The 72,089-nt window shown below is 42.4% G+C and overlaps 1 protein-coding gene across 2 annotated transcripts; it reads left to right on the top strand.

The window, feature by feature from the left end:
- Positions 1 to 36,262: 36,262 nt before the first annotated feature.
- Positions 36,263 to 67,817, top strand: LOC119650157 (U-scoloptoxin(01)-Er1a-like). 2 transcript variants are annotated; one of them, XM_038052703.1, is made up of 4 exons: positions 36,263 to 36,519; positions 36,611 to 36,753; positions 67,408 to 67,530; positions 67,602 to 67,817. In XM_038052703.1, the coding sequence occupies exons 2-4, from the start codon at positions 36,679 to 36,681 to the stop codon at positions 67,779 to 67,781; spliced, it is 378 nt and encodes a 125-aa protein (XP_037908631.1). In that variant the 5' UTR covers positions 36,263 to 36,519; positions 36,611 to 36,678; the 3' UTR covers positions 67,782 to 67,817. The 2 variants fall into 2 exon arrangements, with proteins under 2 accessions (XP_037908631.1, XP_037908630.1); XM_038052702.1 differs by having other exon boundaries at positions 36,264 to 36,753.
- Positions 67,818 to 72,089: the final 4,272 nt, after the last annotated feature.

The raw sequence follows: 72,089 nt of genomic DNA, 5'->3' as shown, positions 1-72,089 counted from the left end.
CCTTTGAACCAGGTGTCTCTGCCATGATTGCTGTTCCATCAATTTCAACTAGTTGTAATTCGGGTAGACGGTCATCGTAATCCAAATAAAATGAATCTAAATCCAATCACAACAGCTAATTACCCGAACAAATCACTTTATCCGATTCAAAGCACACAACTTCTGTAATTGAGTCGTGACTTCCTCTAAAAAAATCGTTTTCACAGGTCTTGTCACAATACCCTCTAATTCCCATCGATGCTATTGGCCATGCTCCTCACCATTCCGAGATGGTACTCACTTTATTAATCTTTCATGTAAGAATCACTCCGCGGGTCTTCTCTTTGCGCCATCCAACGACAATTGCAATTTATTCGGCTTGGGGAAAGACAATTTCGCCTGATGGAAGTGAATTTTATGAAAGTATTGCAAAAAAGATACAAATAGTTTCTGAGTTTCTGAACAAAAAGTAGAAGTGACGTAACTCCCAAACGAATGTTTGCTCTCATTGTCTTCAAACAATTTGTTGCAATGTCTTTCGAAGTACGACAATTAGTGACAAATTAAATCTCTTCGAATGTCCATAATCTCTTCTTCATGGCATGGATCTTCCGTAATTTAAGTGTCAAGAAGGTTCAGGTTGAATGAAGAAAATTTCTGGGGAAATTAAAAATGGATTTGGAAGTCGCAGATGCAGAAGGAAAGGGATGATCGGTACAATATTACTGCAATCATTCTCAAAAGGTGATCATTATCATTTGTAGCTAATTCAATCGCTTAAACTAGTAAAGTCTTATGAAAGCATGTGAGTGCGGTCTCTTCCTCTTTAAAAATTATCACCAAATCCGATACACAAGGTTTCAGCAATGTCACCACTGTAGCGGTAGCAAGGATTTTCCGCGAATTCGGTAGATTTCCTCCGATCTCGGCTCCTCTGGATGTAACGTGAATTAAAGCACAAAGTGTTAAACCAAGATGTGACGACCGTGACATGTTTCCGAAACGCCAGAATTAATCCGTCAGGTAATACCGTAATTATATAACTTTTTCAAGTATATATGTTGTGTCATGGAGTCATTTACCGCCACATTTACACAATTTTTGCGTGTCATTAGTTGTGACGGTAAGTTGAGCTTTGATTGATAGATTTTTAAGAAGCCGTTTCCCATTGAGTGTTGCAGAAAGAATAGTTTCATTGTTGGGAAATATCTGAAAGGGACAGTGACGACATTGTAATTGCATTGTTTGAAATCGCCCCGAAAGTCATGTACTCCTGCTGTACGATGGTGTTTTCAATAATATGAATAAAATATTAATTATTTTCCATAGAGCGAAAATAATTTGCGATGGTATAAAATTAATGAAAGGGCTTGTCAAGGGGAATACCTGCTGTGACTTCTTTTCGCTGCTACTTGTAACGAACAATGGCCGTGATGACAAGCCGTCTAGTCACCACGTTTCGTTGTCAGATGAATGGCAAATTTTGTGGCGGACCAGGTACTCTTTTGTTCATTTTAAACAGTGCAAATTGGTAATTATTATAAGACTGCTTCATAAGCTTCTTGATTTTAGTTTCATCAAAGGTGTGGTTGGACATTGGACGTTTTCAGAATTGAATAAAATCATTGATGTACGCTAACCGAGCGGAAGGTTTTTTATCCAGTTGCAGCAACAAGTACTAATCAACTCTTGACCTAACGTCGATTGATTGAGTAACGACTGTAACGAAAGGTTTTAGCAATGCTTTACTTCGCTAAGTAATAGGTTTGTACAATAACACATTCTTGATATTAATAATGATTTCCCAGGTGACTCCCGTTGCAACTAGCACTGGCTAAATAAAAGGAATCTGCCAAGGCAACTTTCTCCCTCAGTAAAGCCAAGGCCATGGCAGCCAATCATGGTAGCTTAAACTTTAGCACGCACGAAAAAAGACTCAAACTTCGATTGCAACGACCCTACCCTGAGTGAACATCAATCCTTAGCTGATCAATGCTGGACCTGAGTCCAGACTGACATTGTTGACATATTCAATTGGGAATCAATCCTTAACGGACCAGTGGAGATAGGAACTTTCTTTCAGTACTCCTGACACTACGCTATAATGCTGAAGCCTTTACCCAATCCCATTTGGATCAGAAACAGAAAGAAAAAATAAAATTATCCTGAGGTTCTGGAACTATTTGATGCTCAAAACAACCTCAACTCAACTAGAACAACAGGTTAGGAGAAAAAGCTGATGGGTGTGGAATTTTTTTTAACTTTAGGGGTCCCTTGCATTTTGAAGAGAACTGGGAACAAACATGTTGTCGGCCCTTCTACGGACTTTTAACTATCACGTTACAAATGTCAACTATTAAGGACGTAAGGGGTGCGCAGCCCATGGCAAATTAATATAAAGCAGAAATAATAAACAAATTGGCATTCCTGGACGGATTAATTGCTACTGCACATTTAAATCCCACATTCAAGAACCCTGACTCATTGATAGAAAAATTGAGGGTTTATTTTTGCTTTTCTGCTACAGTATAACATAACACTTTGATTTCAACTATTATCGATTTACTTAAATATTCCATGCGGGTGTTGTTACTAGGGGCTTTCAGTTCATTTGCTTTAGTCCAGTTCAGCAGGAGGGCTGACTCTTCTAAAGCGAATTAGCCGTTTTTTTCTGTTGAAAGGCTCTCAAATTACCATCTAGCGTACCAACCCATCGCTTTTTCGGTAGTCGAAATTGGGCTCCCTGTACAGAAAAGGATCAGCTAGCCGATACCCTCTCCCAATAAAAGGCTTCTGTCATGTCGTTACTATTGATGCGCTGGATAGTTGAAGGAGAACTACGGTATCATATACGTAGACCATGTACTGGGACTAGGATTCCTAGTCAGCTTAAAAGTGAAACTTACTGCTATTGGCTTAAAAATATAAACCGAAGGCTTTGTACTTCAAAATTTCAAAATGTATTCAAGCCTTATTAAGGTTCACATCCCTACAAAGAAGACGGCAGAATTGGAAAAGGATATCTTTTACAAGGCAATCGAACAAACTCTCAAAACAAACAAAGCCTTCATAACACCTATAAGAGTGACATAGATGCCACAACAATCGCAGTTAACAGAGGTCCAGGATATGAGGTATCGACAAATGATCATTACCACAACCAATTTTTGCTAAAAAAATAAAATATCCCGCCAACTGAAGACCACGGGCCAATGCTGCTAACACCAAGGATGGAAGAAAAAATGCGAGCAATTCATGGGCTTAAAAACTATAATTCGCTAGGAGACGAGGGAATTACAGCCGAATTGTTTAGATATGAAGGCGGCCAGCCACAGCAAGCGGGTCAGCAACTAATGTTTAAAGTGCGGGACAGCGAAACAATGCCTGATGACTGACATTTTCTGTCCCATACATAGTGAACCGAGTGCAGCAATTATAGTGGTATCACGTTGCTAAGTACTATCTATAAGATATTCTCCGCCAAATGGGCATGCCAGATAGCCCCATGCGCCCAGAACATCATCTTTCATCTTTTCATCGACTTCAAGGTTGCTTATGTTCAGATAGCCAGATTAAAATTATACACCGCCATGGGAGAATTCCATATCCCGACGAAATTGATAAGGCTGACTAGGGTCCAATCAGGAAGGCCCAATAAGAGCAGCAGGATCACTCTCGATACCATTCAACGGAATAAGACAAGTGGATGATAAGACATCGACTTGGCCCTGGAAGAAGTGATTCGCCATTCTGATTTTAATTCAAGGGGCACCATCATCTCTTCAAGTCCACCCAATCATTGGCATATGCTGATGATAACGAACCGATAACGATATATTCGCGCATGGTTTTTGGCAGACAACAAAGGCTATTTCAGTTAACAAAAACTGTTTATAGAAAGCCAGCAAGGGGATAACGAGGCTCCCTTCTGAAATTTTTTATCATCATCACCAACGGCGGTTTTGTGTCGAGGTCCACCAATTCGATATCCCTAAAAGCTGTCTGGCGTCCTGACCTAAACCATCGCTCCATCTCTGGAAGGATCTGCGTCGTCTTCTTTTTCTACCATAGATATTACCTTTATAGACTTTTCGGGCTGAATCATCCTCATCCATACGGATTAAGAGACCCGCCCCCCGTAACCTATTGAGCCGGATTTTATCCCCAACATGGCGGTCATGGTATCGCTCATAGGTTTCGTCGTTATGTAGGCTACGTAATCGTCCATCCTCATGTAGGGGACCAGAAATTCTTTGAAGGCTTCTTCTCTCAAACGCGACCAAGAGTTCGCAATTTTTCTTCTTAAGAACCCAAGCCTCCCAGGAATAAATAAGGACTGGCAAGATCATAGTCTTGTATGGTAAGAACTTTGACCGTATGGTGAGACTTTCGAGCGGAACAGTTTTTTGTAAGCCGAAATAGGCTCTATTGGCAGCCAACAACCGTGCGCGGATTTGATCGTCGTAGGTGTTATCCGTTGTTATTTTCGACCCTAGATAGAAGAAATTATCAACGGTCTCAAAGTTATAGTCTACTATCTTTATTCTTCCGTTTGACCAGTGTGATTCGATGATGTTCGTTCTTTCGGTTTTGGTTTTGGCGCTGACGTTGCTACCCTGTACTTCGTCTTCATTAATGTCCAGTCCAATATCACGCGCCTCCTGCTCGATATGTATGAAGGTAGACTGTACATCTCGGGTTATTCTTCTCATAATGTGAATATCGTCAGCGACGGTTTATTTGGGTGGACTTGAAGAGGATGGTGCTTCTCGCATTTTCATCGGCATCACAAATCACTTTCTCCATGGCCAGGTTAAAGAGGACGCATGATGTCGCATGTGTCGTAGATTGTTGCTGATGTTGAATAATCTCGAGAGTGATTCTGCTGCTTTTATCTGGCCTCGCACATTGGTCAGGGCCAGCCTAGACAATCTTATCAATTTCGTTCGGATACCGAATTCTCTCAAGGCCGTATACAATTTTACCCGGGCTATGCTATCACAGGCGGCTTTAAAGTCGATGGAAAGATGGTGCAACTGATGGCCATATTCTAACAGTTTTTCCATGGCTTGCCGCAGAGAGAAAATCTGATCTGTTGCTGATTTGCCTGGAGTGAAAGGAATATTTTATAGATGGTACCCAGCAAAGTGATACCTCTACAATGTGATTTGATTATTTTCCCGAAATTCAAGGATCAAGTTCTACATGGCATGAAATCCGTACGGATTCCATGCCTAAGTGTGATTCGGCATTAGACCACTTAAATGAATAGTCCAACTTTGAATGGAGGCAATTTTGACCACATAATCTGCGTTCAAAGACGCTAAATCGCCATTAGAATACGCCTCTTTGAGTATATGTGGTAGGTGCTACTAAAAACAGAAGCTCATATAAGACGTGAAGAACACTTTCTATATGGAACACTTACTTCTTGGGGCGTATAAAATCTTACACTTCGCAAAATAATAGTGACGTCTAAAAGGAATGAAATACTCCGGTACGTTGACAAGCATCACCGAATTGAATTATACAGGGTGCGGTAGCATAACTTCCTTTTTTCAAAACTCAATAAAAACTATTGTATGCATCGGAAAATATTTACTTATTTCTTATAATAATGGTACATGTCTAAAGTTTTTATTTACATTGTTTTGAAGATCAAATCTGTTAGGTGACGTCCCCCATTCTCCATACATTGCGTAAACCGATTTCTGGCGTTTGTCATGACTCTTGTTAGCATAGCAGGTGTTATGTTGGCAATTTCTTCTTGGATGTTGGTCTTCAAATCTTATAACCGACCCACACAAATGAAAATGGGCTTCATCGCTAAAAAAACAATAGCACCCTCGGGAACGACATCAAGAAGAAGCTCACACGCGTTCATCCGAGAATTGAAGTCACGTTCTGAAAGTTCCTGTACTATCGCCATCTTATAGGGATGAAAATGAAGATCATCACGAAGAATTCTTCTCACAGAACGATCGGATAGTCCAAGGGCAGATGCGTGTTTGCGCGCAGAACGCCGTGGCGATCGCAACATTGACGCTCTCACTGCTTCAATGTTCTCAGGTGATCTAACAGGACGAGGGACTCCAGTTCTTCCTTTTGTCGCACTTGCAGTTTGTCTGAATGTAGTGACCCATGTAACAATTGATTTGCGGTGTGGGACGGGAGCCAACGGGGCTAAATTAAAGCGATTCCGAAATGCACGCTGTGTTGCAATAACCGAACATCCGCTTGAAATGTAAACCTCAACGGCAAAGGCACGCTCCTCACTATTCCAACGCATGATGGCGACTGAACCATGTCGGGACAAAACTTTACAGTATCCCCTCTTGAACGAGAGCACTAGCGCTCCGCTATGACATCAATCAACTGAATGGCGCGCATTTTAAAAAAGGAAGTTATGCTGCCGCACCCTGTATTTTGAGCTGGAGAAAGCGGAAAAGATCTGTATTCCTTGGTTTACAATATACTTCCAAGAAAACTGTTTCCTTTATAGTGCTTATCCCAAATTATATAGCTATGTACAGCCGTTTCTATTTTTAACCCAACGGCTGGTTACTTCTAATCGTAAGAATTGATATTCAAGAACAGTTCGGTTGAAGTGACGCTTATAAGGAAATATCCAAGGATCAACTGAAAAAGTCCTGAAATAACTAAAATACTTATATTAAGTAAGGATTCCATGTTGAACTGGGCCTGGTTCCAAAGATGCGGAGGTAGAACTACATTAATCCATGACTATGTAGTGGTTATACTATATATTGTTGAACAAACGACTGCAGGGACCAGACCGTGTGATTGGTTGTGGCTCAAATTCCAAGTTTCAGTTAGAGAGCGTCTTTATTCCTGTGTGCAGAACGGCTTAGGGGCAACCACTTTCAGACTCGTAGCACATACCGATTAGTTGGATTAAGATTCAAAAGTCTTTAGAAAATAAATTGGTGAAGTGAAGTGAAGTCGAAGCTTAATTCGGCGGATTACATTTCTAAGGGCCGGTGCCCTTCTCCTGACGTCATTCATTAATTCAAGGTCAAAGCCGCTGACTCATTTAGTGGAAATCGATACATCTAGTGAGGATTTCCTGCTCCGTTTTTAAGGTTTTATGTAAAGTGAAACCTTATTAAAATTGGTTTACTGTCTGTCTGTTTGTCACACGTCACACGTATTTTTCTCGGAAACGGGTGTAGCGATTAACACAAAATTTAGTGGAAAGGAGTGAACTATGAACACTCACGCATGCAGTGGGTTACATAATTCTACATCGAATTCCAGGGTGGTCCCCAAACATCCAAAAGGAGGGTGTACATTTTTTTCATCAAATATAGTCATGCGAGCTATCAAATGAAAAGTTTCGGTTAGTACTCTCCGAAGCCGAAGTCTTACTTTTGACATTTGCTGGAAGGGTGAGGAGTACGTGGGGTTGAAAATGATCATTTCTTTAACAGACCCACTCTCAGAAACTATCCAACTGAAATATCTGAAAGAACTCAGGAGGCTGCCATTATATGGTGCCTAGGCTCCGAAATACCGTCCATACCGATTAATTTCAGATAAAGTTGATAATAGTACTCGTATATTACTATAATTTTTATTAATTGGCTGCAATCCCACCTTAAGTTCATTCTAGCACCATGAACCTTCCATCCACGCGTCGAACCCTTGAGGTTTTCCCTATGAATAAGTTGAGCGTTCAGAGCCAGTGATGCCTTTCCACTAGTATCGCTGAATCATCTCCATTTGCTTTCTGAAGAGATACTTCGGCTGAAGTCGGGAAACCGGAAGTTGAACGCTTCAGGTATGAAAGGGTTTGTGTGTTTCTTTTATAAAGACGTTTGAGTGTGCATTTGGTCCATTAGTACAAACCACGTAAAATATGCATGCGTTATGTAAAAACATCCTCTTTCAAATGATATTGACATTCTTCGTCTTGAATGTACACACAAGCAGCACAGAGCGATTTCCATCAAACTTGGTAGGATCATGATCCATATTGTAAGCCTTGATGCAATTACATGGTAATATGATGAACCTAAGGGGGGTTTTCCAGCCAAACCCCTGCACTCCCCACCTTTCCAAAAAATGTCAAATTTTAATGAAAAAAAATGTACGTACGTACGACGAACCCGGCAACGAAAACGGAATAACGATTATATTTTTTTTTGAGAATGATTAGCAGATAGTACAGAGATGGAGCTGCCAAGCAGCTAGCCGATGCTCTATCACAATATAGCGCTGCTGTTACAGCGTTGCAGGAAATGCGTTGCATAGGGGCCGGTTTCCTCGAAAAGAGTCGCTACACCATATATTAGAGCGCCATCCAGTCAACCATGTGCTCGGAGTAGGCTTCTTAGTCAGCCAAAAAATTAAACTTGCTGTTACCGGCTTTGAAAACATAAGCGGACGGCTATGCATTCTGCGCTTGCGAGGCAAGTTTAGAAATATAAGCCTCATTAACGTTTACGCCTTTACAGAGGAGACTGCAGAGTCGGAGAAGGATATCTCCTACGAGGCAGTAGAACGAACCCTCGAAACCTGTCCCAGATATGATATCAAAATCATACTTGGGAATTTTAACAGCCAAGTAGGAATGGGCTCCGTATTTATGCGTTACGTTGTCTCTCATATTGACATCAAAATACAAATGATTACGGACTGCGGATTATTCTATTAGCAGTGTCAAATTAAATGGTTGTTGGATGCATCTGGTTTCCCCGGAAAGTGATCCACATACAAACGTGGGCCTCTTCAGACAGGATCACTTTCAACCAAATTCACCACGTGTTGATGGAACTCCGCTACCACTCAGCCTTGACGAATGTCAGAACATATAGGGGGGCCAATATAGACTCGGATCACTATCTCGTTGTCATGGTGCTCCGGGCTCGAATAACAACACCACTCAGAATCCTTTCTGAGAATCAGGTGAGAGTTAGCACTGAAGCCATCTACAACTCGGGCCTCCGCAACACATATAAGAGGGAAATGGATGACGCAATAACAGCAGTCAATAGAGATCCTGGAGATGAAGCATCAACAAATGATTTTCACAATCACCTGAAGAACGTTATCATAAATACGACCTCAAACATACTCGGCCCCAGCCGTAAAAAGAGTCGGAACGGGTGGTTTGACCATGAATGTAAGCTAGCAACCGAATGGAAGAATGCGGTATACCAAGTATTGTTGCATTCTCGAAGGACGCGGACACGCGCAAAGACTTATCGCGAACTCCGACGAGCGGAGAAGGGACTTCACAGACGGAAAAAGGAAGCCTGGGATAACAAAAGGTCTGTGAACTCGAGAAGACATGGAGCAACCGCACCAGGCGCGCAAGTTTTATCAACAAGTCAGCCTTACCAACATCGATGTTCATCCTGCCGAGACACAGAGGGAAGTCTGATTTCCGACAAAATGGGCATATTGGAGCGATAGGTTGAGTACTTTGATGAACTACTGAACAACCAGAACACCGATACCAAAGATGCTTAACTCCAGGTAAATCCGCAACATATCAGATTTTCTCTATGCGGCATGCGATGAAAAAACGGTTGGAATATGGACATCAGCTGCACCATCCTTTCATCGCCTTTAAAGCCGCCTATGATAACATAACCAGGGTAAAACTGTACACGACCATAAGAAAATTCGGTATTCCGACGAAATTAATAAGACTGACTAGGTTGACCCTGACCAATGTGCGAGGCCAGATAAAAGCAGCAGGATCACTCTCAAGACCATTCGACATCAACAACGGTCTACGACAAGGCGATGCGTATCATCTTTAACCTGGCTCTAGAGGAAGGGATCCATGGTGCTGAGGTAAATGCGAGTGGTACGATCCTCTTTAAGTCCACCCAACTACTGGCATATGTTGACGATATCGACATAATGGGAAGAACGACCCGAAACGTACAAACTTCCTTCATCTAGATCGAGCAGGCGGCTATCGGCGCGAGATTTTGGGCTGCACATTAATGAAGACAAGACAAAATATGTGGTGGCAACATCAGCACCAAAAACCAAGCAAGCAACAATACCAAACCGCACTGATCTAACGGGAAGAATAAAGATAAAAGAGTACAACATTGAGACCGTTGATAATTTTTCCTATCTAGGGTCGAAAATCCCAACCTATAACAGCTACGATGATGAAATCCGCGCACGGTCAGCCAACAGAGCCGGATACAGTCGTGTCTTTGGAGGAAGTGCCTTTTGAGAATGTTAGCCTTTTCGGGCAGGAGGTGGTTTGAGCTAAATTGGGATTGGTTGGGATGTTTTGAAGAATAAAGGACAAGTTTTTCTGGTTCTCCTGAACGCACTGTGGTTCAACTCCTTATTGGATTAGCGTTTGTAAAGGAAGTCAGTTTATACAGTGAAAATTCTTTGCCGGATTCACGTGTCAAGCGCAAGAGACACTGATCGGGGCAAACCAAGAGTATGTATCCTCGTTACGAAAAACCGGCACGCTTTTCTGTTGCAAGACCTGAGTTCCAGCGGCCTAATCATGATCAAACTACAGCGGCGGAAGCTAGGAACATTTATTGTTTTCCTCGGCTTCCATGGCTCAAGACCGATCAGCTCCCCCGAAAGAACGGCAATATTTGACGTCCACCATGGCAGCAACGAAAGCCAACCTGTTGATAGATTGCGACGGCAATGCAAGGCGTACGCTTTGGGACAGCTCAGAAATCAGCGAAGGAGGTGGGCCGTGAGCTGAAAAGCAATACAACATTCCCCCAGTTCGGAGAGGTCGGTAACGGTTACGAGGAGGTCCTTCATATCGCCTTAATAACCGACAATGAGATTCTTAGGATGGAAAACCGGAGAATGACTGACTATCTTTCTCAGATCACAGCTGGATACTTTTCAGTCCAGGTCTCGCTGCAAAAATCTCCAACCCTTTAGAGACCCCACGACGATCGACTGGAGGAGATTTGCTCGCAAAATGGTAAGATTGGCACGACAGACGAACTGGAATCACAGGTCGTGCCTCAGGAGAAGGGATTCCGAAACCACCTTTAAAGTCTCGTGCTCGGTTAAATACAGCAACAACGCATCACCACCGTGGTGGGATGAAGGTCTCTGCAACCTCAGCAAGCTGATCAGAGTGACATTCAGCATTTGCTATAGGCACAAGTACTGGCAGTCGTGCAAGTGCGGAAGTTTCCTCGGATATATACAGTACTTCCGAGTCGTACGGTCTTCTAGTATTTGGCAGTGTATTACAGGCGGAAGTACTGGAGATGCTGGAAGCCTGTACTCAACTCAATATTTCAATTAATGGTATACTTGCTGATTTACTTCAATGTGTTGGCTAACTGTTCGGCTGATGATGTTGTTGGATACCGTGCTACGTTTGTTAGAAAACGGTGGATTCTTTCCAGATTCTACTTCGACCGTGCAACGAACCAAGACTAGTGCTTGACGTTGAGATCTCCTCCTGTGCTCTTCATTGGTAAAAGCAGAAGGAGTGATTCTGTTAGCTGTGTTGTAGCTGTTGAGAGGTTGTTTGGGTTCATTGTGGACCTTGTGCTCGTCAAGGAATAACCTGAACTCCTGAGTGCGAGCTAGATCGATTATGTTGACATGACATTGACATTCTCTCAATAATTCTGACGTCCTTTGATGGAGGTTCACCAACCATACCAGCCATAACTTTGAACATCTTCAGGAAGTCCTGCGATTTCTTGGCTGATTCGAGGTTTGCTGGGTGGGGCTGGATGGATAGTATACCTGACAATGTGTGAAAAATTCGAACATGTGACGTTCGAGTGGTTTGATTGAGAACGAGAAGGCAGGGCGGTACTTACTTTTGTGCATTTTTTCTCGCCAGGACCCTAACGACAGTTTCGGTAGTTAGCGGGTTGGGCATTGGTTCCAAAATTGACACACTTTGGTGCCTTCTCCTGTGTTTTGGAACATTCGCGGGACCATGAACTCGGCCACACTTGACGCTGCGATAGGTTAATTGGTAAACGAAGTGAACAATAGTATGTTCAAGGGCTCTAATATTTATGATCTGTTCTTCGGAGAACGTCGACTGAAATGTTGGCAGCCAAAGATCCAATTCCTTCTTCATTTTTTTTGCCCAGTTCGTGATAACGGGTTTCTCCTGAGGTCTCTGCACAAATTGTTTATTCTATGATTTCGGGTGTTACTGTTGTGCTGCTCGTATTGTTGGAGCTCTGGACTCCACAGGGGATCACCGTTAGACTCCTAGCTTAAGAATCCCAAATCATAACTAAGCTTGGGGAGAAGATTGAAGGGAGCCAGGATTTTTGAAGGAAGTATGCGCTACATCTGAAGGTGTATTCCGCCTTACTGCGGTTAATAGTATGGACAACTAGGAAGAAGTGTGGCGAAGAAAAGTTTGCGGGAAATATCGCTCTTAGAAATAAGGAGTCAATTGTAAAATGTGGGTCTGTAAAATATAAGTATGACTATCGAAACAAAATGGAGTTTCCGTGTCAACTCCTTAGCGTTTAGTAACTTTAAGATGGTCATTCGACGGGTATTAGCTCCAATTACGAGCCGAATAATTATCTTATTGATTTAGTGCACCTTTCCAAACTGAACTACCAATGCAGAACATTTGCGAGAAATTCTCGATAAAGCCGAGCCTTTCAATATGAAAAAGATCAATCTTGCAGCTCCACCTGCTCTATGGTCCCAAAATATGATTCGGTCTTCCAAATGGGTAAATTGCATCGCTTTCTTCAGCAAGTTCAACTTCTGATGACTATTGGGAAATTCATTTAATTTGATGTGTGGATCAGAGGAAAGCATTGAAAATTGAAAATAAAATGCACTTGACAAAACAGAAATTGAACTCGAGAAATGTTCACCGAGGTGATGCAAGCGAGCTGAATTTTATATGGATATGTATGGAAGTTATGCGGAGCCTAAGTTTCGGTTCAGAATTTTTGGCACTTTTCTACGCAACTTCCCTGATTAACGTGTATTCAATTTACTTTGATTGTCTATTGTCTGCAAACGATTTTTGCTTAATCGAAAGCATTGACCCTTAGCATGAACCAGTCAACTGAAAAATGATTCAGTTTCACTAGAACTTCATTAGCCCAGTAGCCCCGGAGGCTGCAGCGGCTCGGATGACCTTCATTTGTAACCCAACGACCCAAATATCTCATCACGCCGCCTATTTACTTACAATTACGTACACTCTCCTCGCTAGCTATAATTCCCATCAACTCTTAATGCGTTGTCCAACAATGGCCTCTCGGTCAAATTAACTTCTTTCCTAACTGGCTGATTCTCGAATGGACACGGCCTTGAGGAAATTGGTTGAAGAAGAAGCTACCACATTGAAGATGTAACGAATGCCACCTGTAATTTTCCAGGCAAAGAAGTCGAGATATTACTATTAACGAGTAGGGACTAGAGGTAGCAAAGAATGCACATTTCGGCACCTTGTGTTTACCAACAATGAGTCGCGGCTGCAAGCCTCCATTGTTGTTTACTATCGGCAAGTGCTTTAAGATGGTAATTTTCGGCCAAAATAACGTGGCGAGACGACCACGATTTAGATCACGCGATCGATAAATGAAATCAAGGTTAGCTTGTAAATAGAAGGTGCAGGTGTAACAATTTTACGGGACTCTGCATTATTTTTAGAGTAATTAGTTGATGTAAGAAGCAGGATAAGCAGATAAGAATGCCCATGCAAACGTACATACATACATATTATCCTTACTAAGTACAGATAAATAACTAGTCAGCGATGCTGTTAAAAAAATTTGATGGACGAATTGTCTAACAGAGCGGAAGAGCTCCCCTCAAAAGCTTCCCTCAAATAATTGCCAAGCATAACATTTGATACCTTCGTTATTTCTATGGACACGATTTCCTTCTGCAACTTATATTGGAAGATACTTCACCTCTTCGAGGCCAATCGGTTCAAATTGATGGGAACTCGAGACGTCGAGGAGGTCAGTACGTGATTTCGATTCCAGGAGATCTTCGCAGAAGACAATTAAATGTCGTGCGTAATGCATTTCATTCGTTCATTAGCCAAATTTACGTATCAAGGTTAGACTAAAAGCGTTTCAGCCACTTCAGTACGATCGGAAACTTGTTTAACTTTTCTATCTGTTTTCAATTAGTGTAAACATCTCCAAACATCCGATAATGCTAGTGGTACTCGAGGTCCAATGTAATTGCTTGTATCTAATATCATCAATTAATGGGTCAGCATTCACATGAGAGGCCAATGCTCCGCCGTAACTATGTCCAATAGATATCGTGTTTCTACTTGGGATATTTTCGACACCTAATAGTTCCGATAAACCTTGGCTTGAGATTTTGTCCATTATTGATCGGACATAATTGACGGTAGGTCCAAGAAATTACTTGAATATGTATCTAAAATCGTATTCATCTTCAGCTTATTCGAGAGTCAATTAATGGTTGCCAGTTATGCAATCATGTGTTATTACGATGTTCACTGAAACTGTGTCCCTCATGGTAAAAGTAGGAAAAAAAGAATATATTCATCGATAAGTATTCTGCGTTTGTAGGCGCTATTCCGGAAGTTGCGGACCCCATAATTTGGACACCATAGGCATAGCTTTCAAGCGATTTATCAATTGATTTCGGATTAAGATTTGATACGAACATTGGATCGCGATTTCTATATGGTTTAGTGTAAAAACAAAATATTACTAAAATAGGTTTCCTATATGTCTCTCAGTCTGTCTGTTTGTCATACTTTGCTGAAAACGGTTACATCTATTGAGACGAAGTTTGGCACGTACACGCAGAAATCTTAGGAATGCAGAGTATATAATTCTCCGCTCCGAGAAACCCAATTAGCGCGATAGGGCGAAGTTTTGATGCGATAAACTGTCAAAACTGGGCAAGGACACGACGAATAGAAGTTAGTCAGCTCAGAAGTCCCCTAAAACCTTTCACTTAGGATCTGATGCTTAGCTCCAGTTAGAGCTGAGCAGTTGCAAAGGAAGTGCCTGAGGGTCGCTCCCTCCTCTCCCCAACTTCGACAGTTGGAATTGTAGTGGAACCCGAGCCTGCGGGCATGGTCTCCTATCGGCCAGTCCACGTGCAAACCGCCGTAGTCATGTATGCATATGCACACGGCTGGCTCAAAAGCTTTTATGATTGAATTTTGTTGTGTGAAAGGCAGATCTTCCTTGACTTACCGCAACGGATGAGACTTCGGCATAAAAAGGCTTTGACTATCAAGTGGTATCATAGACGCCATCGGTAAGCAGACTGTGCCCTCAAAGGTATTGCCAAGATTGGGGTCATGCCGGAAACGCAGACAAGGGTGACCTTAAACGTGATGGCCAGCGTGTCCCTCCACTGCCCTACTAGCCTGAGGAAACCACACCCAATACAATGCCTAAATGAGGAGTGTCGGTCAGAGTAAATATGTTACGATTAAGACATGTGCTGACTACCGGCTGGCATCCAGTAATGTTAATATCTTTGCTTGGAATACAAGTACGCTGGCGTGTCCTAGAAAACCGTATGTCTCGGCTTCACTGTGCATATCCGAAAGTACTCCCTCATCTCATGGGCCACCCTGTATCCGTGAGTGAAAAAATGCTATGTCGTAATCCGGCAAAAAATCGCAGGTCTTCCACTTTGCCCTGGTTCCTTCGTCTAGGATTTTACTATGGCAGTAGAGCTTCGCTGCTCAGCGAAGGCTGACAAGGTCTGACGGCACTGCACGGTACAGCATATAATATGAAGACCCATGAGGGCTGGCGTGAGATATATTAAGAGCATTCACTGGGCAGGAATGTAGAGTTCCAGGACCACCTGCACTTGCGGTCTTTTAAATCCTATTAACCCTGGTTGCATTATACTTTTTCTTAAACCCGGCAACCATGCAAGAGGACCGCACATTAGGATGGGATGAACCACGACTGTGGTTTCCCCATTTCCTCACAAATGTTCTCTTGCGGGTGTAGGAGGCTATAAGGCCTGCCGTTAGTTCTATGTTTAGTCTCCAATTTAACTTAGGATCCAGGATTGCGCTCAAATAATATATATAGAGGAGAAAAGAATAACATTGGTCCATTTAGCCGCATGAGGTGGATTTGTAGATTTTCTTTTGAAGTAGGCGTGCTGAGATTTCTAAAAGGACGACCTTTCCGTAATTGTTTTTATCTGGATGTCCAACACGCGCTGCGGGATCTTCAACACGAAAGCGGTGAGGCTGATCGGTCGAAAGTTTTTCGCGAAGTGTTGACCCTGTTTGTTTACTATTGTTGTGAAAGCCTTGCGGACAAGCCTCCATGAGTCTGTCACATGTCCTGTAGTGTGACGACGTTGTGCCATCTGCTCGCGGAGATTCATTTGCCCTGTTGATAGCCGAGATGATTTCATCCCCGTGATTACTAATTTGAAATTCTTAAACGACTAGAGCCGCATAAACTCAAAGCGGGGTTCTGACTCACAGACTTCGCCCAATAAGAAAAGGGTTGGCTTCTATGTTCCAGGACCAGAATTTCACTGAGCCTTGCGTTATCACCGACACTTCCGATGTTTTAGCAATATTCGAGCCAGTATTGCTTCCCGCAATTCCGTTGGCGGACTTATGCCTTGTATCCTTGTATGTATACAGACAGTCCTTGTAAGTGTACTCGTTTCTTTTGTTTGCTTCTTTTGGGGGAATAGGGCCCCAGTTTCTTGATGTTTGTGGTTTTTTCCCTTCCTTTTTTAGGCAGACTGAGCATAGTTTCATTTCATCACACTTAATTTTGTGCAAATGATACGCGCACAACACCGAAACAGATACAAGACGAACACAAACATGTCTGACAAATGGTATTCGAACCCAAGGCATCTAGATTAAGGCAAAAACTCTACCTCCTCAAACATTGCACCGCGCATCTCTCTGGCTACCAGTATTTATGCCTACAGCAGATGTTGAAGTCCACTCTAGTTAGCTTCTTGATACATTGGAAAAGCCTTCATTCCATCACGGAGGCAACCTTTTTATTTGCTGTCGGTTCAAATGGTTTCTCGAGAGCGACTTCCTTCCTCCTGGGATCCCAGAAAGGGTAAAAGGTTTCTACAACCAAATTAAGACTGAGACTGTTATTCGGAGCTTAAAATATTTTCATTGTCGAATAAGGCAGTAGAGAGAACGTCACTAATAATGAAATGAAATAATGTCGGCGAGAACATGTAATCATGCCAGGCATGGCTTTTGACTTCAACTTCTCCTCAAATGTTACTTGGATGCAAGACCTAGCACTTTACGAGGTCGTATGTACCTCTAATTATAGTTAATATTTTCTCTAGAATGTCGCTCCTACTCCAGAGATACTTCCTGTTCACACTGTCGAAACCTTTATCGCAGAAGGAATGGGGATTCCGCACAATGATTTGCAATGATTCGCAATGTGTCCATATGGTCTGCTAAGATAGATCCATCAGAAACTAATCAATTCTAAGTCGACCCTGCAAGGTGCACCTTAATACGATGCAATATTGGAAGGTTATCGGATTTTCAGGATATCTCAATAACTGGAAGGGACAACTCTGGAGAGTTTGCGGGGTAGAAATATCTAGCTCCGTAGAAAAATCGAAATGAGACGAAATAAAGCTGACTTCTTAGGAAATGTAAATATAACTAACTACTTGAAGAGGACGCCAAACATGCGTCAAGGTTAGCTGGGAAACTCGTTGAGAAACTACCGTATTGTCTATCTAACAAATTAATGTGTAGTTTGCTGGGTTACCTTCCACAGATTCGCCTTTGTTGATTCCACGTAGACCGTAGACCGTTAGATCCTTCCCTAATGGATTTTCATCAAACCCTGCCAGAGGCACAAATCACGAAGAAATTTCCATCTTGAATCAACATGCACTGACTCAACTATGGAGTTTGTGAAAGTGCCAATCAGTTTTTAAACTGAGACTCTGCACAGTCTTTAAGCCTCTTTTCCGCTTTCAATTTCTTACAGTATACCCTAAAAGAGTCTCGATTCCATCCCATTCTTTTTTTTTTTACAAACGCCGAAAGTCCAAAGTCCAAAGTACAAAGTACAAAGTCCGAAAGTCATCTGTTTGATTTCCTTAATTTCTGCGATTGTCGATTCCATTGGGCAAGCGTTCTACCGCTTTTGCTTCGGGTAGTAGAACGTATCTATTCAAAGCACTATAAAGGTGTGTGATTCAGAGTTTTCAATTGAGACTCTGTTGTCAAAAGGGTCCTCCGGAATGCGGGTCCCCTCGTTAATGTGTGGCCTATCCACTGCCACTTCCGTCTTCCTATCATACTGCATACGAGTGCCAAGCCTGTGCTCCGACCAAGTCGTTCGTTTAAGATAGTGTTTGGCCAGCATACTCCGATGATTCGATGCAGACACGGATTGATGAAATTTTGCAGCTGTTGAGTAACAGCCGAGTTCACCCTCCATGTGCTACTCCTATATAACAACACAAAAAGAACACTAGCACAGGACAGTCTCAACTTGATCTTGTGATGGGATAACTGCATTTCCAACATTTTAGACAGGGCGCTACCATCAACCACGCTTCCTAGGTATACACACTGATCAACGCCTTCGATGCTTTGCCCATTAATGCTGATAGATAGAGTACGATGACCTGTCAGACTGAGAACTTTGGTTTTGTTGGCGTTTATCTTCAGTCCAACTCTACTTTCCTTCGAATCCAGAGCCATTTAGTCAAAGTCCATGACCCGGTGAGAGCAGACAAATGTTATAAGCGTAGTCGAGTATTTGGAGAAAGATGTCATAGTCCATTGAACTCCTCTACGTCCTCCGGACAAGGCAGCATGAGGAACTTCAACGATAAGAAAAAGGCATAATATCGCGACGGGATTCAACCCTGGCGGGTTCCGCTTTGCATCTCAAAATCCTCCGAGAATTTACCTCGGTGCAGCACGTGATATATTGCGCCGTCATATGTAGCTCTAATAATGGCTATTAGTTTCTCCCGAATGCCCCTCCCACTTAGAGCAGATGAACTACCTATTCACGCCATTGAAAGCTTTCTCGAAATCAGCCAATGGAGAACTGCGTTATGCTTCATGCATTGACGCAACCTGGATGAAGTTGCGTTCCACAACTGGGTGTTCTTTGTGATTGACGTATCAACGAACGTCTCAAATCTAAAATGTACCGCAATGGCGTCCATCCTGTCGCTCTCTATGGTTCTGAGTGTTGTCCGACTATAAAAGACAATGAACGGCTTCTTGCGGTAAGAGAGACGAAGATGTTGCGTTGGACCAGTGGCGTGACATATTTTTATCACATCCGAAATAAGGATATCCGCGATCTTTATGGGGATGCACCGATCGTGGGGAAACTCCGAGGAATTGTATGGTCACGCAATTCGTGCTAACGAGAATTCAGTTGCCAAGATTGGTCTGAACATCAAAGTGGATGGTAAATGACTAAAAGGCGGGCTGAAACAACGGTGACTTGATACGCTGGATGGGGATTTGAAGGCATCCAGATCAGTCATTTGATGGAGCCAAATGGCGAAACCGACCACGACGAACCAACCCCGCTTGTGAACGGGACAAAAGCTGAAGAAAAAGAAGAAGATGAAGAAAGGAGATCTAAATTCCGAGCACTGCTTGAAAATGATCGGTAAGGTATTGATGTGGTCGATGCAGAAAAATCTAGAACGGAACCCAAGCTCCTCTTTGTTGATCAAGTTTTCAACATTTTCTTGGATGCGTTCAAGGATTATTTTAGCTATTATCTTTGTCCTCCAATTGTCACATTAAAAGCGGGTGCCCTTTTTTGGAATCTTAATATAATAATAATTATATAATATATATATAATTATATAATATATAATAATTCCTTTCTCCCACTCTCTGGGAAAGGTCTCGGATTCCCCCTGATTTTCCTACTAGTTGAAGCAGCAGATCTGCGGGAAATGCAAGTGCAGCGATTAATAACTCTGCGGGGACACCGCCAAGCCAGCGGCTTTAGTCCGTTTGAGTGGATTGATGCCCAAATTGATTTCTCTTCTTCTTGGAGAAACAGTCCATGTTACGGTGACTAGCCATTTCATCCACAAGTGGAGGAACCCCACGGGATGTAATACGATTAAGGACTCCGGTGAAGTGTTCTTCTACCTCTTCAGTTGCTCGTCACCGTGGATGAGAAGTCGACCGTTGAAGTCCATCACAGGACTATTGACAGACTTGCAACCGCATGCAGGCTCTTTCGCGATGCGATATACATTCCTGAAATCATTGCGATCTGGGGTATCATCCGCTTCGCTTACAAGCGCAATAGCAAATTCTCTCTTGTCACGCTGAACTTTTCGGGACTTTGTTCGGCACCGGTGTTTGAGTACATCATGCCCACAATCACTCGCAACGGTTAATAGAGATTTCAGCAGCTTCCGTTCATCAATCCGCTTCCACTACTCCGCAGTTAGTCTTATGACACCCCTTTGGGACGTGGCCGACGACCTGTGCAGCACCCGAGACAAGACCACTTTTGATGGCGACCCAATGCTCATCGATATTCTTAGGTGCGTTACGCAGCACATCTGCTGTTTGATCAGCAAGATAGTTCTCCGACGCAGTGGGTCGTACAAACGGTCAATATTGAACTTAGGGGTCGCAGCTTCCCAAAAAAATGGCCTACCCACCCTACCGACCAGATGATGCCGCTAGCAAATACCACTTTTAATGATAACCTTCCTCAGTGCTGACTACTCCGCTAGGTTTCATTCTTTAAATCTCTTTACGTAAAACTACACAGAGCCTTCCCCGATATATATGCTTTATTAAATCTTCTGCTCAGATGGATCAGCAGTTAAAGCGGTAGGCTGACGTAAGGGAGGCCACGGCTCAAACCTCACTTGTGGTAATAGAATTGTATTATGACTGGATCTCGGATACCAATCGACTTATCTGTAAATGAGAATTATAGTCACGAGCCAGCGCAATGCGGCTGGCTTTGAATCATCATCATCAACGACGCAACAACCGGTGTCCGGTCTAGGCCTACCTAAATAAGGAAATCCAGACATCCCGGTTTTGCACCGAGGTCCACAAATTCGATGTCGCTAAAAGCTATCTGGCGTCCTGACCTACACCATCGCTCCATCTTAGGCACGGTCTGCCTCGTCTTCTTTTTCTACCATAGATGTTGCCCTTATCGACTTTCCGAGTGGGATCACCATACGGATTAACTAGCCCGCCCACCGTAACCCTATGATGAGACGTTTTGAGCGGAACAGGCTTTGTAAGCTGAAATAGGCTCTGTTGGCTGACAACAACCATGTGCAGATTTCATCATCGTAGCTGTTATCGGTTGTGATTTTCGACCCTAGATAGGAGAAATTGTCAACGGTCTCAAAGTTGTATTCTCCTATCCTTATTCTTCTTCATGTTTGACCAGTGCGGTTTGATGTTGTTGGTTGATTCGTCTTTGGTGTTGACGTTGCCAAAATATATTTTGTCTTGCCTTCATTGATGTGCAGCCCAAGATCTCGCGCCAATTGCCGCCTGCTCGATCTGGATGAAGGCAGTTTGTACGTCTCGGGTGGTTCTTCCCATGATGTCGATATCGTCAGCATAGGCCAGTAGTTGGGTGGACTTGAAGAGGATCGTACCTCTTGCATTTACCTCAGCATCACGGATCACTTTCTCGAGGGCCAGGCTAAAGAGGACGCATGATAGGGCATCCCCATATCGTACAACGTTGTTGATGTCGAATGGTCTTGAGAGTGATCCTGCTGCTTTTATCAGGCCTTGCACATTGGTCAGGGTCAGCCTAGTCAGTCTTATTAGTTTCGTCGGGATACCGAATTCTCTCGTCGCCGTGTACAGTTTTACCCTGTCTATTCTATCATAGGCGGCTTTAAAGTCGATGAATAGATGGTGCAACTGTTGTCCATATTCCAACAGTTTTTCCATCGCTTGCAACAGAGAGAAAATCTGATCTGTTGCTGATTTGCCTGGAGTGAAGCCTCTTTGGTATGGGCCAATGATGTTCTGGGTGTATGGGGCTATCCGGCCTAGTAAGATAGCGGAGAATATCTTATAGATGGTACTCAGCAACGTGATACCTCTATAATTGCTGCACTGTGTGATATCTCCCTTTTTATGTGTGAGACAGATAATGCCTCGTTGCCAATCGTCAGGCATTGATTCGCTGTCCCATACCTTGAGCACAAGTTGATGAACCACTTGGTGTAACTAGTCGCCTCCATATTTAACCAATTCGGCTGTAATTCCATCGGCTCCTGGCGACTTATGATTTTTTAGCCGATGAATTGCACGGACTGTTTCTACTAAACTTGGTGGTGGCAGTATTTGTCCGTCAGTTGGCGGGACCTCCAACTCGCCGATGTTCTGATTGTTCAGTAACCCATCAAAGTACTCAACCCATCGCTCTAATATGCCCATTCTGTCGGAAATCAGATTTCCCTCTTTGTCTCGGCAGGATGAGCATCGAGGTGTATAAGGCTTCATCCTGCTGACTTGCTGGTAAAACTTGCGCGCCTGGTGCGGTTGCTCCCTGTCCTTTTCGAGTTCACAGACTTGTTGGTTCTCCCAGGCATCCTTTTTCTGTCTGTGAAGTCGCTTCTCCGCTCGACGGAGTTCGTGATAAGTCTCTGCGCGTGCCCGCGTTCTTTGAGAATGCAATGTTACTCGGTATGCAGTATTCTTACATTCTTTTGCTAGTGTACATTCATCGTCAAACCAGCCGTTCCGACTCCTTTTGCGGCTGGGGCCAAGTATATTTGTGGCCGTATCCATGATAACGTTCTTCAGGTGATTGTGAAGATCATTTGTGGATGCTTCATCTCCAGGTCCTCTGTTGACTGGAGTTATTGCATCTGATTATCAGAGGGGATTATAGGTGGTATTGTTATTCGAGCTCGGAGCACCATGCCAACGAGATAGTGATCCGAGTTTATATTGGCCCCCCTATATGTTCTGACATTCATCAAGGCTGAGAGGTGGCGGCGGTCGATCAACACGTGGTCAATTTGGTTGAAAGTCGTCCCGTGTGGAGAGGCCCACGTATGTTTGTGGACCGCTTTCCACGCGAACCAGATACTTCCAACAACCATTTCGTGTGACCTTGCTGATTGAATAATCTGCAGTTCGTTATCATTTGGTTTTTCGTGTAAGCTATGGGAGCCAACGTATCACCTGAATACGTGCTTTGCGCCTACTTGGCTGTTAGAATCCCCAAGTATGATTTTATTATCATAGCTGGCACAGGCTTCGAGGGTTCATTTCTACCGCCTCGTAGAAGGTATTCTTCTCCGACTCTTCAGTCTCCTCTGTAGGGGCGTGAACGCTAATGAGGCTTATATTTCTAAACTTACCTGGCAAGCGGAGAGTACACAGCCGTTCGCTTATGTTTTCAAAGCCGATAACAGCAGGTTTCATTTTTTGGCTGACTAAGAAACCTACTCCGAGCACATGGTTTACTGGATGGCCGCTATAATATATGGTGTAGCGGCTCTTCTCCAGGAAACCGGTCCCTGTCCATCGCATCTCTTGTAACGCTATTATATCAGCCCCATATTGGGACAGGGTATCGGCTAGCAGCTCATCAGCTCTATCTCTGTACAGGGAGCGCACATTCCATGAGAAAATGCGCAAATCGTTAATCCGTTGTCGTTGCCGGGTTCGTCGTTGGAAAATCCATCCTGTCCGAGGCTCCTTTCGTGGCACCGTAACATCGGTTTTCCGTGTAGGTAGCCTTACCCAACCCCCAACCTGGAGGGCGAGTTGGTACAGTTTTTCCCGTTTTTAGGCGCGGGATACTCGCCTTCATCCTTCTCCGTCTGCAGCTTTTCGTTACGAAAGAACTGCCAGCGGTCACCACGTTGAGGTGGAGATAGAGTTTGGTAGTAGAGCTGTTGGTGTTGGTTCAGCAGGCATTTCCCAGGTTTTATACTCCAACGTGGGTACCAATCCACGTTTCGCTCTGGGACCTATACTACCCTTTGGCTTTGAATGAAGTGCTTTAACACACGTCAAAGCCCCGCTCAGATTGGCTTGTCGTACCAACGATTGCTCTAATATATTTTCCCAAGTTATCACAATCTCGGCAGATGTCGGATTTTACCTAGCACCAACAGTAAGTCTCAGCCATTTAGGCTCGGGCGAGCATTACTATTTCAAAGTTAAAAGGGCGCTGGTGGTGATGGCCGGTGGTAGGTTAACGAGAGAATCAGTCGCGAATTCCCCACAACATCGAGTACGCATGCAGAATGGTGCATTTCTGCATGGTTTGTAAAAAAAATGTGTCAGGGTCCATGGACATCAAGAAACGCCGTGAGGGATTTAGGTTCAACATCTGTGGTTGACAATATTATAGGAAATACAATCACTTTCCCGAGAAGCCAAATTTCTTTGATTTTTTGAGCCAGTGGTTCATATTTTACCTTCTTCTCCACGTATTTCCATTCAATGTTGGAGAAGGATAGCAACATCAATAACATATGCCGAACGACCTTACTTGTCAACCAACAGCACGTCAGCCTTGTTATGTGGTGAATGGCGATCAGTTAGGCTTTGCTGGCTCCAATATATGCTGTACACAGAAGTATCAAGTATTGCTTGCGGCTCATATGGGTAAAACGGACATATTCGCGTGATCAGCCTATGCTTGTATGCAACGTATTTGTAGAAGTCTGTCTCGATCATATAACGGATGTGGGGATCGCCAATGCTGTGTGCGGCTCGTGATTACCTTCGCGGATGGCTTGAATTCTGCATTTGCCTACAAAATTCCATCTGAATATTACGACTGAACATGTCCAGCACACAATTGACGTCATCTAGGTACAGCTCACACTTAGCACGTAGGCCAATCTTTATTGCGAAACCATGGCCTCTCACATCACTTAGTACCCATGAAAGCGGGTTCAGTGTCATACGAAACCAAAGGTAACTCAAAGAATCCCCTCTGTACACGGATAGGCTCTAAGGTGTTGGTATCCTCAGGTGAATGCATTGATAAGGTGGTATGACATCCTTCCATGAAAAAAATTTATTGGTTTGGGGTCAATGCGCTACAGATGTAGGACATCGAATAGCCAGGTGTGCGAGACGGAGATTTCTATGGCTTCTAATTGCATGTTCTATAATTACCGATTCGATAATGAGTTTTTCCTTGCAACCCTTTGATCCAATCCGGCACCCTTCTGTACCTCAGACAGAATATTATTGATTGCGAGGTGCGCATTGATTCTTTTGCTAATAATGGACTTTACGAATTTGTAGAGGATTGGTAAGCAAGTAATAGGTTTTGCATCTGTGGGGTCCCGCATAGTGTCCTTTTTAGGGACGTAGGTAATGCTCGCAGTGAGGGCGGATGAAAATTCCTCGCACGGGCTAATGACCTGGGTTATGCTTTGTGTCAACCGACCGTGTACACTGGTGAACTATTTGTTCCAGAAATTCACATCATTGATTTGAGATAAAATTCTCGGAGTTACTGGAGATACATAGAGCCCAAAATTCTATACACGCTCTTTCAAATTTGTCCCGAACCTCAGTAGAGATTTAAGCCAGACCTGACCCTTGGTCACCAGTTTCCGTGATGACTTCGAGTCGAGCGCATTCCCCGATGTTGGCCGGGATTGTATTGTAATGAAGTGGCACTGGGTTTTGTGTAAACACAGAATCTCACTAAAATCGGTTTACTGTCTATCTGTCTGTCTGTCCGTCACAAGCATTTTTCTCGGAGACGGTTGTAGGGATTGGCACCAAATTTGGTAGAAAGGTGGGAACTGTGAACGCTCACGCATATAGTGAGTTACATCCTTTTACGTCGAATTTAAGGCATGCAAGAGGAGGGTGTAAATTTTTTTTTCATCAAATATAGTTATGTGGGGTGTATCAAATTAAAGGTCCCGGTTAGTACTTTTCGAAGCCGGTCTTAGTTTTGATATTTGTTGAAAAGGTGGCGAGTGGGAGGGTTGAAAGTGATCATTTTTTTAACGAAACCATTCTCAGAAGCTACTCAACCGAAAAATCTGAAAAAAATCAGGGGGTTGCCACTATATGGTGCACAGGCTCCGGAATACCCTCCATACCGTTCAAATAAAGTTGATAATAGTACATTACTATCATTTTTAGTAATTGACAGGAAAACCCCCTTAAGTTCACCCAAGAATTACAAGCAATGTAGGCTACAGCATAGAGCGTGATCCTGCCAAATTTGATGAACTCAAGAGGTAATAAATAAGGAGATGTGGAAGGGACGGGGATGTTGAGTGAAGCTTATTTGGACAGAGGTATCTTTTTAGAGATTGAACTTAAACCTAAGCTCAGTTGGGTGCATATTCCCAGAGAATATTTTGTTATATGCAAATCATACAAGGTCATCGAGTCTTGCTTTGAAGATGCAAAAATGGTGATTGAGATGACAGGTGTCCGAATTTTCAGAATGTTTCAAAGTTATTTTTACTGTTGATACTAAGTAGCAAATTCACAACGTACAGTTTTCTAAGAGTGGCTCATGGGCTTAGAGACTATTAACAGCTAATACGCATAATCGTCTTGAAAATCTAAAATGGAAAGGAAGATTAAAATACAAAATTCGCTTTTCATTTAGTCTTCATGTGAGATAAGACTTTGGCAAAATCGAGGATCACAACCAACTTACGATGGACCATATAAATGACGTTGATGAACATTTATTGCTCAGTCGGCTCCAATCAAACATTAATCCGTCATCAATTCACTTACTCGGAGACATGCATCGAGGTATGAATGGATCCAACGAAGAAAATTAGTTGGTGGTTTTTGGGAGCATGAAAAGTTACATTCCCACAAAAAGGGCTCCGCAATTGACTCCGAACAAAACGAAGATGCCACAAGAGCAATTTGTTATCGACACAACCATGTACCGATTGAGGAAATTATGCAATGTAACAATTTGTAAGTACACTGTTCGCTGCAATGTGGCTTACCAGATCAATCGACTTCAGGAGGAAATCGAACGTTTGTCGTGGGATATCAAGAAAGTAATTTAATGCTCATTTTCTCTATCAACTTACAAAACGGAAGCCCCAAACTCTCCAGTCGATGTACAGCTGAAAGACGCATTTAACCCTCATTTCATTATGTTCGTAGAGGTAATGTTGTAGACAGTATTGATATTTTGCTGAGCGAGTATCTTCATTAATAACGCTTGTATCTTTCATTAATTGAATATTAAAAGATTCATTAGTTCCAGTCAATCATGCGCCACGGCTTGTCGTTGGTTGACGAAACGTTAATAGGAACTTTCAAAAATGCGCATTTGCCAAAGTAAATGCGAAGACAGCTCTTAACAAACGCTGACAAAACACCTCATGCAAAGTAGGGTACTTGCTACTCTTACGGTTAAGCTTCAGGTGACGACCGCAGGTTTAGGATTTAATCACAGTCAACATACATACTTGATAGCTGTGGATAGGCTGTAACGTACTCTCAGCCGTATATACACATTTTCCCCGGCCTTTTAGACAAAATTGTGTGAAACGCGTTGAAAACGATTTTCAAACTCATTACCTCGTTAACTGCAATAATTTCATTATGAAATCGCCCAATAAAAAGACGATTTTCACGGCATGCGTCTTGTTTTAATTGAAGATTCATATGAATGCTCCGTTCAATTATCTGCCGGCATTGCTTAATAGATTGCCCGATTATAACCCTGTCGATCGGCGCCGCAAACATATTTCCGATATTTGTGTGAAATTGAAAGCGCTCTGCCCAGAAATGAATTTGGTGGAAGACGTGTAATTGCTTTCTGATGGGATCCAAATATGAAATAAGTCGAACGCATATTACGTTATCGCCTTCCGAGATCGCTTTACCCGAAATGGAGTTAACACAATAACAAAAGCTGCCAACATTATGTGATAAATTGTGGGTCATAAAGACTGAACTGAAGCAGAATTATATAACGACGTACTGTTTTCTAAAGAAATCTTATATCTTAGCTATGCTTTCAAAAGGAATGCCGAAATAAGCTGGATTCGTACTACCTCAAGCGGCAAAATGTAACCGTAGGGAGCAAAAGAATAGTGACAAAAGCCCTGAATACGAATCTCGAAATCTGAATAATACTTCATATGACTTGCCCCCAATAGTTCTTCGATAGATCCTCCTTAATAGGTTCCGAGGAAAATTCAAACTTCATAGAAAACTTGAAAGTCAAAAAACATAATTACATATCATCTTCAATAGGCAGTGGTGGTGGTAGTTCGACCATATTTATTTAGCAAGGCGCACACGGAAACCGGAGATTCAGGAATGAAGGGTGTTGTTGATTTGTTATGTAAGAATTTTTGGGTACACGATGATTTCATTTACGCATAGTTCGTAGTGGGCGATGCCCTATCATGCGTCCTCTTTAACCTGGCCCTGGAGAAAGTGATTCGTGACGCAGATGTAAATGCGAGAGGCACCATCCTCTTCAAGTCCACCCAACTACTGGCCTACGCTGACGATATTGACATCATGGGAAGAAGAACCCCTGATGTACAGTTTACCTTCATCCAGACCGAGCAGGCAGCTATCGGCGCGCGATTTTCGGTTCCACATTAATGAAGGCAAGACGAAGTACATGGTGGCAACGTCAGCGCCAAAAACCAAAGAACGAACAACATCAAACCGCACTAGTCAAACAATGAAAATAGGAGACTACAACTTTAAGACCATCGAAAATTTCTTCTATCTAGGATCGAAAATCATAACCGATAACAGCTATGACGATGAAATACGCACGCGGTTGTTAGCTACCAACAGAGCCTATTTCAGCTTACAGAAACTGTTTCGCTCGAAACGTCTCACAATAGGGTCAAAGCTCTTACTGTACAAGACTATGATCTTGCCAGTCCTCGGTAAAATGGGTTCTTAGCAAAGAAAATTGCGAACTCTTGACCGCGTTCGAGAGAAGAATACTCCGAAGAATTTTTGGACCCTACATGAGAATAGATGATTCCGTAGCCTACATAACGACGAAATCTATGAGCGATACCATGACCGTCTCAATGAGGATAAAATTCGGCTCAACAGGTTGCGGTGGGCGAGTCACCTAATCCGTATGGATGAGGATGATCCAGCCTGTCTATGGTAGAAAAAGACGACGAGACAGACCATGCCTGAGACGGAGCGATGGTGTAGGTCAGGACGCCAGACAGCTTTTAGGGATATCGAATTGGTGAAGCTCGGCGCAAAACCGGGATGTCTGGAGTTCCTTATTAAGGCAGGTCTAGAGCGGATGTCGGTTGCTGCGCCCTTGATGATGATAGTTCATAGTGTATATATGTTAAATATGCAAGATATTCAATTCAATTTGATATTGGGAAGGCAGTAGTAGTTGGACACGGAAGAGATAATTTTGACGTACTATAACTTTGTTAATAATAGTCGGACTTCCACCAAACTATCCAGTATCACGCTTCATATTAAAACCTATATTACTGTAGTTGTTTAGGATATGCGGGATCCTAAGTCCACATCCACATGATGCTGGACCGGACCAATGTGGATGTCGACTTAGGATCCTGCATATCCTAAACAACTACCCAGCTTTAGTCTAACTTAGACTAAAACAACTGGCGTTTTAGTCCAATATAATTTGCAACCTTGTCTTGTTTTTGCGAAGATATAAGGAAGCATTTTTCCACCTGTTGGCCCTTTCGGTCACGCTGCTCCCAGGACAGAGGTGAGGCCCCGTGTGATGAGTTGCCTCTGTCCTGGACGACACCGTCAGTAATTTTTTGATTTTTTAATCCTATATTACTGTATTTGATGGGGGTCGCGGTAAATTTTCAAAATAAAATGAGATTCTATTATCAACTTTACTTGAACAGATATTGTAGCGCAGGGTACTTTGAGGCCTCAATATCAAGTGCATGGGCTAAGATATTTTTTTTCTGATTTTTCATTTGAATAATTTCTTAGAACGGGCCCTTAAAGTCATTGACCCGTTTCGAACTTTTCCTTTCACTCCACAGTTCGATGTGGGTGATTTTATAATTGGAACGGTTAGATTTATTAACAAGAAATGTGAAGTTTGTAGGAAATGGTGAAGTTGTGAATCCCCACGAATGCAGTGAATGACAAGGTTTTTTGGTTCATTTGACGAAGGTTTCCATGCATGTCGATGTAATTTCCATACATGATGATGTATTTTTTTTGCGATACAGTTGAATGGGGTTCCCATTGTGCTTTTCGATACCGTGCCTATTTTGATATCAATAAGAAGGCGATTAAAAAATATGCACGGTAAATCAAGGACATATTCCTAGAAAATATCCAACCGAAAATAGGCCTCCAAATATTTCTTATCCCGATATCTGCCCAGATAAAGTTTTATATTTAATATTCACTCCTTTGTGAGTTTAGGCCAGCCTCGCAGTCTCTTCGTTGCTATTATTATTTTTTTAACGACAATTTTATTTTCAGGCTCATTATCTTATCTTATTAATTACTATTAATCCTTTGTAAACAAAACAAACAATGACGATCAGGATTCGAACCCGGCGGAATGAGTTGGAGTGACTAACGATCAACCAACTCAGTTATCACCCCGACTCAAATAAAGTTAATAATAGTATATTTCCAAGCTTTGATAATTTACTCGAAGTTGCCCTTAACTTTATGGTATACTGGTAAGTTTGACGGAAATCTATTATTGTTAGTAAAGGTATAACAAAGAAAAATTATCATCTTCATGTGACTGCGCTCTGGACATTGTAGGAAATCAATCTTAAATTATAAAAATAAAGATTGTATATACGTATGAAAATATAACGGGAGTATTTTGTATTTTGTAAATTATTGTACAAGCATCCTACGTAGATCCTTGTTTCAGTAAAGTTCACTTATTTAGCAACGTCAAAATTAATCAATTTTGGTATCAATAATGATACCCATTACATAATATTCATGATCGTCATAGCCCTATGTGGGCTCTAATGCGTTAACCATGTCACTGCATGTACACCACTGCTATCCATTCGTGGCAATATGTTCGAACTTCCTCCGATATGCTTCAAGAAGCCTGCACAACTCGTACCACAAGTCAGTCATCTGGTTTAACTCGCAATACAGTTGCCACCCTTTCTCAACTTGTCACCTATACACCACTGCCTTCGCCTTCTGACCAACACTTCCAAGATTATCTGTCGCATACATAGAAGAAGGTCTTCATTTGTTATCGTCTCCGGCCAGAATACCCTGATAACACTACTCAGACATACGATGATGAAAATTTTCAGCCTCCAGGTAACAGTGATGGTCACTTTCCGTCTAATCCTATCGACTAAATCAAGTAAACCTGAGTGTAGAACGTCATACTTTGTGCCAAACTATGTCGCTCTGATAAAAATTATTAGTTTCTCCGGAATACCCTCCCCCCCCCCTCCCTCCCGCAATGCGGAAAGCACGCCAGATACACTACCTGCTCACGATGTAGAAAATTTTATAGAAAGCGATAAACAGCTGATCAAGGGCAGATCCAAACACCATGAACTGTTCCAGAGTGATCCGTGAGCTATGGACGTGGTCAATGCAGGTGGATCCGAAGCGGAAACTAGCCTGACCCCAGTCGATCAAGCTTTTAAGGTGTGCCTTGATTGGTTCCATTATTATTTTAGCTACTGTCTTTGCGGCGGCAAGAAACAACAGACAGCCTTCCAATTGTCGCACTCAAGATGGGAACTTTTCTTTAGAATATTGATCATCCCTTCTTCCAATCTCTGGGAAATCTCTCAAATTCCCAAGATTTTCGTACGAGCGAAAATAGCAGATCTGCAGGTGCAGCGATAAACAACTCTGCACAGAGGCATCAAACCCAGCCGCTTTATTCCGTTTGAGTGCATTGATGGCGAAAATGATTTATGCTGTTTAGAGGAATAGTCCGTACCCGCACGTTATGGTGACTAGCCATTTCATCCACAAGACTGAAACTTCAGCGGATGCCATATTGTTAAGACTCGCGGTAAAGCCATCCGTTAACCTCCCCCCTTGCTCATCAATATGGGTCGGGAGTCGACCGCTAATGACCCTCACAGGATCATGGAAAAATTTGCGACCACATGCAAGTTCCTTTGTGATCCGGTGTGCATGTTCCGTATCCCTGACCAGCACAATAGTAAATTCCTTTTGTTATGACGCGCACAACGTTGAATTTCCAGGAAATTCAGATGGCATTGGAATTCCAGCTGGTCCCTCGCATACGAAGGAAGGAAGGAAAGGAAGAGGACGTATGCACAAACTGCAGTCTCATTTCTGACCGCTGCCATGGGATTTTTCTGCAAGAATGCCAATGTATCAGAGGGACACGTTACAATCTTCCGGAAATTCCTGTGGAAAAAAATGCTGGAGTCTGAAACGAAGGTAAAATTTAGCGATCAAGGTTTTCGCGATGGGCTCTTCAATTTGAAGCGCACTGATGAGGCTGCTTCACAGTGGCTCTAACAAGTAATCCCGGCTTTGAGTTCTTGCAGTCCGCTCAAGTTCACTATTGTGAACACTGAGCTGCGCAGAACAGAACATGTCACCATCATCTTCAACGGCACAACGATTGGTATCCAATCTAGGCCTGCCTTAATAAAGAACTCCAGACACACCGGCTTTGCACCGAACTCCACCAATTCGATATCCCTAAAAGCTGTCTGGTATCCTAACCCACGCCATCGCTCCATCTCAGGCAAGGTCTGCCCCGTCCTTTTTGCCTACCATGGATATTGCCGTTATAGACCTTCCGGGCTGAATCATCCTCATCCATACGGTTTAAGTGACCCGCCTACCGTAACCTGTTGAGCCGGATATTATTCACAACCAGACGGTTGTGGTATCGCTCATAGTTATGTAGGCTACGGAATCATCCATCCTCGTGTAGGGGCCAAAAATTCTTTGGAGGATTCTTCTCTTGTAAGCTGAAATAAGTTCTGTTATCGGTTGTGATTTTCGACCCTAGATAGGAGAAATTTTCCACGGTCTCAAAGGCGCAGTCTTCTATCTTCATTATTTTCGTTTGACCAGTAGGATTCGATGTTGACTGTACATCTCGGGTTGTGCTTCCCATGATGTCAATATCGTCAGCGTAGGCCAGTAGTTGGGTGGACTTGAACAGGATGTGCCTCACGCGTTTACATCGGCATCGCGAATCACTTTCTCCAGGGCCAGGTTAAAGAGGACGCGTGTTAGGGCATCCCCTTGTTGTAAACCGTTGCTGATATTGAATGGTCTCGAGCGTGATTCTGCTTCTTTTATCTGGCCTCGCACATTGGTCAGGGTTAGCCTAATCAGCCTTATCAAATTCGTTGGCATACGGAATTCTCTCATGGCCGTGTACAGTTTTCTCCTGACTATGCTATCATAGGCGACTTTAAAGTCGATAAACTGATAGCCATATTCAGGTGCGGTTGCTCCCTGTACTTTTCTAGTTCACAGACTTGTTGGCTCTCCCAGGCTTCCTTTTTCCATCTGTGAAATTGCTTCTCCGCTCGACGGAGTTCGTGATAAGTATTTGTGCGCGCCCACGCTCTTTGTGAATGCAGCATTACTCAGTATGCCTTCCTCCCTTCCGTTGCTTGACTTTTCTTGCGGCTGGGCGTATCAATGATAACGTTCTTCAGGTGATTGTGAAGATCATTTGTTGATGCTTCCTCTCCAGGACATCTTTTAGCTGCGGTTATTACGGCATCCATTTCTCGCTTATAGGTGTTACGGAGGGCTGTGTTGTGAATGGCATCAGTGTTAACTCTTAACTGATTGACAGAGGGGATTCTGGGGGGTGTTGTTATTCGAGCTCGGAGCACCAAGCCAACGAGATAGTAATTCGAGTCTATATTCGCTCCCCCATATGTTCTAGCGTTCATCAAGGCTGAGAAATGGCGGCGTTCGATCAGCACGTGGTCAATTTTGTTGAAGATTGTACCGTCTGGAAAAGCCCACATCTGTTTTTGGACCGCTTTCCGCGCACACTAGGTACTTGCAACAAGCTTTTCGTGTGAGATTGCTAACTGAATAATCCGCAGTCCATTATCATTTGTATTTTGATGTAAACTATGGGAGCCGGCGTATCTCCTGAATACGGGCTCTGTCCCCACTTGGCTGTCTTCAAGTATGATTTTGATATCATATCTGGGACAAGCTTGGAGGGTTCGTTCTACTACCTCGTAGAAGGTATCCTTCTCCTACTCTGCAGTCTCCTCTGTAGGGGCGTGAACGTTAATGAGGCTTATATTTCTAAATTTGCCTCGCAAACGCAGAGTGTATAGCCGTTCGCTTATGTTTTCAAAGCCAATAACAGCAGGTTTCATTTTCTGGCTGACTAAGAACCCTACTCTGAGCATATGATTTACTTTACGCTATAATATATGGTGTAGTGGCTCTTCTCTGGGAAACCAGTCCCTTTCCAGCGCATCACTTGCAACGCTGTTACATCAGCCTTATATTGGAACAAGGTGTCGGCTAGCTGCTTGACAGCTCTCTTTACAGGGAGCGCATATTCCATGGGAAAATGCGCAAATCGTTATTCCGTTTTCGTTGTCGGGTTCGTCGTTGTAAAATCCATCCAATCCGAGGCTCCTGTTGTGGCTTCGTACCAAGTTGTTTTGCTGGTGGGGTTGTCAGGTCAATTGTCAGGCGTTGATGATACTTTAATTAAATGGATCTATACTTTGCTAAAGCAAAGATTGTTGTGTGCTGAAGTTGGTATCGAGGGCTACCCGACAGCGGAAGCAACTAAAGGCTGCGCTCTGTGTACTTCTGTGTAGTATGCTGATCGACTCACTATTATACGAATTGTAAAATATGCCAATACACACGCAAGCCTATGCTGATGACGTGGCTGTGCTTGCTTTTTATCGGGATCTCGGAATGGTGTGTAGAAATAGATAGCGTGCCGTTGATTTTTTGGATGGGCATTGCCTCCTAGAGGAGAGAGGGACAACCCTTCAACCCTCACAAAAAGCTTCTATGGGAAAAACGTGTACAAGTAAAGTTGAAAGCAGGTCTCACAATCTATGGACTGTTCAGACAGAACTTTTCCTTAAAATGGGGCCTCAGGCCTCATATGCTAATATAGATATATGTTGCTCTCATTAGGCCGATGTTCGTTTATGCATCCGTACTGTGGTGGGTTAAGGTGAGACAAAAAAGCTTTCCCCGTAAACTGGCCGCACTGTAAAGAATTGTGGTATTACTGGTGCATAAGGATGACATCCGGTCTAGCTCTAAATGCATTACTCAATGTGCAGCCCCTGGATATATTTATGCAAAGCACTGCAATGAGAGCAGCTAATAGACTAACTTGATTAAATCTATGGGGAAACAAGGGACATGGTGGGCACAGATGATTGGAAGAGTTACTGGCAGAACTGGAACCAGTTCTTATAATGCCTTCTGATTATTGGGTCCCCATACATCTTTTTGATGAAAGTTATGAAGTTATCCTGAAACTGGGAAATCCCAGAGGAATGCCAGGCGAGATGTACGGAAGTCTTCTGCACCGATGGCTTGAAAAGAGAACAGGGTTCTAGGGACGGAGTCTACTTCTTTTTCTTTAGGACAATATGCTACGGTTTTTCAAGCTGAAGTGTATGCATTCCTAAGAGCGGCAAACTAGGTGATTGGCTGATTGAAAGGCAAGCGCATCGTAATCAGCAGTGATAGCCAAGCCGCATTGAGTAGTCTATTAATCGCCTCGAAAACCGTTCAAGAACGAGGGGACCCGACATAATTTTAATCCTAGACTCGCATAATTTTCATATCGGGCCCGATTTTTTCACGTGTTAGGATAAATGCGATTGATGCAATTTCAGCATCTTGTCATAAATTATTGGTATCCCAAACCTCGTTACATACTTTTAGCTAAATTTGCAGTGAGCAACCGAAATCTCTTGGTAAGTTAAACCAAAAAGTTCTCACGCAACGGAACACTTAGATCTGAGTGCGAGATGCTGGTTAAACAATAATTACACGAGAACAAGCGCCACCGAATTAATATGAGACCCATTGCAGGGCAAACCACGATGTCTTTGCCAATCTGCCACATGAGACTATGGAGCTACCATTATATCTAGATACGTACTTCATTGTTGTGGTCTCTGAAACTTGGTCGAGTCGGATAAGCCATGAGAACTAATCTGGATTTGCAAGAAGTGGTACTTGCATCGCTTTAGCTCCATTGCAGACCGGTCGATCCACATGAAGCGTTCTACTCTGTAAGCACCTACTCAACTTGGGGCTTGAAGATGGCTCATCTGGGTCTGGGACTGTGTTAATACACATGTACCACGCTGGTCGCTTCTTTGACGAGATGAAGCGCGGATTAGCGGCGACCGATGGCATGGCGGCCCCTTTGTGGTAGGAGGATGAGACTTGCAAACTATAAATGAAAGCGACAGTGAATTTTTTGGACTTTGTTGGTAAAGTAGCGTCGCTGTCGGTACATGACGTGTGAAAAAACGGTCCGCGAGTATTAATACGAACGATCTTCCTGTGCAATCGTAGAGTTCATAGAATTTTCCCAAAGCACGATCTTGCTTCAAGACGGTTACGTGAAGGTGAAGATATTACTAATCCCCGATAACCCCGAGCGTGTCGTCATTTCTCTCGATAAACGACTACTAATCGTAATCGATTTCCTTGATCCAGTGATCGGCTGAAGTGATTTACTGTGTGAACGGACATTTGAAGAAGTTTCCATCGAAGATCCCACGAAGATGTTGTGGCCAATGCGAATTCTGTGTATTCTTGCCATTGGATTATTTTTCCTGGATTTACTGACAGTCAACGGAGTAAGTACTGCTTTAATAGTTAAACTCTGCAGATTTAACAATGAAGCGTGATGCATATTATGAATAATTGAATTTCATATCATTTGGTGTTAACTAGTTATCGGAATGAGAAAAACAACCTCAACCATTAGAGACAGCGACGGTAATTGAGGAAGTCCAACTAAGGATAGATATTTGCTTATACGTAGTAACAGTATTTCTTATGCAAGTGCGAAATGTGTCGGATTGTCTTATTCACCTACTGCGAATGGGACAAAGTTATCACTAATTCATTAGGGAAATTACAAGAAATCAACTACGGTTTTTATACGTGTAGACCATTACCAAAGCAGCTAACTTCAACTTCTTCAGCTGTTAAATAATATGAAGGAAAAAGTAATAAGAAGCGTTTTAGCTCCGAAAGGAGTGAATTTGTAACATAACCAAAAACGTGGGATTCTTAACTTCATGTGAGGCCTTCGAAAGTGGTTTAATTAGCGGCTGCCTGGACTGATGAAAGCAGTCCTACTGTATGGTGGAAGATGGAATAAAACTGTTTTCATCCAATATCAAATCGGGAAATAGAAGTTGGACGTTTCAAGTAAAGAGGGGTTTTGGTGAACTTGTTTTTGTGAATATTTACTTGCTCGATGTTTCCATTCGTACATTGTATATAGCTCTAGCATATGCATTGAGAATATGCGACTTTCCAATTCGATGTGAAACTATCATTTTACCTTTTAGGGAGCTGTAATTTCACGCGCTCGAAGCAACTTTTACCTATTGTAATTTTCTTAACAATGACTAGGTTTCCAGCAAACCTTTCAGTATGATATTTCATATTATGGCCAACTTTATCACAAAAACTTAATTGGTATTTTAAGTACGATATGTGATAACAATTTTTCTATTAAAATAGTTATCGTTCCGATGCTTGTAGTTCTACTAAATAAAAATAAAACTAGGTAGCTTCTCCTACTACAATATATTTTAATAGTTAGTAAATACGTATTTCGAGAGCTACTTACTCTCTTCCTCAGTAATTAAGCTGCCAAATGAACCAAAAGGATACCCCACAGATGAAGAAGAATTGGCTAGAGAAAGTTACTCAATCTAGCTTAAGTACTGAGGAAGAGAGTAAGTAGCTCTCGAAATACGTATTTACTAACTATTAAAATATATTGTAGTAGGAGAAAGCTACCTAGCTTTATTTTTAATTTTTCTATTCATACAATTTCTGCGTGTTCCAGCATAATTAGACTAATTTGAAAAAAAATAACCATGTTTTGTGCCACTTGCTAGTGAATTCATAACAAAAACTATCAGGCTCCATATGAATTGTACCATTATTAGCGAAGTTACAATAAAGTCAGTTATTAACAAAGTTACAGCGCCAAAGTTGTCGTCTTCATATGAATTTATTGCATTCTAAAACATTGCAAAATATTAGTACTGGTACTAAAGGCCGTATATAAGAGGAGAGTATCCTTGCTGCCTGTAAACTATTGGAAAATTTTTTTAAAACGCCATTAGCTGAAATTTACTACACCATGTAATTACCAATTATATACACCCATCACATCAGAATATCAAGGAATGAAATGACTCGGTGGGTTGAGAATTAGATCGGTAGAGAAAGAAAACTTCTTGAGTTCATAACAGTTAAGGGTGTAAAACAAAACCTTATTAAAACCAATTCATCGTCAGTCTGTTTGTATGTCTGTCACACGCACTTTTCTCTGAAAGGGTCACCAATTGACACCAAATTTGGTGGGAACTGTGAACGCACGCACATATAATGAGTAGCATCGTCCTATGTGTAACTTAAGGGAGGATCCGCATACATCCAAAAGCGGAGTGTAACTTTTGTAATGCAGACATGTGGGGCACCAAATGAAAATTCTCAATCAGTACTTTTCAATAATGACATTTAATGCACAATAGAGGAGCGCGGGGCGAACCAACACCAACAGCTCGACTACCAAACCCTATCTCCACCTCCACGTGGTGACCGCTGGGAGCTCTTTTTTAACGAAAAGCTGCAGACGGAGAAGGATGAAGGAAAAACGTTATCATAAATACGGCCACAAAGATATTTAGCCCCAGCCGCAGAAAGAGTCGGAACGGCTGCTTGGACGATGAATGTGAACTAGCAAAGGAACGCAAGAAGGCTGCATACCGAGTAATGTTGCATTCTCAAAGAACACGACACGCGCAGGGAATTATCACGAACTCCGTCGAGCGGAGAAGCGACTTCACAGACGGAAAAAGGAAGCCTGGCAGAACCAACCGGTCTGTGAACTCGAAAAGTACAGGCAGCAACCGATCCAGGCACGCAAGTTCTACCAACAAGTCAACAGGATGAATCTTTATACACCTCGATGTTCATCATGCCGAAACAAAGAGGGAAATCTAATTTCCGACAGAATGTGCATATTGGAGCGATGGGTTGAGTACTTTGATGAACTACTGAACAACCAAAACTTTGGCGAGTTGGAGAGGCCCGGCCAACTGAAGACGACGGACAAATACTGCCACCACCGAGTATAGAAGAAACAGTCCGTGCAATTCATCGGCTAAAAAATCGAAAGTCGCCAGGAACCGATGGAATTTCAACCGAATTAGTTAAATATGGAGGCGACCAATTACACCAAGTGGATCATCAACTTGTGCTCAGGTGTGGGGCAGCGAATCAATGCCTGAAGACTAGCAAAGAGGCATTCTCTGCCTCAGACATAGAAAGGGAGATATCACACAGTGCAGCAATTATAGAGGTATCACGTTGCTGAATACCATCTATAAGATATTCTCCGCTATCTTGCTAGGTCCGATAGCCCGATGCGCCCAGGACATCATTGGCCCCTACCAAAGAGGTTTCACTCCAGGCAAATCAGCAACAGATCAGATTTTCTCTCTGCGACAAGCGATGGAAAAACTGTTGAAATATGGACATCAGTTGCACCATCTTTTCATCGACTTTAAAGCCGCCTATGATAGCGTAGCCAGGGTAAAACTGTACACGGCCATTAGAGAATTCGGTATCCCGTCAAAATTGATAAGACTGACTAGGCTGACCCTGACCAATGTACGAGGCCAGATCAAAGTAGCAGAATGATTCTCGAGACCATTCGAAATCAATAATGGGGTGCCCTATCATGCGTCTTTTTCAACCTGACCCTGGAGAAGGTGATCCGTGATGCCGAGGTGAATGCGAGCGGAAACATTGTTGCTAAGTCCACCCAACTGCTGGCCTATGCTCACGATGTCGGCATGATGGGAAGAACCACTCGAGACGTACAAACTGCCTTCATCGAGATCAAGCAGTCGGCGTAAGATCTTGGGCTGCACATCAACGAAGCAAGACAAAGTATGTAGTGCCGACGTCAGCACCAAAAACCAACCAACCAACAACATCAAACCGCGGTGGTCAAACGGATATAATGAAGATGGGAGACAGCAGCTTTAAGACCATTGATAATTTTTCCAATCTAGGGTCGAAAATCAGAACCGATAACAGCTACGGTGATGAAATCCGTGCACGGTTGTTGGCAGCCAATAGAGCCTATTTCAGCTTACAAAAAGTATTTCGCTCGAAACGTCTCACCATAGGGCCAACCCTCTTACTGTATAAGACAATGATCTTGCCAGTCCGCATGTATTCCTCGGGGAAGAATTTTTGACCCCCTGCATGATATATCTATGGTAGAAAAAGAAGAAGAGGCAGATCCTGGCTGAGATGGAGGGATAGGGATAGGGATGGGATAGGGATATCGAATTGGTGGACCTCGGCTTAAAACCGGGATGTCTGTAGTTCCTTATTAGGCCAGGCCTAGACCGGATATCGGTTATTGTGCCGTCGATGATGATGATGCACTTAAGTTACCGTCGTAATTTTGGCAGTATTATCGTAGCCACAAAGCGCCACGTATGTGTGGTGGTGCAGGAATTCTGAAAAATACGCATCCACTTTGCGTAGAATTCTGACCTAGAGTAGAGGCATTTGAGATTCGGTCTGATCCAACGGGGCCATCATATTGACATTATTTTAGGAACCCGGGCTTCTTCAACTTTTTCAGTTTGCCTTTTACTTGCCTCTTTACAATTTCGGGGCAACTACAAGCCAGTTCTTCAATTTGAGCATCTGTAAACTATGCTTCTCGTGCCCAACTCATTCAATTTTCTTTTTTCACACGCACACCTCAGGTATGTTAATGTATCAAAAACATTTTGAGGAATCATCGAATTCAAAGAGGTGCAGCACACTGTGTAATATGGTAGATTGTCTTCTTGTGCCTTCACTTCGGTTCGAGGTATCGTTCTGATTTCAGCACGTACGTGATTCACATCTTCTTGTTCTTTTGCTCTGTCAAAGGCTTGAATTGGATGTCGTCGCGAGATATTCAAATCACGATCCAGCATATCAGGCCACCGTTGTTGCGATCGCCCTTTCAGATCAATCTTGGCAAATCAATTCTCGTCAGCGCCAATTATGTTATCACATGAATCGAAGACCCCCTTTCATAATTTTTCCCACCATATCCATGCCGCAGAGCAGACCAGATTTGTGTGACGCATGGTCAAACGTCTTTTCTAAATCCAGAAATGCAATGTAGCCAGGGCGATGAGCGAGCGTATATTGCATCAGCAGTTTCACAGTTTTTTATAAACCTGTCTTGATTCACTGTTATTTGAACGATTTCACGAATACGGTAGTCAAGAATTCGTTCAAAAGTCTCATAGTATGGGACAGCACCCGAATCGAACGGTATTCTCTACACTCTACTGGACCAGTTTTCTTTTTCCATTCTACTTTCCTCAATAATCCAATCAAGGAACTAACTGAGCCATAGTGTAGGGTCCCGGCTCTTCGCGTTCCGGAGCTCAAATGCGATGTCCTCAGGTCCTGTTCGTTTCCCTAAATCCTAGTCTAGCCTAAAATTAATAGACAAGGGGTAACTTCCTCCAAATTAAAACTTTTGGTTTTGAATGTAAATATATATTTCGGGAGTGACTTACCCCCTTCGTCAGTAGCTTCATACTGTACTTGTACTTTTACTTACTAGAACCACCTTCACAATGTTCGCCAATAATGTAGCAATTTCGAATGCTTTCGTTGCTAAAATTACAAGATGTGGCTTGAAGTTTTATTTTTCGTCAATCCTGACCCCCAGATTTTAGTACGATGGTCGCGAGTGTATGATTCGGTCGTCAATCCTAATTTTCATCAACATTAATTCCTTCGTTTGTTGATGAAAACTACCTCCGTCTTATGCTCTGCAAGTGCAAGACCAGCGTCTTCTAGTCAGGATCGGATTTACGACATTGCCCTCTTTGTCAAAATCTTGATCTGGTTGATGTCTTGTGCCACAACAGTCACTCCGATATCATCTGCGAAATCGATAACGGTCACCCCTTTGGAGAGCTGCACCCTCAGTATGTCATCGTACATTATTATCCACAAAAGAGTACCGAGGATCGATTTTTGTGGAACCCCACAGGTTGCCCGATGTGTTTTAGGCCCATCATCCGACACAATAGCCTCTCGTGGAGAAACTCTACTTAGGAGTGTATAATTTGACTAAAGCGTCAATTATTTTGCAGCAGTTTGTAGAATTCAAAGCATTCTTCACTTGAGTAATTATTTCGCAGTATTTATTGGTCTCCATTGCTGCTTCCGCAAATTTCGTTACAGTATTGATCGCATTGAAAGGCCACCGTCCCTTTCTGTCATCGGTGCAAACCTGTTGTAGATTCGTTAGAAAAATATGTGGATCTATAAGACGAATTTGTCATCGGAATCAGCACTAGTTTCTGTTATGTACTTCCTCTTTCCTGGGATATCCCCTCTTTGAAGCATATATTCGTGTGAGCCTGTTTAGAACTGTCTTGACTTACTGTCACTAACAGCGTTTTGTTCGGGATACCGTCTAAGCCTCGAGTTTTATTTTCGGCAATCCTGTTTGCGGCATCAAGAACCTCTTCTGTGATTACCTCGGGAATTTTATCAGGACAGAAGGTAAGTTGAGTTCACTTGAGACTTAAGGGAAAAGCGTACTAATAACATCTTGCAGCAAATCAGGGTTCGTGATTGATGGTGAGGGTTTATCCTTGATCAATAACTGCCTTGTACGCACCTCCCCATGTGTCGGAGTGCGCTTCCTTGCATAACCTCTTGAAGTGATCAGTTTTAACTCTAGAAATGGCTTGTAATTATTTTTATACCGATAGTGCAACTCCTCATATTCAGGTCAGTTCCTGCTACGTTAACTACGTCTCTTGACTTTAAGGCATACTTTACAATATTCATCAATTTCGGAATTCTACCAGAACTTGGCTATTCGTTTTTTGAATGCAGGACGACGTAGCTTGGATGGGTTACTTGCTTTCTAAATCTTTTCAACTACCTGCATTACGGTATCTTTTGTGTTTTCCATCGTCTCCTGCAATGGTGTTGCTTCGAACATTTACTTATCGAGTTTATTTTATCTGGAATCCGGCACTGCAGTTTTCTTGGTATATTTTCTTCTCGTTCCACGCTCCACGTGGAAGATGATAGCCTTGTGGTCGCTGAGCGCATGTTCCTCACTCTTTAAGTAATATGCGACCTCTTGCATCTTCGGCCCTAGCCTAGAAATCGCCAGCTCTTATAATAGGATTGCGCCGACTTGCATCGGCAACAAGTCTTTCTACTATTGGTATAAATTCATCTAACGCCAGGCACAGCATAGCAGCTATATATGTTAATGCCGCCTACCTTAGCTTGTTTGAATCCATCTTCTAGTCTATTGATAGTCTTTTGGATAGCTCGGTTTACACAGACCCAAATTTCTGCTTCCATCTGATACCTAAGCACCACTCTAGTGATCTCTATTTTGCTCGCATATGCTGGTGACGTCAATTTTGTTTTCTAGCACACTTTGGGAAGGCAGAACAGGAAGTTCATCTACGTAGAGAAGAAGTCACCTTCCTGTACGCCGGACATCTATAACTGCTAGTGGTATGATCGTGGTCAGTTGTTTTTTGTTACTCGCATAACAGCCACTTGGGATTACTGTTGCACTCCTTGAGAATCACCATGCTCATTTTTTAATCTTATCACATTCGACTCGTCTACTGGATATATATCGAGCTGTGATTTTAGGGCCTTGCAGATCTCTGCCTGATCTCATCCAAGTTTTTGCATTCAATCACCATTAAATATTGTCTCATTCACTGCCTCATCTAAGAATGTTTCCATTTTCTTTTGGATATCTTCGAATTTTCTTTCGTTGGGCTTGAGGTCAGGTAATAGATACCTCTTCAGCGTACATCTTGTGTCGTTCACGCGTTCGCCCAGCTTCGATAAGGGAGTGTCTACTTTAACCTTTCGCAGAGTTTCCGCCTACGTCAGCTCACTTGTTGATATTATAATCAATGCATCTGGTCGCGATTATCTTTGCAATCCTGCTCTTTTCTCTACATTACTCTACGTCTAAGTAGAGGCAGTGGTTGCACGTTTTTCCAGGTGTAGACTTTCATGTGTTAAATTCGTCGGTTGCATCGGTGGTATTTTTTCCTTCTTCCGTTTTGAAGTTCGTTGTGAGGACTCCGTATTAGCATCTCTGCGCGTTTACCGGGTTTCAATGTTTCGCTTCCTTTTCGGCAGCGCTCTGCTGCTATATTAGTGTCTCCCATTCGTGTTCCTACCGGTAGTGCCGACTTTGGAGACAACTGCGTTACCACATCTTCCGTCGGTATTCTTCTCTTAAAGCAACTCATATCGTGGGGGCCTCCTTTTTAAGGTTTTGTGTAAACACAAAACCTTATTAAAATCGGTTTACTGTCTGTCTGTCTGTCCGTCTGTCTGTCTGTCTGTCTGTCCGTCATACGCATTTTTCTCGGAGACGGTTATAGCGATTGACACCAAATTTGGTGGAAAGGTGGGAACGCTCACGCATATAGTGAGTTACATCCTTTTACGATGAATTTAAGGGGTGGTCTCCATACATGCAAAAGGAGGGTGTAAATTTTTTTTTCATCAAATATAGTTATGTGGGGTATCAAATTAAAGGTCTCGATTAGTACTTTTCGAATCCGGTCTTAGTTTTGACATTTGTTGAAAAGGTGGGGAGTGCGGGGGTTGAAAGTGGTCATTTTTTTAACGAACCCATTCTCAGGAACAACCAAACCGAAAAATCTGAAAAAAATCAGGGGGCTGCCACTATATGCCTAGGCTCCGAAATACCCTCCAGTTAATAATAGTATATTACTATAATTTTTAGTAATTGACAGGAAAGCCCACCTTAAGTTCACCCTAGAATCACAAAATTTTGCTACAATGTAGGCTACAGTATGGAGCATGATCCTGCTATTACTAACAAAGTTATACAAGGTTAAATCTGTCACTCCTCTGCAAATTCAACACTTTGATTGTCAATATCACTTGAAAGTGGGTAATCTCACCCATCTCTTTATAAAAGAAATACATAAAACCTTTCATACCTGAAGCGTCTAGCTTCCGGTTTCTCGACTTGTTTGATTTCTCCATATGCAATGCGTCGAGGAACCACAAACTCAATGAGTTTTGTAATCATTGTACCCAACTTTGTAAATGCGACTTTGCCTGCATCGTCTTGAGTATTAACGCCATTTATTGCTGCTTTTCTTCTCGTTGCCAGCCGGCATTTGCCCCAGTTGCTTGTTATCTTCGTTTGTTCTTGCCGGCGGTTTTGGTATTCGAGTGCTACGTTTGAAAGGGTCGTTTACATTTCTAAGCGCCTTTCCCGTAGCATTCTCCCTAGCTTGTTGTGCGCTCAATACCGAGATATCTCTCGGCAATGGAACAGATGTTTCTCTTCCGGGATGAGTTTGTCTTTATGTCTGTCAGTCTGTCATACGCATTCTGTTCTACCGATTGGCACAAAATGCAAAGGAGGGGTGGAAATCTTTTTCGCCAAACATGGAGTTGCAAATGAAAAGTTTCGATTAGTAATTTTCAAAGCTGGTCTCAGTTATAACATCATTAAGTGGTTATTTTTTCATGGATCCATTGTCAGAATGGGTAAATCAGTTTTGACAAATTTGAAAAAAATCATGAAGCTATTACTAGTAGAAGTACCCTCCATACCGATATCAGTTCAAATAAAATTACTAATACTAGAATTTTTACGTTTATCCTACAATCAAATTTTTAGTAATATTGGCTATAATATGAAGCCTGATTTTAGCACGTTTGGTGGAATTCGCGTTATTACTAACAAAGTTATAATAGGCCAAAGTTGTCACTTCAGTGCAAATTCTAAGACTTTGAATGTCAGTTGCACGCAAAAGTGATTATTCTGACATAATATATGCATACACACTACGTGATAGGTACTACTGGGACGCTCAAATATTGTTCATATAAGAATACACAAAACCTTTCATTCCTAAAGCGTGCAACTTCTAGTTTCCCGACTTATTTTAAATTTGGGATATGCAAACTGGTCTAGTACTTCACGGTATTCTTTGTAAATGGCAAGCTCTCCTTTCCACTGCTGAATTGCTGTTGATTGGGGAAAATATTGCTGATGCGGGCATCTCCAAACTTTAAGAAATTTAGTTATAATGGTCGCTCCTTTTTTCGCTTTGTAATCGGAGTTAGAGCTGTTTTTGGCTTTGAGAATAATGATGACGAATAATTCTCATCCTTCAAACAACTTCATTTAGTATAGAAATCACCGACATAGTGTATTTTTCTAACGTCACATTTTTATTGAAACACTTACACTTACCGTCATCTTCATGCCGCTTTAGCATTTGCAATCTGGATCCATGCTCGATTGCCTCGGAATGTATCTACATCTATATTATTCAGCCTTACTGTAGTAAAGCTTTTAGATGACCATTTCGGTTATGAATGAATGGAAAATTGTTATAGTGAAATATGAATGTACCGGAAAGCCGAGCACTTCTGAATTTAGTGTTTGGATCTAACTCTTATTGTTACCAGTGACGTAACTCAATCTTGAGGTCTGAGATGCAATTTTCACTCGCAACATCGCAGAAATGCATTCAATTCCGTGTTCTGGTGTTTGGCTAGACTTTGGGAAACACTCTAGGGCATTTGCGTTGGTAACTTAGTGTTCTATTTCGTAAGCTAGCGTAGATGAATTGACTACTATCTTTACCTGCTTTTTCCGGAGTTCGGACTAACTGAAGACGTCTTGCGGAAACAATATGTGAATAAATGTGATAAATGTGAATATGATGCCAGTTTCTTCACCGACACTTTTTCCATTTACAAGAAAGACTATATAATCTGCAGTGAAATTAATCTGCAAATATGCAAAATGAGTCAAAATGATAAGTTATGGAACATCAAATCATAATGGTTTATATAGTTCCTTCTGCGGCGATAACTCAGAGTGAACGTGAAAAGAATAATTCTTTTGATCATTAACTGGTTTACAAATTCTAGCTGAATATTCCCCGAATTCAAATTTGATCCATTTGAATTTCTTTCAAACAAGGCAATAATTGCCAGTCAGTCTCCCAATGTTATCCCTAACTTTACAGTGGGATCATTTTGGCATTTTATCTCCTTTTAATATAATTCTTTCTTTTTTTAAGGTTTTGTGTAAAACAAAAATCTGTTTAGTATCTGCTTCACGCATTTTTCCCGGAAACGGTTATAGCGATTGACACCAAATTTGGGGGAATGGTGGCGGAAATTGTGAATGCTCACGCATTCAGTAAGTTACATCATTCTACGTCGAATTGAAGGGGCGGGTATGTATGGGGACCCGGGGTGTATTTTTTTTCACCAAATATAGTCATGTGGAGTATCAAATGTAAGGTTTCGGTTGGTACTTTCCGAAGCCGTTTCGACATGTGTTGGAAGGGTAGGGAGCGCGGGGGGTCGAAAGTGATAATTTCTTTCACGGACCCATTCTCAGAAACTACCCAACCCATATATGTTCAAGTAGAATTAATAATAGCATATTATTATAACTTTTAGTAATTGACTGCAAAACCCCCCTTAAGTTCATTTTAGAATCACCAGATTGCAGTAATGTAGGCTATAATATAGAGCATGATAGTACTGAGATTGGTGGAAATCGCACTATTACTAACAAAATTATAATAGGTAAAATTTGCCGCTTCTGTGCAAGTTCAAGACTTTGGATGTATCACGCGAAAGCGAATCTTCTCACTAAATCATCACCAATGGGGCACCAACCGGTATCCGTTCTAGACCTGCCTTAATAAAGAGCTCCAGACATCCCGGTTGTGCGCGGAGGTCCACCAATTCGATATCCCCTAAAAGCTGTCCGGGATTCAGACCTACGCCAGGCAAGATCTGCCTGTTCTACTTTTTCTACCATAGATATTGCCTTTACAGACTTTCCGGACTGAATCATCCTCATCCATACGAATTAGGTGACCCGCCCACCGTAATCTATTGAGCCGGATTTTATCCACAACCTCACGGTCATGGTACCACTCATAGATTTCGTCGTTATTTAGGCTGCGGAATCATCCATCCTTATGTAGGAGGCCAAAAATTCTTCGGAGGATTCTTCTCTCGAACGTGGCCAAGAGTTCGCATTTTTTTTTCTAAGAACCCAAGTCTCCCAGGAATACATGAGGACTGGCAAGAACATTGCCTTGTACAGTAAGAACTTTGACCCTATGATGAGACGTTTAGAGTGGAATAGTTTTTGTAAGCTGAAATAAGGTGTGTTGGGTGCGCGGTCTCAAAGTTGTAGTTTCCTATCTTTGTTCTTCCCATTTGACCATTCCGATTTGATGTTGTTGATTAGTTGGTTTTTGGTTCTGACGCTGTCACTATATATTTTATCTTGCCTTCTTTGATGTGTAGCCCAGGATCTCGCACCGCCTTCTCAATCCGAATGAAGACAGTTTGTACATCTTGGAATGTTCTTCCTATGACGTCGATATCGTCAACATATGTCACGAATCACTTTCTCGAGGACCAGATTAAAGAAGACGCATGATAAGGCATCCCCTTGTCGTCGACCGTTGTTGATGTCGAATGGTAAAATGCTGCTTTTATCTGGCCTCGCACATTGGTCAAGGTCGGCCTAGTCAGTCTTATCACTTTGGACGGGATACCGAATTCTCTCATCCCCGTGTACAGTTTTACCCTGGCTATGCTATCATAGACGGCTTTAAAATCGATGAAAGGATGGTGCAACTGATGTCCTTATTTCAACAGTTTTTCCGTCGCTTGCCACAGAGAGGAAATCTGACCTCTTGCTGATTCGCCTGAAGTGAAGCCTCTTTGGTATGGGCCAATGATGTTCTGGGCGCATGGGGCTAGCAAGACAGCGGAGAATATCCTATCGATGGGACTCAACATCGTTATACTTCTGCGTGATATCTCCCTTTTCATGAGTGTCTCGTCGCCAGCTGTCAGGCATTAATTCGCTGTTCCACACCTTCACCATAAGTTGATAAACCACTTGGTGTAATTGGTCGCCTCTATATTTAACCAACTTGGCTGTAATTCCATTTTTAAGCCGATGAATTGCACGTTTGTTCTATACTTGGTGGTGGCAGTATTTGTCCATCTTCTTCAGTTGGTGGGACTTCCGACTCGACGATGTGCTGGTTGTTGAGCAGTTCATCAAAATACTCCACCCATCGCTTCAATATGCCCATTCTGTCGGAAATCAAATTTCCCTCTTTGTCCTGCTGACTTGTTGGTGAAACTTCCGTGCCTGGTGCGATTGCTTCCCGTATTTCTTGATTTCACAGACCTGTCGCTTCTCTGGTCGACGGAGTTCGTGATAAGTCTCCGCGCGTGCCCGCGTCCTTTACGAATGCAACATTACTCGGTAGACAGCATTCTTCCATTCCGTTGTGAGCTTACATTCATCATTAAACCAGCCGCTCCGACTCTTTCTACGGCTGGGGCCAAGTATGTTTGTGCTCGTATTTCTGATAACGTTCTTCAGGTGGTTGTGAAGATCGTTTCTTGGTATTCATCTCCAGGATCTCTGTTCACTGCAGTTATTGCGGCATCCATTTCCCTCTAAATAGGTGTTGCGGGAAGTTGTGTTATGGATGGCTTCAGTGTTAGCTCTCACCTGATCGTCAGGGGGATTCTGGGTGGTGTTGTTATTCGAGCCCGGAGCACCATGACAATGAGATAGTGATCCGACTCTATATTGGCCCCCTATATGTTCTGACATTCATCAAGGCTGTGAGGTGGAACGTTCGCTCCACACGTGGTCAATTTGGTTGAAAGTGGTCCCGCCTGGAGGGGCCCACGTTTGTTTGTGGCCGGCTCTCCGCGCAAACCAGGTACTTCCAACAACCATTTCGTGTGATACTGCTAACTGAATAACACGCAGTCCGTTATCATTTGTATTTTAATGTAATCTATGGGAACCAACGTATCGCCTGAATACGGCCTCGTCCCTATTTCAGCATCCAGTTTCCGGTTTTTCGGCTTGTTTAACTTTGAATAAATAAATAGGCATGGGTCTTCCCGAAGAGGTAAACACGAGAGAAATACGCACTAAATATCTTGAAAAGAAGGAGTGTAAATCCATATTGCCACCATCATAGAGAATATAAGGCTCAGATTACCAATTGCCAGAAAAACAGTTTCAAGATATCCCAAGACTTATTGACGAGATCGCGAGAAACAGCTTTTCTACCAAATTTTAACAGCTGATAACAAAAGTAAGCGAGGAGTAAATTTTCAGTCAAAGAAACCACAAGCAAGCAACAACAAATTTTGGCAATGAAAAAAAATTATCTCCAAAAGAGCATAAGAAAGCAACCCAAAAAATGGCCCTAAATATTTTTCTGGTCCGAAGTAAAACAAAAAATCAAACTGGGAGAAATCTAGAATCCGCTAGAAGAGGCAAGCTGAAGTTATATCACAGTATGACGAGAGAAAAAACAGTGGTGATAAGCCAGCAGGCTTGATGAAGGGGGGAAGGAGAGGAACAAGATGACTCCTACCCGGCCAGAAATGAAAACAACAAAATTAGATTTTTTGATAATATCGAAGGGCCCATATTCATCCCGGACCATCTGCGGAAAAAGAGCAGTTCTGCTTATGTACAAATTCTAGGTGAAAGGCCATTGTCGGGTCCGTTTTATGAAGAAGATATGGAGTTACGGGGTATATAAGGATAAACAAGTCGGGAACCCGGAAGCTCGGCACTTCAGGTACATAACTGCCATGTATGAAGGATGGCTCAAGTGGTTAGAGCGCTGGGCAGTCATAGCGGAAGATCGCGGTTCAAATCTCGTTGGTGGCAGAAAGATTTGTCGTCGTGACTGGATGTCGAATACCAGTCAACTCAACTGTAAATAAGTACCTGAGTCAAATCAGGGTAATAATCGCGGGCGAGCGCAACGCTGACCATATTGCTGTATCGTTACGGTCTTGAATGAAGTGCTTTAACACACTTCAAGGCTCTGATCCAATATTGGATCCATATGGATTCTATCGCAAATGATTATTATTATGAACGAAAGAACAACCGTACGAAGAAACTTAACAAAACGTTAAGTTCGCTTTGAAGAGAAAAGTTGCTTGAAAAGGCTCTGCTCAGAATTCGTGTAAGGTCTTTAGAGAAGTGAGGTGGGGTCACTCAAAGGGGATACATTCCTGCCGATAATGTGGACGAATCTATAGGTGAAAATCACCCAAGTGTTATTCCGTCGTTATAAGCCCGGCTGCAAAAAGAGGTGTTAGCTTTTGTCTGAATGGATGTTGGCTCCTGGACCATCTCAGGGGTTAGGTGAGGAAAATACAGAGAGTTTTTGGTGTTGCAGATTGCAAACGGAGGTAGCTATAATGACATCTGGCAGTTAGGTATGAAATGGAAACCCATAAAATGAGGTTAATGTCCGGTAGGGATATCCGGCGGAACAGGATCGCGTAGGCATCGGATGAAGTGGACTGAGGAAATTATACTCTTTATGATCTGTTCCCAGTACGGGGGGAGGTAAAACATCAGCTTATTACTCCAAACGACAAAATCTCGTCGTCAATCATATCATCAGAAAAGGTGTTTAACTTAAAGACATCAAGGAAACTTGTGACTCAGAGTCAATAGGGGCAGAGGCAGCAGTATTAATAGCATTATGCTGCCCTGCAGTACTCGCCAAAGCTCTTTTCTTCACCGTCGGGCTGAAGTCTCCGCTTAAGTTTTGGACAAATTTCAAAGAACCTCTATAGAATTTTCCCTAATGGATATGGTATTTCTCCGACTCCAACGTCTAACGGGATCTCCCGCATTCGTTCATATATCGCAGGATTTCCGCTAGTGGATGTGATGCTACCCAATACAGTTGGAGCAGATCAACACCAAAAATCTGATGTCTGCTGCGTCTATAAGCAGGGCAATCAGATAGAAAATGATCTTTACAGGATGGACTCGCATCATCTTGCAGAATTTTTATCCTAAACATATGCCCAGCGAACTAGTAGAATGCCCACAATACTCCTGTAGCGCGTATCGACCGGATATTTTTCTCTGGTTCTGACAAGAAAAGTTTGATGTATTTTGTAGCATTCAGGCGCTGCCACCCGCCATTATGAGAAGCGTCTTCCCAGTTTTTGTTAGAAGCATTAACATATGCAACTGACACTCAAATTGATGGATCCGGTCGGGGCATGGGAAAAATTAAACCCCCTTTTCCGAAAGTATCTGAGATTTCGTTTTCCTCTACATCACAATGGCCGGGTATTTAGAGTAGTTCCATCGTATTGAATCCAGAAACAGAGTTCAAATGGTTTCTACATTCCTGAACGATTTTCGAGATGACCAAAGAACTGCTCAACGCCCTCAATGGAGCTTGACTATGACTTGCCCTCCTCAGGATCGCATACACTTTGGCCAGAAAGGCCTCTGCATATTGTCCCCACTGAGAAGCCCACTACTCATTTTTTTCAAGAGGACTCCTGCCCCTAAACCCTGTTCTGTTTTTGAGCCATCGGTGTAAAAAACATGAGTATAATTACGCGATATTTCTAGCGATAAAATTATTTAAAATAATTAAAACATGGTTTTTCTAATCGCTAGTGTTATTTATTAATCTTGCAAATACCCATATTTCGAGAACTACTTGTTCTCTTCATTAAATAAATAACACTAGCTAATAGAAAAACCATGTTTTAATTATTTTAAAAAATCGGTGTAGCCTGACCAGCATTCTTCTTGTTTGTCCCAGTTTTCTCTGCGTTTCAGGATAACTTCACATATTCTACCAAACAGATGAAGACATTGCGATCGGATTCAATTCTCCCAATAACTATTCCAACGTCCATTGTTTACCCATCCATATATTTCTATACATCGTTCCGAGATCTCGACTAATAACTAGCACTGGGTATTGGCAGATTTTATAAAAAGACATAGTAGTTAGTCGGTCATTATACTCCATAAAAATAGCGATAGCACTTCTCCTTGAGGGCAGCCACAGGATCCGCTGCAGAACACAGCAATCTTTGTGTTAACACAGCATAGATCTACTTAATTAAAGTTTTATCGAAACCATGCTCTGTAGCGCACAGTCTAACGCCTCTTCAATAGCCACGAACACCCTCGTCGCGTACTCACCTTTCCCTCTTTCTTTGAAACCAAAGAGTGGAGGGCAGACTCACAGGACTTTCCTCGTTGGTAGGCGCGTTGGTTTTCATTTAATGGGTGCAACCTTAGTGCTTCCTCGTGACTATGACGCCTAACCAGTCTATTCAGACTTTTCAGCGAAAATGGTATTAAGTTGTTTTGTGTGAAGTTCTTTGGATTTGAATAGTCATCTTTTCCAAGTTTCGGTGCCAATAGGTAGCCAACTAGCCCATAGCTAGACATCCTCGAAATGTATTTCTTAGAAGTTGTGGAGCCCGCAGAAACTACAAAGGCCGCGCAGAAAAGTTTCCCTGGAAGACAATCAAAGCCTGTAGTTTTATTTCATTTGAGCGCGTTAATGTCAAAGATGATTTCGTTTCTCTTTGAAAGAGTAGCCCGTATCCGCATATTATGATGACTTACCATATCATCCACAGGAGGCGAAACTTCACCAGATATGATACGGTTGACAACCATGGTGAAAAACATCCTGAATGTGTGGTCGATCGTTAACGTTCCTCACAGAACCATCGAAAGGCTTTCAGCCACCTACAAGCTCTTTCATAATGTGGTATGCAGTGGACAAATTTCTGTTATTTGTGGTAACTTATGCTTCACTCATCTCGACAGTGGTAGAATTCCTTTTGTCACGTACTCACGGTAACGGAGCTCCAAGAGTCGCGCTCATCACCACTTGTAGCCATCAATAAAGGCCTTATGACGCCTTTTGGGACACAGCCGATAATTTCGTAGAGACGAACCATATAGAATTTGAGGCCAATCCTGTGTTTCCGTGCAAACAGATGCAAAAGTCACAAAGAAGGTGAGTGACAATCAGATGATGGTCGAGGCTTCGAGGCTGGTGTTAGCATCTACTTTGGTACGTACATTCAGAAGACAACTCTATTTGGTCCATCTGTTTAGATTTTTACAGTCGGTCCATCGAAATCCAATTAAGTTTGTGACAGGTCACAAGATCGAACAGTATTTTGCTGTTGACGAAGCGTTGAATATTCACAGAACTTTTCAACGTTGTTGTCACCGTCAGCAAGGTCATGAGCCCCCTTTATATGTCCAAAAGGGCATTGTGAGAACCTACCTTGGCATTCAGATCAGCCATCGAAAGAAAAGCGAATACATTTGTCAGTTATATAAATGCTTTTTTGTGAAAGAAGAAAAGGTAGAATATTTATGGGCGGTAGGCATTTTAGTTTATAGTACTCATCTCAGTAGAAGGTATATCTTAGGATGAAAAACGCCCACCCCGTCCAATATGGTTACTAATCACACTAAGTAAGTTACTAACGTGCATAATCTGCCCCCATCGAGAAGAGTCTATTTTTTCTCAAGGAGCGCTCTGGTCAACACCAGCGTGTTTAGGTCACACGTCTGACGATGACATAAACTGCCATCTGACGCTGTCCTATATGCATTGTATGCCCTCAGTACGTTCGCCTCCGTCTTTCATGACTAACTGGAAACCAAACATCAAAATTAAGCATACCACTCGCCCCACGGGACTGCTATGAAGCATTGCATCGCCGGGCTAGATTATTTCTTAATTGCAACTCATTATGGTGGTCAGCCTTTCTTGTTTTCTTCGCAATTCTTCCTGCCTAAGTTGTTGATGAGTATTTTTCAGATCCTTTACAACTTGGCCCCGAGCTTTACAATATTTTTGGGCATTTAGCGCCTGTCTGCGACCGCCTCTAATCTAGTTCACTGTGTGGTTAATCTGGGGCAATCATATATAACATGCTCTGCATTCTCGGCCACGTTACCCTATCTTGGGTAGCATAATTCCCCGTGACTTCTCCATTGCATATGTTTTGTCGCAGAAATGCTGAATTTCAATCGCCAAGATGTCTACTGAGAGCATCTCTGCTAGTGTATATCCTGATTCTCCTGATGTTGTCCGATATGCATTCCATATCCGGAGTGAACTTAGCCAATACTCCATTCCAAGTTTTCTGCAGCTTAATTTGTTTCCCCCCAAATTCGGACTATGTAGAGTAGCACAGAACTAACTACCCTCGAAATAGGAAGTAGATCTCCGTCTATAAATGTTCGATAGTACGTCCGAGATCATTACAGCGATGGAAAACGTACTGGATATATTTTTAAATTAAACCTTTTACTCTCAAGTTTTTAAGCGCTGGTTGGGGGTAAGTTATTAGTTGACGGCTGAGCACTTTCTTCTCTTGCTGATTAGAACTAGCTCCGTTTTATGTTCACCAAGTGATATACCGGCATTTTTAAACCAACCAAGGCCAAATCATAAGATATTAATGTGAAAAGTTCGCAAATGGAATCCCCTCCTGGTAAAGTGTTAGAGGCTCAGTATAGGTGATAGATGACAATACTAGATGAAAAACCTTTAGGAAAACATAATACTAATAATTTACTAGAATCTCTTTAACTACTACTCGTTGCTAACTGGTGAAACTTGGCCAGAATTTTCAGTTTCACTAGTGTTCCTATCGTCACCAGGACTACTCTATCATGTGTATGGCTGAATTAATTTTTTTTTCTTATATCTCAACTCGGCATACTCAAGGCCGCAATGTGACTTTCACGGACCATCCACCCTGATTTTAGATGTCTGTGAAGGCCACCCGGTGAGCTGGATGGACTTTGTCTCCCTGAGATGAGGAGTACTACCCGAAGAAGTGAAATATCTGGGAGTCACTCTAGATAAAAAACTTCTTTGGAACAAACATATAGAGGTAAAGATGAAACGAGCTCTCACAGCTTATGGGCTGTGCAGACGGACCTTTGCCTCGACATGGGAACTCAGGCCTCATGTGGTAATGTGGATATACGTTGCCATCATTAGGCGGATGTTCGTATGTGCATCCGTAGTGTGGTGGGTTAAGGTGAGACAAAAAGGTTTTCACCGTAAACTAGCCGCGCTGCAAAGAACTGTTTGTCTGGGTATCACTGATGCCATGAGCACGACATCCGGCGCAGCTCTGAATGCACTGCTCAGTTTGCAGCCCCTGGATATATTTATTCAAAGCACTGCAATGAGAACAGCCCATAGGCTAATTCGATTAGATCTATGGGAAAACAACGGATGTGGGGAGCACAGAGCATTGGAAAAGTTGCTGGGAGGACTGAATTCAGTTGTTACAATGCCTTCCGATTCTCGTGTCCCCATACATCTGTTTGGTAGAAGATATGTAGTTACCCTGAAGCGTAGAGAGGACTAGGAAGACCCAGAGGAATGCGTGGCGAGAAGAGGGTTCTGGAGCCGGAGTCTACCTCTCGAATAAAAACGAGAAGTGGGCTTTTCCTTTGGGACAATATGCAACGGTTTTTCAAGCCGAAGCTTATGCGATCCTAAGGATGGCAAACTGGGTGATTGACGAGCGGTTGAAGGGCAGACGCATCGCAATCTGCAGTGACAGTCAAGCTGTACTGAGGGCATTGAGCAGTCCTTTGATCACCTCGAACATCGGTCAGGAATGCAGAAACCGTTTGAACTCTATGTCTAGATTCAATACGGTGGAACTACTCTGCGTACCTGGTCACTGTGGCGTAGAGGGAAATGAAATCTCGGACGCTTTAGCGAAAGAGGGGTCAATCTCCCCTATGCCGGGACCGGACAGCAATTGGAGTATCAGTAGCATTGGCTAAATCTGTTTTCAAAAACTAGAAGCAAGCTTCCCATAATGGCAGGTGGCAGAGCCTAAATGCTGCTCGGCATACCAAACTTTTCCTGCCAGAACCGAACATACGTACCGCAAAGTTTGTCCTGTCGAAAAGCAGCAGGACTTGCAGGTGTATTGTGGGCATTCTGACAGGCCATAATTAATTAGCTGGGCATATATTCAGAATAGGAATTACCGAAGATGATACGTGTCCCTCCTGTAATGAGGAAGCGGAATCCACGGAGCATTTCCTACGTGAATGCCCCGCCTATGGACGCATCAAGCATCAGATCTTTGGTGCCGATGTTCTCCGATTGCGACGGGTAGCATCACATCCACTAACGGAAATCCTGCGATACGTTAACGAATCCGGAATATTCCGTTAGACGGGAGAGGCGAGTACAATGGGCCAACACGGCCTGAGTGCTCAGAAGCTGTGGCTTCTGCTGTGGTTTCTGCGGACGCTGGCACCGACGTGGATGTTGTTCGACGCATTTCCAGCGTTAGATCCGCTTTTGCTGGATTGTCTCAAATCAGGTATTTTGGGATGCGCATGGTATATTCATCAATTATCTTGAGAAGGGAAAAACCATCAACAGCGACTATTATATAGCGTTATTAGACCATTTGAAGAAAAAGAAAATATGGTTTCATCAAGCCAATGCACAGTGTCACAAATCAACGAAAACGATGGCAAAATTGCGTGAATTGGGTTGCGAATTGGTTCCACATCCACCATACTCGATATATCTGGCCCCCAACAACTTTTTCCTGTTCTCAGACCTCAAGAGAATGCTCGGCTGAATGAAATTTAGCGCCGATGAAGAGGTAATCGCCGAAACTGAGGTCTATTTTGAGACTAAAGATAAATCGCACAATAAAAACGGTATCCAAAGTTGTATGATCACGATAATCCTTTTATCGCGCGCAAGGTAACTACATTGTATTATAAAATCGAATTTCCTCAAAAAAATTTTTTTTTGTTGCCCTACGAACTTCTGAGCTCGGCTGTTACAAAGGTTTATTATCCATTAAGCAATTTGGAAATTTATTGCAAATTTATATTCCTTTCCATAGACTTCTATTATTAAATGTTAACCAACAATTCCATGTTGATTCTGAAGGGGCGGATTCACCATAAGCAACTTGCAATCGGCAGGTTTCTTCAACACTTTTTTCAAATCAAAATAATGAAGAAGTACAACACGGAAATCTGACTTACCACGTTCCATTTTTCAATCGATTGAACTTGTTCGATGCGTACACAATGGATGGCTTCCCTTTGCTGATTTTTGTTGGGAATGTCTCAAATTAAAATTGACATAAGCAACAGCTGAAATTTCTCAAGAATTTTATTGCAAATGCCCTTTGACGGAAGAAAATTTTCACCACTTTTATTTATATACACTCTTAGAAATATGATATTTTCCCAAATGTTGACCCATCTTATTGGTAATTTTATTGAAAATCATACCTCTAAATTTCATAAGGATCGGTTTAGAATTCCGGGAAATGTGAAAAACGCATTAGAAAGAAAATTGTTTGGAAAGTCGCCTTTCGGATAAGAAGGTATTTTTCACTCGTAATTACAAACAAAATACGTTTACAACAAAACCAAATGCGCTCCTTAAAGTATTTATAAATACGCTATCTACATAGCGCTAAAAGATTACGTAAGGACATAGAGCCACTACCTTCTGAGCGCTGGAGTCTGAGTCTGTACCCGATAGTAGCTCGGTTCTACGCCATAAAATCTAAAAGAACACGAATTTAGCTTTGCATTTTTTGTGTATTCTGGGATAGCTAAATTAATCTAAGCAATAAGAAAATTCGATTCTGAAAACCTCCTAATGTGGTTTCTCCAGTTAAGCACTAACTTTAAGATGGAGCTGGGCTTCTTTTGACAAATGGGGCCTATTTGTGTTTCGGCGACATAACCAACGAAAGCGGCAGTAAAAAACCCCACAAAAGAACGTGTCCCTGTTCATATTTAAAAACAAATAGACCAACTTTTCATCAGAAAAGAACAAATGCCTCTAGCATCCTTGCCCTGCACTCATATCGCGTAAAATATCAACTCTACCTACACTAACAGGTTCGACACCGAAGAACTCTTCCAGTGAAGGAAATTATCGACCAGGAACTCCGGTGTAAAAAGGGGATGGTTTGATGACTTCTCCCACCAAGAGCTGTAACGCTTAAATCCTGCAAACGGCTCACAAGAGACAACAGAGAAAATGACAAAATTTGGCATAGAATTTTACAAACAGAATCACAGCATAGAGAAGCTATACAAAACCCAGCGAGGAACTGATGGGGAACGCTGGACGCTTCGCTTATAAAGGTTTTATGTTTATGTTCTATGTGAGAAACTTTCTATATACGTTTTTCTATTCCTACCTTCATCTTCGGCCATAGTCCAGTAAATCTTGATTGGTTTCGCCATTTTGCTTGGTCAAAGGTTGTATCCGGACGAAGTCGCGGAGCCTTCAAATACCGATCCAACGTATCATGCCATCGTTGTTTCGGCTGGCCTTTCGGTGGTTTCCCATCAGTTTCGATACTCAGACTAATTTTGAAAAAAGAGTTCCTGTCACCGCGAATTACATGACCATACACCGTTCACAAAGAACGCCATTTGTGGAATATCACTTCATACAAATTGCGTGAAGCAATTTCATCGCGTAGTTCCCCAGTGGCTGATAGCAGTGATCCGAGATATATAATTCGCTCAGTTCTCATCAGGTTACTGTCATCGACAGTGATCGGTCCTGTTTCAATGAGATCAGTCGTCAAAATTCTATTTTATTCAAACAAACAAATTACTCCAGATTGGCTTTAGCGCCAATGGTTCCACGGTTCTTGGCGACTCCAGATTGGTTCACTGTTATTTCATCGATGTACTGTGGGGCTGTACTATGGAAGTGGGGGTGAATAAATGCTTTTGTTGAAATATTCCCGTCATCTGTTCGTTGCTTCTCGTCGATCGGTAAGCAAAGTACCGTTCGATATCTTATGTATATTGGTGTTGGCTTGTCGATACAGAACTCTCTCGTCCCGAGTTTTTTATCATAATATATAATAAACTGCTCGCATAACACCGATGGTTTCCTTTGCTACCTGGCTGCCATTCTTATAAATTGGCTATTTGGTCAGTGTTATATAAACGAGAAGCGGTTCTTCTCTCCCCAATTGGACGTCGTTATTCCAAAACCAAGTATCTAAGTTGATAAATCACTTACCAGGTTCGATGACCACTATGGTTATATGGCTCGTTTTTTGTATCGTATTTATAGCTTATTTACACAATTTTTCGGCATTTTAATTTTTTTACGAATTGAAAAATTTTAAGTCCGCATCCACCTGATGTCGGATCAGATTGTGGATTACTCCCTCTGTCCTCGATTCCTAAGTTTTGAAATTTTTAACGGTTGGCAACTACGTAAGTAAGATCGCTTCTTCACTTTTCTCACGAAATCGCCAGAATTTAATTCGCTGTAGACCAGTGTGTTTCTCACGCTATTTTATCGATGACTTGATTCGCACGACAGCAATTAATAGCGGATGTCAAGGTGCAGTGGCCTCATAGGGAAAGGCTTTGCAGTCAGTGATGGGGACAAAATGGTGGCGTCCTATGAGGATATAGTCGTGAGTGTCCGTACAATCAACTATTACCTCACCACCCTTATTGCTGGAAAACCTGCATCAACCTTGTTTGCCTTTTCACTCACATGACTATTAAGATCGCCCGCAATGCCGATGTGGCCATTGACAGGCAACTTAAAGGTTTCAAGTGGTTGCCAGAAGGTATCTTCCTCGGTATTGGGCGGCGCGTACGTGGGAAAAAAGTGAATCAACTGATGTAATAGTGAGCTTCATCAGCCGGTCATTAAATCACTCGACTTCTTTAAGGACGTCACAGAAACCCCTAGAGATGGCAATGTAATACCATATTGAGAGCGTGGCCGAGAGAAGTTTATAGCCAGTTTTGATGCGTTTGCGTTTTATTTTGCAGCATTTAGCATCACTCCATCGAGTTTCTTATGGAACATAAATATCAGCGTGCCCCTTCCGAAGTTCTTTTCCGAGTTCTTCCGTCTTTTCAGTTACGGTACCAATATTTACCGTATAAACACTTTTTTGTATCGGAATAATTTACTTACGTCTTAACTCCGCCTATGCGCCAAGAGCCCTTGCTCATTGCTCGTTCGGACCGGAACCTTCTCTGCCCCGCCGACTCAGGTGAGTGGCTTTGTAGTCAATGGTACGATCATTTTTCATTATTTTAGTTGACTACTATATCAAAATTCCGAATGCATCTCGCAAATTCTCGTGAGGTCATACTACATATTCTTACCACATTTTGTGACAATCGGTTCAGCCGTTTGCACGTAAATCGGGACAGACGGACATACAGATGTTGAATCAATTTTAATAAGGTTTTGTTTCACACAAAACTTCAAAAAGCCGATTTTCTGTAAGTTGACAAAACCGATTGCTTAATTTACATTATTGGTGTTGCTTCCCTTCACAGTAGCAATATTGAGTAGAAACACGCGCAGAAAAGGGATAGGGAAGCTACAAAATTGCTACCTCTCAAGAATTTATGCACCTTTCTTCCATGGATTCTCAAATTTTGGTCTGTAACCTCTTCATAATAGGGTATGTTACTTATTCAAGTTGTTTAGCGAACACATCTTTTGGCTCTGCTTTGTATTCTATCAACATAAAATTCTATCCACTATAGTTGGAAAAAGAAGTCGATTTGAACTTTGCTTCGGGTGCCGGAAGTGGCAGATTTTTTGATAGTATCCTTTAAAAGTGTCTAACATGTAAATAGGGGTAACAACGCGATCTTAGCTATAAGCAGATCAATCGGTACTATAGCTACAAGTGATCCGGAAGATACCGGAATAGATATGATAGCACTTTTTTGAATGAACGTTGATCGCCACAAATTTGGTTGACTATCGCGAAGCTACAGTTATACTCTTCTCAGGAAGTCGGGTTCTGCTTGGTGATCAGCAATTCCACTCTGGAGCAGTCATTTAAATTGAATGAATTGCAGCTAGTACCACGACAATACTTCCTTTGTCTGACTGACACCTAGGTCTGGGGTCCTTGAAGCCGTTCTGAATGCTTGCCACGAAGGACCCCAGCTTGCTATAATTACTTGGGAAAACGACAAGACGTGACCGTAGAAAACACTTAGTAGAATGATGATGACAAGAAAAAGGACTCGGCTACTTGTATAACGCCAGGAAAAGGACGGGATATAAAGACAAGTTGAGAATCATTGTGTGCCGCAGCACTTGTACCTCCGTTTGACGTTTTCGAACGTGACTGGCTTCTCACAATGCTTTTATAACAATAACAATAATACCCAATAATACCCATGCTCGAGTTGGTGGTCTGAAGGATGCTCTGCTGTCCGAATTCCTGCGACGTGTAAACCTGGTGCTGAAATTGCATCTCTCGGGGAAGAATAAAATAAGCGCGCTGAATATATTCTCTATCCCTTCACTGGCTTATGTATTCGGAATATTGCCGTGAACGAAGACCGACCTGGGAAACGTCCAGCGGCGGATATGGACAACTCGGCGGATATGGACAATTCCGAATGCATCACCCAAAGTCTGCCGTGGAGCGGATGAACCTGCCTTGTGACATCGGAGGTAGGGGCGTGGTTGACGTGGCTTCACAACATCATCGCCAAGTCGACTCGCTGCGCGCTTATTTTTACAGCAAAGAGCAGACGAGTCCCTTGCATGCGGCTGTCTGTAAAGCAGACTGTGGACTGACTCCATTTAACTTGAAGGATCGATCTTTCAATCCTCTGAGTGAGGTGAAGTCGAACCAAGAGCGGATCGATGAATAGAAGTCGACGGCAATGCACGGTAAACACGTGAATTGTCTTTGGCAGCCATTTGTCGATTTGCATTTGTCGAACAGATGGCTGTGTGCTGGGGAGCTCTTTGCTGAGACGGAGGGGTTCATTTGTGCCATTCAGGATGGCGTGGTAGCCACCCGAGCTTATAAAAAGCTCATCATGAAAGAACGGGTGGAGAACGACCAGTGCAGAATGTGTGGTTCGGCGTTAGAGACGTTGGACCATTTCATTTCTGGCTGTACTGTTATAGCACCGGTGCAATACATCACCAGACATAATGCTGTATGTAAGGTTATCCATTAAAACCTTGCATACAAGCATGGGCTGATCACGGGAACATGCCCGGTTTACCGATGTGAGCCGTAAGCAGTACTTGATAGTTCTGCTTACAGCATATATTGGGACCGGCAAGTTCTGACTGATCGCCACACTCTACACAACAAGCCTGACGTACTGTTGGTTGACAAGACGGGTCGCTCCGCATATATTATTGATGTTGCTATCCCCTATAATAGCAACATTGAACGGAAATACGTGGTGAAGAAGGTGAACTATGAGCCATTGGTCCGCGAAATCAAAGAAATTTGGAGTCTCGAGAGGGTGGTTGTAGTTCCCATAATATTGTCAGCTACAGATATTGCACCTAAATCCCTCACGGCTTCCCTTGATGTCCTGGGACTTTCGCACAGTCTGGTTCAAACCATGCAGAAGTACACCATTCTGCATACGTGCTCGATGTTGCGGGGAGTACTCGACGGATTCTCCCACTGACCTACCACCGGCCACCACCACCAGTGCCCCTTTAGTTTTTAAGTAGGTAGGATCGTCCGAGCCTAAATGGTTGGCACTTAGTGCTAGTATTAGGTAAAATCCGGCATCTGCCGAGATTGTGATAACTCGGAAAATAATAATAGTAGTCGTTGGCGCAACATTCCAATTGAATCGAGGCCTTGAAGTGTGCTAGAGAAAGACCGTAACGGTACATAACAGGATTACAGTACCCTGTAGGAGGCAATGTGGTCAGTATTGCGCTCGCCCGAGATTATTACCCTGATTTGACTCAGGTACTCATTCACAGCTGAGTCGACTGGTATCCGACGTCAAATCACGATACAAATTCCAATGCCTCCAGTGAGATTTGAACCGCGACCTTCCGTACGATAGCCTTGTGCTCTAATTCTTTTTTTTTTGTAATCCACTAAAGTGGAACGGGGTTTTATCGATTAGAGTGAACCACGAGTCACCGACCCGGAATCCGTTCTAACTGTGAATCAAATGGCCTCAAAAACGAAGGGCTGGTAACCATTCAAAAGAGATTAGCGTGCCAATTAAATTTTTATCTTCAATCGGCTAAATACTCTCTCCTTCATCTCCAAACTTGGCAAAACAACTACTCTTTCTCCAACTCTCTCCACACTTGACCATATAAGTAGAAAAGGCTCTCCTCTGAAGTCGAAAATGTATCTCCCAAAAAGTAAATCTCCAGTCAGAAAGTGAAAAAACTGGTCATAAAGAATAAAGAACATTATGACTATCATGCCCAGCAACAACCAATTTATGCTGTCTTTGTCGCTTGCCAACATTCGCTGTCCCGCAAAATTATGTAAAATGAAATTTCTCCATTCCCTACTCCGACCCGTTAAGCAGAATGCATTTAGTTGCACGCTTGCATGCGTTTCCAACTATTGGAAAAAAGTCAATGATCATTTCTGGGTCAAAATGTATATGATTACAGTCGAATCCGATAATTCGTACGATCAAGGTGCTGACGATTTTGTACGAAATATCGGGGTTACTAATTATCGGGAAGATGTTTTTGACCACTTTGGAGGATTTGAAATTGGACTTCAGGGCATATACAGAGCAACTGATGATAATATTTAGGTGAAGAAATACACAGCCTTGACAATTTGGAAGCTTAATTTTACCGACTGAACTATATAATCATGACAGAAAAACATGTTTAGTTTTTGGAATGTGGCACAACAAATTGGCGCCGCTAGGAATGTCCTCTTCAATATATGTATATAGCACTGACTCTGCCTTGATGATTTAAAAAATTGATCTTGCGTGAAACAAAACCTTATTAAAATCGATTTACTGTCTGTTTGTCTGTCAGTCACACCTATAATCTCAAAAACGGTTACTTCTATTGATATGAAATTTAGTAGTAGTAATTGTGATAAGGGGGGGGGCATACATGCCAAAGGGGGTGTACATTTTTCCCCCTAATAGTGTCATATAGGGTAGCAGAGGTCTCGAATAATACTTTCCGAAGTCGGCATTGGTTTTGAGATTGGTTCCAAAAGGGAGGAGTGCGGGGTCCGAAAATGATCAGTTATTTCAAAGACCTGTTGCCAGAAATTACCCAACCTAATCATCTGGAAAGAAATAGAATGGTCCATAAACATTTTATCTAGGTCTCAAAATATTTTCCCAACCAATGCCTGTTTGAATAAAATTAATAAATCAAATATTTATTATAGGTATATGTTTTAGAAATTGACTGGGAACCCCCTTAGATTTATCCTTAGAATAATCATCGACGGGGCAGTACGTGGCATTTAACGCCATCATATGTCGGTCTGATAAGATATACTCGACTGCCAAAAGCTTTCTCGAAATCGATGAAGAGTAGATGAAACAAAAACCAAAACTCCGCGCACTGCTCCAACATGATCCGTAGGGTATTGATGTGGTCAACGCAGGAGGATCTGAAGCGGAAACCATTTCGCTATCTGTCTATCAAACTTTCGAGATATTTCATATGCGTTCCAAAATTATTGTAATTATTATATTCGCGACAGCAGCGAAATGGTTTCTCTTCTGCTTGGAGGAACGCTCCATATCCGCGTATTATGGTGACTAGCCATTTCTTACACAAGAAGAGAAACTCGCCGGATGTGGTGCGATTAGAACCTTGGTAAGGTGCTCTTTCCACCTCTTCAGTTGTTCTTTATCGTGGATGTAAAATTAACCGTTGACGTCCTTCACGGGACCATCGAAAGTTTTGCGAACACATGCAAGTTCTTTCGTAATGCGGTATTCACTTCTGAAATCATTGCGATCGATGGCTTCTTCCACTTTCCTGACCAGCGCAATAGCAATTTCCTTTTGTCTCAGCGCACACTACACTGAACTTCCTAGGATTTCGCTCGGTATCGGAGTTCGAGCGGGTCATGCCCACCATCACTAGCAGCGGTCTATAGACTTTTCAACCCCTTCCGTTCATCGATCCGCTTCCATGATTCCGCAGTCAAACAGATCTTATGGCGACCCTTTGGGACGTGGCCGACGTCCTGTCTAGCATCCGAAAAAAAAACATTTTCGAAGGCATGCAATGATCATCGATATTCTCAGGCATGTTATTCAATGTATCTGCCATCTGATCAGCAAGATAGCACTCCAACTGTCGAGCGGCAGCTATATCATACAAGCTGATGATGTTCAACTTGGGGGATCGCAAGCGGAGGTAAGTGACCATCAGATGGTGGTTCCTTTCCAGGCCGATATCAGTACCACTCTTGTTATGCACATCCAGCAGACAACAGCAGGCTTTTTACTCGAGCAATGTGCGACCAATGATGAGGCGGCGGAAGCTGCACAAATTCACAAAACTCCCACTATTATCGTTACGGTCGATAAGTATGTGTTTTTGCATCACATGTTCGAGAAAGGTGTTGTTGGCATTCAGATTACCCATCAGGATCACAATGTCACCTTTAGGAAGCCTCCCTTGAACTGCATTTAATTGCGCGTAGGAAGCATCCTTCTCTACTATATTACAATTCACCGTTGGTGAATTGGCACTGTGCAATTGCAGTGCCCCTTAATGTGGACTACAATCTTGTAGTTAGAAGGCTGTCCGAAACCGGCTCCCAGGTGGCGAGGGTGCGTCTTCCAGTAGCCCACAAAAATAACCCGACACCAGATTCGCGACTGCTACCACTCGACTTTCCAGAGTACAAGAGCTTATTACCGCAAGAGTCCCACCATCTTACTTCACTTAGGCGCGGAATGTCCAGCTTGAATCGTCGAAATTCCCACTCGAATTTGAGAAAGCGAGCTTTCATGAGCACCCTGGATAATATCGTCGAGAAGCGTGCGCACTTTCCAGGAACCACTCATAGTCCGTTTGCGACAGCGAAAGGTCGTTTTGGTGAGGTCAGTGAGTGCCTATCTGAGGCGTGGCTGACGTTTCGATAGCAAATTTGCAAGTGGCTAGCCTATACGTTTTGATCCCTTTACCCTATTACAACAAGCAGGGAAGTATCCTTAAGCCCAACTGACAGCGCTAATTTTTAAGAATGGAAGGAATGCAATTTACATATTTGGTGCCGAATGCAACTTTGTAACAATCCTATGGGGAAATCGATGAACCATGTCTACTATGGCGGTATTTTTCTCTTTTCTTTTCGGATATTCGTTCTGTTTCTTACCATTTCTCGCTTAATTCTATCCCAAGCAAAGATTCTAAGTAAATTCATACGTTCAATAAAAACTACATGACATAATACTCGCATTTCTCAATGATTATTTCTTATTTTTTCAGCAACTCGAAGGTTACACTCCCGGAGAAGATTATCCAGCATATGACAGAATACCGAAAGATCTCTCATTCTCATGCCGCGGAAGGATTCCTGGATATTATGCAGATATCGAAACACGCTGCCAAGTATAAGAGTCTATTATTTTTTGATTCCGTTAAGCATTGCAATCCACTGAAAATACTGATTTGTTTTGCAGGTCTGGCATTGGTGTTTGCATTCCGGTCACGTCTACTCCTTCCTTTGCCCCAATGGAACCGTATTCAACCAGGCAGTACGCGTTTGCGATTGGTGGACCAATGTGAACTGTCCAGCGGCCGAACAACTTTACCAGAATAATGAGGAATTGTATAAGGACGCATCGGGAAATCCGATTTGATATAAGGCCCGAATTAGAAACCAATCCACAGCTATAATGCCCAAAAATACAGCAATAGCTTTAACCCCAGCCCAAAAATCTGTCCGGTATCCCACAGAATATCCCTATCGAGAGAGACCCCAACGACCTGTGAATAACCGTCACTATAGGCGGTTGGAGGCTCACCACTTTAGAGGTTCCGCTAAATATAAACCAAAAGAAAATATTGAAAAAACACCACAAAAGGACTACAAAGAGACTATGCAACAAAATACTGCCAGCCAAAACCAAATCGACGCTGTGGAGGGGGAAAAAGTATCTCGAAACAAGGCTCAAATTAAAAATAAATACAATATCGACTACGACCATTCTTTGGAAGATGAGTATGAAATTATCGAAGCCATTGATTGAGCAAAATATTTACTTAAATTGGGGTGAATTATTGTAAATAGTTTCTAGCTTTTATTTATGTAGATGTAAAGCGTTTTGTATATAAAGTTATGTGATAAAATAAAGTAGACTTAAAAAGGACAACACGGTATCAGCCTGAGTGCTTACATTCTCTAATTCAATATTTTCTGTTATATCCTGCAATTTCAGTCAGGGTGTGATCTAGTCAGACTACCCTTATTATCCCATTATCTTACTACGTTTGTTGCATTCCCAACATTCTCCCAACAATTATACTAAATAAATTCGGGGTGCAGAACGAATCAAACGCAATCAACCTGTAGACAATTTCAGCACGCTAAACTGTAATTCACTTCGAGAGCCTTGCAACAAGTAGTTGACAGGTGAATACCAGGACTCGTCTCCGTCGCCCCATATCGAATAAGGATTCGAATCCAATAGAATAGAAAGTGAATGTCATTCGCTTCACGCAAGTCAGCTCCACGGTGCAAAAACAGGCGTTACACACCTGTTGTAGGAGCAGTTGTCGTTCAATGAAATAGGATGGCTAATAAGTGGAAGCGTATCCTGTTGGCGGGCGGAAATTGTGAAGTTTGGTATGTATCGGTATCGCATACAATTTCCTTGTGGCTTGTAGGAAGAAGCTCAAAATTTTGAAAGGAAATCCGATACCTGGCATCATGTTAAAAGTGTAACAAAAAGGGGAACCAAGCACATATTCCGCTACAGGAATCTAACATTGAAATTTTGAATAAAATATAAGAACTACCCCAGAACGGGTACCAGTCCATATAGCGTATAGGCAAAAAAATGAATCTAAATAGACAATGAAAGATTTCATGCGATACTTTTTCGACAGTGAGAAACTTACCCTTAGCATTCCTATCAGAGTTCGGACATTACTCCATAGTAGCAAGGGTTGGGTTCGGCCCTTCTATCCTGAGGCCAATCAAGTGTCTTATTTCAGTTACTCGGTACCGACGAATAATGTTGTCTGCTCGTAAAATAGCCATAAACGCTAGAAGCGTACTTAGTTATCACTTGTAGAACTGTTTTGCGAATGAGCGCCGTAAAAATCAAACCCGAATGATTCCCAGCTAGTTAGTAGAAATCCTGTTCCCCGGAGGGTGTGTGATTGTCCGTGTAGTCCTTTTGACTTAATTTAGCGTTAAATCATTATTTTGCTGAAATAATTAATTGCCCCAGTGCGTTTAATCAACCATGTGGGACCAATCGCAAAGTGTGAGCAACAAGCGACGGGTGAAGCCTGGAATCCTTCGCCTGGATATTTCGAAGCCGAGGAGATCGTCGGGAGGTTCAGTGGAATTTAAAGTACAACCGGAACTCTTAGGAGATGTAAGTGTAGTTTCTTAGGATAGGTGTGCAGGTGTGTAATGGAATCAGATTAATTTTAGAAAAAGCTAATGAAATAAGTTCTTTGGCGTAGCACTTTTTCGGTCATGAGCAATTTTTTGTTACCAAGAAGTGACGAACATTCTCATTAAAAAGCCCACTGTTTCGTTGCAATAAAGTGAAATTGATAGGAATGTCTATGTAACGTATGAGAACGATATAAAACGAACTGACGAAAACTTTAGACTTCAGCATATATGTGTGTATCTCATCCCCGTCATATTATAGTATAAAAGAAAATTCTCTCAAGTAAGGTAAAGGTCATTAGCAGAACAAACAACATGATTACGATTTACAAAATGTAATATTTGTTCAACGTGCATGTCCCAGGCACTCCCTAATGTTATGTGTACTTTCTTTGAAAAATGATCAGGGACTGCTCCCGAAAAATTTATATGCTTATATGTATCTTTGTCACTACGTGAATTTTGCAGAGTTTTGGTCATTTATTATTAAATTACCTGAAAGTGACTTGCGTTAGCTTCATTTTCATAACAGATTACACTTGCTTTTCCATAACTAAAACACAACGAATTTGGGGAAGAACGTCTGCAATTCATCTATCATATTATTTGAAAATATCAAGGTGAGAGAGAATGCCATTTGTAGCGAGAAGTGTAGTTGAAAGAATTCTAAGTTTAACTTATGCTAACATGATTACCAAATGATCTAGCAGAAAAGCAATATCTGAATATGTCGCATTCAACACACGATGTGTGTGAGGACTAAGTCCGCAGAGATCCCTTGCAATCGACATCCTAAGTAATGTTATATCCCAGGTTCGTTTATGTGTCACAGGATATTCGTTAGCAGATGTAGTGCTACCCGCAGCAACGGGTTCACATTAGCCTAATGATGTCTGATGCGTCCATAAGCGGGGGCACTTACAGACGTTTCGTGAAATCTGCTCTTTTATCAGCTGCTCACATTGCAGGTGTTAATTGAATAGTGAACCTGAAACTGAGCCGGATGTCATCATCATCACCATCAACGGCGCAACTACCGGTATCCGATCTAGGCCTTCTCCTGCAGACATCCCGGTTTTGCGCCAAGGTGTACCAATTCGATCTCCTAAAAGCTGTTTGGCGTCCTGGCCTTCGTGATCGTTCCATCTCAAGCAGGATTTGTCTCGTCTTCTTTTTCTACCATAGATATTGCCCCTATAGACTTTTCGGGCGGATCATCCAAGCCGGATGTCAACCAAACAGTTATTTGCAGAGAGGCAAGCTTATACTGAAATCTCCTTTGTCTTACCCAAGAAGACTACATAAAGGAGGAGGAAATTTAATTTCTAGGCGGTACGAAATGTCAGTGCAATACGGTGGTTAGGTACAAGATATAATAGTTAACGAATACGCCTGGATAGTTTTCTTGTGTATGTTCCCGATTCTATACACGACACCAACACCTTTAAAACGATACGCGGACTTTTTCACTCGCAAGTAATTGAAGGACGCCAAACTTGCGCAATGTTCAAGCAGTGCGCCGGGAGAAGAACTGCCGTGTGCTATCTCCTTGGTCTTATCTTAACCTACCACTTTACGTATGCAAAGCGAACATCGTTCTTATGGTTAGCAATGTATGCCCGCATTACCACATAAGGCCCTATGTCGGCTGTGGAAGCTCGTTTCAGCCTTGCCTCTAAATATTTATTCCAAAGAAGAAGGTTCTTAAAAAAATTATAGGACAAACGGTTTCGTCCAGGGCAGAGGCAACTCTTCAGACGCTGCCTCACCTCTGCCCTGGGAGCAGCGTGACCATGAGTGGCATCAGATGGAAAACGCTCCTTTATATATTCAGGAAAACACGCCAAGGGTGCGAATTATATCCAATTGAAACCAATAGTTTGAGCCTGAGCTGGCTAAAGCTAAATAAATTGTTTAGGATAAGGTTCTTATCTGAAACTGCTTTCAGATATATCACTTCTTCGAAAGTTCAAGGGTTATTCCCCTTATCCTTGGAATTCAAGAACCGGTCAGTCTCCACCACTTTGTAAATAATACCATTGTGGTTTTATTTCGATTTTCAGAGAGCCCATGCTTGAAACGCCAATTGCCAACAGCGCGTTGTATCTTTCTACCCACGGTGTCGAGGTTTCATCATCCACTACCGGCGATTCGCAGAGAACGGAGTCGATCAATATACTACACAAAAGTGGTGATAGCCACCTCCTTGCGGCCAGCTCTTTGTAGTTATCTTTTTGAGTTGAAACCTATATTTTTGAAACCGCAGAGTAAAGGGCAAAGTCACAGGAGTTTCTACGCTGGCAAACACTTTGAACTTGTGAGGCTCAATCAGTCTCTCCAGACACTTCAGCTAGAATGATGCTAAGAAAATTCGTATGAAGTTCTTTGCATATCATAAATGTCCAAAGTTGCTTTTTTGCTGATAACCAGAATTCCGCAATTCTAGTTTCTCTTACAAACTTTCCACGTAGAAGGATTTCACAAACTCGCTAAAACTCTCTCTTCCTGGATAACATCCTTCCAAGAGAGCCTTTAGAGT

The sequence above is a fragment of the Hermetia illucens genome, chromosome 2 (assembly GCF_905115235.1).
Source record: "Hermetia illucens chromosome 2, iHerIll2.2.curated.20191125, whole genome shotgun sequence".
In the NCBI taxonomy this organism is placed as follows: domain Eukaryota; kingdom Metazoa; phylum Arthropoda; class Insecta; order Diptera; family Stratiomyidae; genus Hermetia; species Hermetia illucens.
The sequence above is the reverse complement of the archived record's forward strand: the minus strand, read 5'-3'. Positions and strand labels throughout refer to the sequence as shown.

Excerpts from the sequence above, each read along its gene's own strand:
- LOC119650157 (XM_038052703.1), top strand. The coding sequence starts at position 36,679 with ATGTTGTGGCCAATGCGAATTCTGTGTATTCTTGCCATTGGATTATTT. Across the intron at positions 36,754-67,407 it reads ATTTACTGACAGTCAACGGA|CAACTCGAAGGTTACACTCC; the intron begins GTAAGTACTGCT and ends TTATTTTTTCAG. Across the intron at positions 67,531-67,601 it reads ATATCGAAACACGCTGCCAA|GTCTGGCATTGGTGTTTGCA; the intron begins GTATAAGAGTCT and ends TTTGTTTTGCAG.